Raw genomic sequence first — 70,862 nt, 5'->3', positions numbered from 1 at the left:
GAGGCACTGAGGATGGAGCCCAGGGGCATTCTACCTCCAAGCTACACCCCCAGTCCTATTATTTGTTCTTTATTTTGAAACAGGGTCTCACTGAGTTGCAAAGGGCCTCGCTAAGTAGCTGAGGCTGGCCTTGAACCCAGATCCTCCCGTCTCAGCCTCTCAAATGCTGGGATTATAAGTGTGGGTTACCATGCCCGGCTGACTGAATAGTTCTTATGTCCAGGAGTCCCTCTGGAAGTCCATCCTACATCTCTATTGCTGCCATGTAAGTTTTCATTTGTTCTGGTTCCAGAAGAAAGAGGTTATTTATTCCTAGTCGACATCATCATCAATCATGATGTACTAGGGATTTAACCCACGGGTATTCCACCCATAGCCGTGTGTGTGTGTGTGTGTGTGTGTGTGTGTGTGTGTGTGGTGTCTGGGGATGGAATCCAGGGGCATTCTACCTCTGAACTACACCCCCAGTCCTCTTTTATACTCTTTATTTTGAAACAGGGTCTCACTAAGTTGTGGAGGGCCTCACTAGTTAGCTGGGGCTGGCCATAAACCTGCGATCTTCTCATCTCAGCCTCCCAAGTGCTGGGATTACAAGCCTGCACCACCATGCCCGGCTTTTTTTTTTTTTTTTTTTTAATTTAGATACAGGATCTTGCTAAGTTGTTGAGAACCTGGCTAAATTGCTGAGTCTGGCTTCAAACCTGCCATCTTCCTGTCTCAGCCTTCCAAGTACTGAGATTACAGGTGTGGACCACCATGTTCAGTCTAAATTTTATACTTTTTTTATGGTTTGGGGGTTTAACCTAGGGGTATTCTTCCCTTGAGCCAAACTCTGACCCCTATTTTATTTATTTATTTATCTATTTATTTATGTGTGTGTGTGTGTGTGTGTGTGTGTGTGTGTGTGTGTATCACTGGGGAATGAACCCACAGGTATTCTACAAGCAACAACCCGAGGCCTATTATATTTATTTTTTTATTTGGAAACGGTGTCACTAGGTTGATGAGAGCCTCACTACCTGCGATCCTCCTGTCTCAGCCTCCCAAGTACTGGGATTTCAAGTGTGTACCACCATGCCCAGCTTATTTATAATTTTGAAACAGGATCTTACTAAGTTGTTGGAGACCTTACTAAATTGCAGAAACTGTCCTCAAACTTGAAATCCTCCTGTCTCAGACTCCCCAGTACTGAAATTACATGCATGTGCTCTAAGTTTTTACTTATTTTTGTTGTGATGCTGGGGATGGAACCCTGGGGGCATTCTACCTCTGAGATATTTTTTTCTTTTATTTTGAAACAGGGTGTCACTGCACTGCAGAGGGCCACTCTAAATTGCCAAGGCTGGCCACAAACCTGGGATTCTCCTGTCTCAGTCTCCCAAGTATTGGGATTACAAACATGTACCACCATGTCCAGTTTATATTTATAATTTGTGTGTATGTGTGGGGGGGCTATTGGGGACTGAACCACGGATATTCTCTCTCTGAGCTACACCCCTAGCTCTTTTTATTTATTTTGAAACACAATTTTACTAAATTGCAGAGGGCCTCATGAGGTTGCTGGGGCTATACTCCCAGACTTACTTTATACTTTATTGGAAACAGGGTCTCATTAAATTGCTGAGAGCCTCACTAAGTAGCTGAGGCTGGCTTGGAACCTGTGCAATCCTCCTGTCTCAGCCTCCCAAGCGCTGGGATTACAAGCCTGTGGACCACCACGCCCTGCCTTGTGGGAATCCTTTTATCTCAGCCTCCCAAAGACTGGGATTACAAACATGCACCACCAGACCCAGGTAAATTTTTAAATTTTGGAGCAGGGGGCCTCGCTAAGTTGCTAAGGCTGTCCTTGAGCCTCCAATCCCCCTGTTCTAGCCTCTGAAGTGCCGGGGTTATAGATGTGCACAGCTACACTGTGTTTATTCACCATTTATTGAGTTCCTACTGTGGGCAAACTGCTGTGATTTGTGTCCACCTCTTTATAATTTAAGTCTCTGCTCTGAGTTCAACCCACAGCTTCAGAGGGAAACAATTTCGATGCCTCTCAAGGCTTCTTGTCCCCTCCTCGCCCTACAAGTCTGCCTTCAGGTGAACTTCAATAGTCTGCTCTAAAAGGTACCAAGATTCCAAAGATATCACGAATGAGAGTTTTTGCTTGTTTCAATTAGGACTCTGATGTCCATTCTTTCTTTCTTTTTTCTTCCTTCCTTCCTTTCTTTTGATTGAACCCAGAGGCATTCTACCTCTGAGCTACACCCCCAGCCCTATTTTTTTACTCTTTATTTCTGAAACGGTCTCACTAAGTTGTCTGGGGGTGGTCTCACTAAGTAGCCCGACTGGCAACCTGTGATCCTCTTAGCCTCTCAAGTACAAGGATTACAAGCGTGTGCTACCATGCCAGGCTGTCCATTCTATTATTCTCCTCCTCCTCCTCCTCCTCCTCCTCCTCCTCCTCCTCCTCCTCCTCCTCCTCCTCCTCCTCCTCCTCCTTTTTCTGTTTAAGAGAAGTGCAAACCTTTCCATTTCTCTGCCCCCCATCTCTGTGTGTTTCTGCTCTGTGTAGCCCTCATCCCTCTGGGTCCCCTTCCCGTGTCTTCTAGACAGAGGCGTCTCTGTCTTTGGGAGGCCCTCTGTTCCCTTCCCCGGGGTGTGGGAGTGTGGGGTGTGTCTCAGGCGCAATCTCTGTCTCTCCCTCCCTCTCCTTCCTTTCCTTTCCAGCAAATAGGTAAACAGGTGGTTGAGAAAACAGGAAAAGGGGGAGAAAAAAGACGACGGAGCGGGGTGTTTTCTCCCAGGTGTCAGGGTCGCAGGTAGCTCGAGCCCTGACTGGGGGTGAGCCCGGACAGGTGCAGCCGCTGTCCCGGGAGTGCGCGACGCGAGGCACGTGCCCGGAGCCGGCTCTCCATCCCGGCCTGGGCTGGAGGACCGAGGAGGGGGGCGTATTTCCACTAGAAATACCTTTTCGGGTTTCTCTCCACGACAGAGCGGGCTCGCGGGAGGGCTCTGCCGGGAAAGGGCCGCCGGGGCCGGGGAGGGAGTTGCCCGGCCGGGCCGCGGGGGAGCTGCGGGCCGGGCGGGTGAGTAAGGCCCCGCGGACGCAGGAGGCTCAGTGGCGGCGGCGGCGATGGGGAGGAGGGTAATTACGCAGGGAGGCTCTCGCCGCAGCACGTCCCCACAAATGAGAGGCCCCGGGCCCCAGACACCACACAACAAAGCAGGAGGCAATTATTTGGCTCCAGTGGGAGGGGACAGCCCTTCGCCGGCCCACTGCCGCCGAGCACCCCGGCCCCGCCGAGGGCGCGGCGGGTGGGGTGCAGGGACCCCCGCACCAGCCCCGGGGCCCCCCAGGACCCCCGCTGGGCTAGCCTTAAGAGGGGCTGGGGACCGTAGGAGGCCCCCGCGCGATTAGACTCAGCCCGGGTGGACTCAGCCTCCTCCCGCTGCCGGGCCTGGGACCCCGGCCGCCGAGCGCGCACCGCGCTTCGAGGGTTGGGGAGGCCAGCGGGCAACTTCGGAACCCCCCACCTTCTCCAGCTGTGGCCACACAACTGGCAACGGAGAGGCTTTCGGGCAGGTGGGGAAACCACAGAGGTGGGAGCCCGAGCCAGGGAGATTCCAGAGCACGTGGCCAGGGCCTGGAATTCACACAGTTGATATGCAAATCGCATTCAAATGTATCCCCCCCCCCTTCAAAGTCCTCCGATCAAGTCCATTTGAAAGAAGTTAGGGCTGTAGGGCTGATCACCTGGGACGCGGGGACGGTGGTACAGCCGATTGTCCATCTACCCAACCCTGCTGGAAATCTGAGCAGTCCTGCCGACCCCTGGGTTCACTAGGGACCTTCCTGAAAAGGACTTTCCCCTCTTTAGATGAAAGAGCCCAAAGTACAGATGGGGAAACAGAGGCCTTAAGAGATGAAGGTACTTTCCCCTGCTCTAACAGCCCACCTGGACGATGACAGGCTGCAGGAACCTGACAACAGCCCAAGGTTATCAAAGCTTGCCAGCCCTGGGAGGGGAGAGCGCGCACAACTAGAGTTTCAGTCCGGTTTCAGCTCGGTCTTTAACCTGCTAGGTAATCTTGAGCAAGTCACTTTCTTTCCCCTTCAGTTTCTCTGAATGGCAAGTGATAGTTTTTGGAAAAGGCTCTTCCAGACATGGAGTCCCGTCCTTGTATCAGCCCTGCTCTTCACCATCAGCGCTCTCAGTCCCCCTCCCCGCTCCAGGCAGCAGAGATGAACCCCAAACCCCCATGGTCGTCTTCGAAACCTCTCCCCACATCCACTCCAGGAAGCTTCCCTAGACCAACTCTGCCTGCTCCATTCTGCCGGGTCCCCTCCATTTCCGGAAGGCTGGCTGATCCTCTCCGCTCACCTTGGGAACAGGCTGCTGGAAGCACTCCCAGGTAATTTTTGAGAATGTGTGGCACATCCCATTAGGCCCCTGCGCCCCAGGCTGGAGGCAGGAGCGGCACTCGCCATTAGACTGGGGGCCTCCCAACGACTTGGGCTGCCTTTTCCAACCTATTGGGGCTTTTTGAGGGCAGAGACTGTCTCCACCATCAGATTAGGACTTTTCCTTAGGGCTGAAAACATTGTCTTCCTCACCGGCCCCAAGCCTGGGTTCTGCAGAGGCCCAGGGGAGAGGGACACGCTGACAGCCTGCTGCTCCTAGGTCTCCACCGACCCCCTCCTCAGCTTTCTCCGCAACCCCCTTTCCTGGGCCTCTGCCACCACCGAGGGCAGAGGGTGCTTTTGCAGGCTCCCTCTCCTGCCCAGGCGTGATTCTGCCTCTGCTCCTCTTCCTCTCCCAGCCTCTTACCTCCCTCGTCTCTCTCCAGGGCCTCGGGGCAAGTATTTGCTATATGCCATGTCAGTACATTCCTGGGGTTGGCTTCCCAGGCTCCCTGCTGCCCCGTGGGGCCTGAGAACCCTGTTCATCCGCCTACACCACCGGCGAATGCCTGGATCCTCTGCTCCCAGGTCTCCTCCCCAGGCCTGGGGCCTGTGAAGCCTGGGCTACTAAAATCCTTCTTCACTCTTGAGCAGAAGGCCCACTCCAGCCTCGGGCATCTGTGCTTCCTCCTCCACATCCCGGTCTTTGCCTCGGGGAGACTCCCTACTGGAGCGTCGCTGTGTTATATTCATTTGCATACTACATTTGTTGGACCAGCCCTAGCAAATTGATGCAGGTACAATGCAAACAAATGCAAAGAGAAGGCACCACCAGCGGCCGGGACGTGGGCCCTGACTGGAGAAGAGAACTGAGAAAGCATCCCCCCCAATTCATCCTTCCTTCCTTCCTTTTCTCTTTCTTTTCTTTTCTCTCTTTCTTTCCTTTCTTTCTTTCTTTCTTTCTTTCTTTCTTTCTTTCTTTCTTTCTTTCTTCTTTCTTTCTGTGGTACTGGGGACAGAACCCAGGGGCATTCTATCTCCCTATACCCCAGGTCTATTTTTTTGTGTGTGAGTAGGTCTGGGGATGGAGCCCAGAGGCATTTGACCTCCGAGCTACACCCCCTGCCCTACTTTTTTATTCTTTATTTTTTGAAACAGGGTCTCACTGAGTTGCAGAGGGCCTCACTAAGTAGCTGAGGCTGTCCGCGAACCGCGATCCTCCCGAATGCTGGGATTACAAGCGTGCGCCATCACGCCTGGCACCCCCGGTCTATTTTTTACTCTTTATTTTGTTTTTTTTGTTGTTGTTGTTTTTTTTTTTTTTGGTGGTACTGGGGTTCCTGGAAGCCCTTCTACCTCCGGGCTACACTCCCAGACCTATTTTTTACATTTTCATTTTGGAAACAGGGTCTCCTAAACCAGCGCGCGCGGCTGGCTTCGAACCTTCGTGATCCTCCTGTTTCTGCCTCCCAAGCGCGGGGATTACAAGCGTGCGCCACCACGCCCGGCTTACTCTTTATTTTGAAACAGTATTTTGCCGGGCTTGGTGGCGCACACTTGTAATCCCAGCATTCGGGAGACTGAGACTGGAAGATCGCAGTTCGTGCAAAAAGCCTCAGCTACTTAGTGAGGCTCTCTGCAACATAGTGAGACCCTGTTTCAAAACAAAGAATAAAAAATAGGGCAGGGGGTGTAGTTCAGAGGTCAAATGCCCCTGGGTTCCATCCCCAGACCTCCAAAAAAAAAAAAAAAAAGAAAGAAACAGGATCTCACTGAGTTGCAAAGGACCTCGCTAAGTAGCTGAGGCTGTCCGCAAACCGCGATTCTCCTGTCTCAGTCTCCCGAATGCTGGGATTACAAGTGTGTGCCACCACGTCCTGCTGCCCCGCCCCAATTTCTATCTGACATTCAAGGAAACTGAGGCTTTAAGAGGAAAGTGTCCAGCTTCTGTATTCCTGGCCGGGATGTCTTCGGAAAATTTCAGGGGCAATGGACTAGCATTGTACAACTTCTGCCTTCTCTTCCGGTCCTGTGACCTTCTCCAACTATGGCTCTTCTTTTACATGGTTGCAATATTTTTTTCTTAATGATTTTCCCCTTCCTGGCTTCTGCCAACCCTTGCCCTCAGCACAGGAGCCCTGTACCCACATCATCCATCCCTGAGGATGGGCGCAGGAGGTGGTCTCTTGCAGAATCTGAGAACAGAGGAGCCTCACCTCCCATGAAGAGATCCCCACTGATCTGTCCTGGTACCTAAACTCCTTATTAGAATGTGTCTGAGTGTCACCTGTTTAAAGACATGTGACACTGGGGGTCTGGCTGACATATTCAGGCATTACCACTCCAGCAGAAAGCAAGAATTTGGGATTCCCTGGTAAATTTGGGGTTGTTCGGGCCCAGAGGAAGACCTAGGGCAAAAGGAAGAATAGTCACTGTCTAAACCGGGCGTGGTGGCGAACGCTTGTAATCCCAGCGTTTGGGAGGCTGAGACAGGAGGATCACGGTTTGGGGGTGGCCTCAGCTACTCAGTGAGGCGCCTGGCAACTCAGTGAGACTCTGTTTCAAAATAAACAATAAAAAATAAGGCTGGTGGTGTAGCTCAGAGGTAGAAACCTGGGTTCCATCCCCATAGTGCAAAACAAACAAACAAACAAATAAATAAATAAATAAATAAAAAGTAAAGCCGGGAGTGGTGGCACATGCTTGTAATCCCAGTACTTGAGAAGCTGAGACAGGAGGCGTGTGCAGATTCGAAGCCAGCCTCAGCAGCTTAGTGAGGCTCTCAGCAATTTAGTAGTGAGATCCTGTTTCCAAATAAATTTAAAATAGGTCTGGGAGTGTAGCTTGGAGGTAGAAGGCCCTTGGGTTTCATCCCTAGAATCATAAAAATAAATAAATTTAAATAAATAAATAAATAAATAAATTTAGCTAAGGCTGTCCACGAACCGCGATCCTCCTGTCTCAGCCTTCCGAATGCTGGGATTACAAAAGTGTGCCATCACGTTCAGCTACACACATACTATTAATGGAAGTTTACTAAAACTTAGCATTCCCCAGGCACAGGACTGGGTTCTAGGGACTTGGTGAGAACCAGCACGGAAAGACAACTAGCCTTTCTCAAGCATGACTGACACCGGTATCTAGAGCTGGGTGTGATGGCCCATTCTTGGAATCCCAGTACTTGGGAGGCTGAGACAGGAGAATCCAAAATTCACAGCCAGCCTCAGCTACTTAGTGAGGTGCTCTGCAACTCAGTTGTTGGAGCCAGCCAGCAAAAGAGAGGAATGAGGATGAAAGAATTCAATTCTAAGAATTTAATTCAAAGAATTTTAATTCAAGCATGGAACGATCGCCAGTCCACTCCCGGGTTGATATCTCTACTGGCCAATCCCGGGTTTATTTCTCTTGTGGTATTTATACAGGTTCAGGTCAATCGATACCCTCGTGCCATCACCACCTGATCTTCTCTCAGACCTTGATTACTTTGAACTTTCCATGACCCCAAACCTTGTTGACTCTGGGCAAAGGACAGTCAGCTGAGCGAAGGATAGTCAGAAGTATTCTTTTAGTAAAGATAAGGGGAAAATCTTAATGGCTCCCCACACTCAGTAAGACCCTGTTTCAAAATAAAGAATAAAAAATAGAGCTGGGAGTATAGCTCGGAGATAGAATGCCCCTGGGTCCAATCCCTAGAACCACAAACAAACAATCAGCATCTATCTGGGTGCTCATTAAAAGCCAAATTCACAAGCTCCTCTGGAGCCAAAGAATCTGCATTTGAACAAGCATTGTCCTTCCCCTTCCCAGTGACATAGATGTGAGTGGTTAATGACCACACCTTCACAAGTTCCCAGTGGCATGTGCTGGGGTCTACGGGATCTAAGAACAGTGCAGTTTCAGGGACCCAGGGAGGAGGGGGCGCAGGTGCTGGGAAGGAGAGTCGCTAGGGGAGGAAGGGGCAGGCAGGGTTCCTCCCCAGGCTAGAGCTGCCTGGCTCCCTCTCCCGGGGTCACTCCACGCAGTGGAGGGTCTTGTACTGGGGCCTCCCAGCATCCTGTTGATTCCTACCCTTCCTCTCTCTTGGGGCCCCAGGGCATCTTCTGAGTCCAAAAAGACTGAACATCAGTGGGAGGAGATGGTTGAGACCCCCAGACCACACCCGCCACCTCTGCCTCCCTGCCACCGGGGCTCAGAGGCCTCCAGGAACCAGAGATTAGGCTAAAGAGAAGGGACTGAGGGGAGGGCTTTGAGGAAGCCGAAATGGAGGTGGTGGTGCTCCCCTGTAATGCCAATACTCTGGAGACTGAGCTGAGACAGGAGGATCGCAGGTTCGTGGCCAGCCTCAGCAACTTAGGCCCTTAGCAACTTGGTGAGACCCTGTTTCAAAATAAAAAATGAAATAGGGCTTGGGGGTGTAGCTCAGAGGTAGAATGCCCCTGGTTTCATCCCCATTACCACAAAAACAAAACAACAAAAAAGAGGTGGGGACAGGCTGCGAGGGGAGGGAGGCTGCCCACCCCCACCTGCCTCAGGTCTGCGTCAGATGCTGGGGCTGCTGAAACATCTCCTCTCCCGGAAATTCAAGGCCAGACAGATAAACACAGATGGTGGCTGCTTTATTTATGGGCCGAGTGACAGGCCCTCTCCTGTCTCAGAGTCACTAATCTACCAGGCGGAAGAGACCTCCCACCCCCTTGCCACCCTGAGCCTGGGTCTCAGCCAGGCTCCGGGCCTCCTGCAGCAGTCAGGCGCAGGCCTGTGCAGCCGGCTTCCGTGGGCTGGAGGACAGTGTCCAGCGGCTCATGAGACACCTCTCTTCTCTTCCCCCCAACAGTGGAAGGAACCACAGCTTTGGCTCTGTCCAGGAGACGTGCTCCTGGGAACAGTTTCAGTGATACCTTTGGGATCCTTGTTCAAAGGACTTACTTGGGAAGCCCCTGAGGAGATCCTCTGGGCTGGCCAGGCTGGGTCTACCCAGAGCAGGGCTATGTGCCTGTGGGGTTGGACCCAGAGCTTCTGGCCCCAGGGCTCCATGCTCCCTAATTTACACTCTCTCCTTAGCAGGCAGTGAATCTCTGGGGACCCATGTTAAGCCTTCTCTTTCTCTCTCTTGCTCTCTTTTTGTGTATATGTGTGATACTGGGGATGGAACCAGGGTAATTCTACCTCCCAGCTACACCCCAGATCTACTTTATTCTTCTCTTTTGAAACAGGATCTTACTAAGTTGCAGAGGGCCTCACTAACTTGCTGAGGCTGGCCGTGAACCTGTGATCCTCCTGTCTCAGCCTCCCAAGTGCCAGGATTATTGGTGTGTGTCACCACACCTGGCTAATCCTCTTCTTGTTCTTCTTTTGCGGTACTGGAGATGGACCCAGGGACATTCTACCCCTGAGTTACACCCCAGACCTATTTCTTTTATTTTATTCTTTGTTTTTGTTTTGGTGGTACTGGGGGTGGAACCCTTCTACCTCCGGGCTACAGTCCCAGACCTATTTTATATTTTATTTGGAAACAGGGTCTCTTAAGCTAGAGAGGCTGGCTTCGAACCTGTGCAATCCTCCTATCTTAGTCTCCCAACTCCCAAGCGCGGGGGTTACAATTGCCTGCCTGGCAATTCTTTGTTTTGAAACAGGGTCTCACTGAGTTCCAAAGCGCCTCACTAAGTAGCTGAGGCTGTCTGCAAACCATGATCTTCCTGTCTCAGCCTCCAAATGCTGGGGTTATGAGTGTGCGCCACCATGCCCAGCTGTGTGTGTGTGTGTGTGTGTGTGTGTGTGTGTGTGTGTGTGTGTGTGTGTTTACAGGGTATGGAACCCAGAAGAATTCTACCTCCAAGCTAGAGCCCCAGTCTGATTTTTCTTATTTGAAAACAAGGTCTCACTAGTTTGCTGAGAGGCTTGCTAAATTGCTCAGGTCGGCTGTGAACCTGTAATCTCAGCCTCCCAAGTCCTGGGATTACTAGCGTGCACCACCATCTTTGTCTACACCAAATCCCTGGGATGGGGGAGAGACATAACTCAGCCTTACAGAGAGTTGGGTTCCTGGGCCCCAGGGGCTGGAGGTCAGAGAGAGCTGAAAGGGCAGGAAGAGGAGGTCAGGAAAGGGGCAGATCTGAACCTGTCGGTGGCTTTGAGGCTGGACACTTGGAGCCTTAAAGAGATTCCCCAGAGATTGGGGGATTTGGCTCCTGGGATCAGACGGGCCGGCTCCCTGACTCACCGCGGCCAGACCCAGACTGGGACCTGCTCAACTCGCCTCTCTCTCCTTTCCATTTAAGTGACTTTGGGTCATCCATGGGCCAGGGAGGAACGTCACCAACAGGACAAGCTTCCCCTCCCTGCCCTTTCGTCCTCCCCCCGCCTGCCCTAACGTGGGCTCCTTATCCTAGCGCACTCAGCCCCGCTGGCTGGGCAAAGAGGGTGATTTGAATCCTGGCTCAGAAACGCCAGGCAGTTTCTTCTTCGGGTAATAAATAGGCTCGGTTTCGGGCTAAATGGCATTCCCGAGACTCTTGCCTCTAAATCGATTTCACATTCCTAGGAAGCCCTTTCCCAGCAGCTCACCAGACCTCCTGCGGGTGGGTCGCCATTCTCCCAGCACCACCTTAGAGTTCCATTTATCTGTCCGCCCCTGTTTCTGGGCTCTGCTTATGAGTCAGGAGTGCACCCGCCTGCCCCTCAGACTGGGGAATCTCTGTGGTCAAGAACCACACCTCTCCCACCCGGCCAGCGCTCTTGCAAGGGTCTCCTCCCGACCCCTCCCAGCTCCCAGCTCTGAGCTGCAAGGCCAGATGTTTACAGCAAATCTGTCACTCCAAAGGTAAGCGGGTGAGCCTAGGGAGGGTTTCCAGGTGAAGGTGACTTTTTTTCCCCTTCCTTCCTTCTCATTCATTCACTCATTCATTCATTCCATATGTACTGGGAATTGAACCCAGAGGCATTCTACCTCTGAGGTACACCCCCAGCTCTTTTTTTTTTTTTAAACAGGGTGTCTCTGAAACTGACTCTTCTGTCTCAGCTCCCCAAATACTGAGATTATAAGCATGTGCCACTATGCCCAGCTTGAAGTGACTTTTTTTTTGGTGGTACTGGGACGGATGTTCTATCTCTGGGCTACACCTCCAGTCTATTTCATTGTTTATTTAGAAACATAAATCACTAAGTTGCAGAGGGCCTCATGTTACTGAGGCTGGCTTTTTAAAAGTTATTTTTGGAGCTGGGCATGGTGGCACAAACTTATAATCTCAGTACTTGAGAGGCTGAGACAGGAGGATTGGAGGTTTGTGGCCAGCGCCAGCTATTTAGTGAGGCCCTCTGCAACTTAGTGAGACCCTGTTTCAAAATAAAGAATAAAAAAATAAAAAATAGGTCTGAAGGTGTCAATAATAGGTCTGCAGAGGTAGAATGCTCCTGGGTTCAATTCCCAGTACTGCAAAAAGAAAAACAAAATGTTATTTTTGAGTCAGGTGTAGTGGCACATGCCTGTAATCTCAATACTTGGGAGGATGAGCAAGGAAGATTGCAAGTTCAAGGCCAGCCTCTGCACTTTAGCGTCTTAGAGACACTGTTTCAAAAAACAAAAACAACCAGGCCTGGTGGCAGCACACTTGTAATCCCAGTACTTGGGAGGCTGAGATAGGACTATGGTGCAAGTTCAAAGCCAGCCTCAGCTACTTAGTGAGGCTCTCAGCAACTTAGGGAGACCCTGTTTCTGAATAAAAGTCTGGGAGTGTGGCCTGGAGGTAGAAGGCCCCTGTGTTTCATCCCCAGTACCACAAAAACAAACAAAAACGTACTAGGGGTGTAGCTGGGAGGTAGAGCTCCCCTGGATTCAATCTCCAGTACCCAAAATAAAAGTTATTTATGATACTTAATTGACATATTATAGTTTTATGTACATGGTGGTGGAGATGACTTCTAAGTTGAAGCTGAAAAGAAAATTTTCCTGAGAGCTTCAGGGATCCCACCATCTCTCTTCATCAGAGGCCCAAGATGGGGGGTATGTGTGTGTGTGGGGGGTCTATCTCATTTTTTTAAAAGTTGGTGGCGCTCCTCCTCCTCTTACCTGCCTGGCCAGCCTGCCTGGGGTTCACGCCAAATGTCAACCTGTTCAGCCCCACCCAGGGTCCTTACTCAGGGCAGAACCGGCCGGGGAGGTACAGCTCTCTGTTCCCAAAGCAGCCGCCGCCGGCCTCTCCCCTCTCCCCCAGGACAGGCAGCATCAATCCTGAGGCAGCCTGTGGACCGCTCTGCATGGGGGGCGTGCCTCTGCCTGTGATAGGGAAGGTGTGCTCAGCCTGCGTGTTTTTGCTTCCCAAGGTCCCCTCTCCTCCTTCAGGTGATTTTGAAATCCAGGGCCTGGGAGAAGTTAGGCATCCATCTGCCTTGCCTGCCCCGCTCCAACCCCCCAACGAGCTGGATGACCATCTCTGTCAGATTGGAGGCCACCACATGGAAAAGGAGAACCGGACCCATCCCTGGTCTGAAGCGGTGACCGTCACTACCTGACCCCTTGATCTGGAGTATTGTTGTTGTTGTTTTGTTTTTGTTTTGTGGTATTAGAGATAGAACCCAGGGCCATTCTACCTCTGAGCTACACCACCAACCTTATTTTATTTTCATTCGTTTATTTATTTAGGTGTGTGTGTGTGTGTGTGTGTGTGTGTGTGTGTGTGTGTGTGTCTCACAGGGATTGAACCCAGGGGAATTCTACCTCCGAGCTACACCCCCAGTCCTATTTTTTTATTCTTTATTTTTAAACAGGGTCTCATTAAGTTGCAGAGGGCCTAAGTAGCTGAGGCTGGCCATGAACCTGTGATCCTCCTGTCTCAGCCTCCCAAGTACTGGGATTACAATCATGTGCCACCATGCCTAGATTTTATTTTTATTTTGAAACAAGGTCTTGCTAGGCTTATGAGAGTCTCACTACTTGCCGAGTCTGTCCTCGGACCTGCAATCTTCCTGTCTCACCCTCCCAAGTACTGGAACTATAGGTGTGTACTGATAAGTTGGGTCCCTCCCCCACGTGATCTCGCAACGGAACCCCGAAGTCATAAGCGGAGATATGGCGAGACTCCAGGTGCCTTGAGACTCCAAACATCGCAATGCTACAGATGTCGCGAGAGAATCGGTGTGCCTATAGAACAGTGGTGCCTCTGATCCCCCATGTGACTCAGCCCCCCCCATCGTGACTATGCGCAACTCTCCAGACTCACGATGCGTGGCCCGTTGGTCCCTTCCCCCACAACCGGCTGACTCTCCGGAGGGTACTGGGGTTGGGGCCTAATAAAACAGCGGTTTCTGATAATCCGGTTGGTGTTTTTACCTCCTTCCTTTTTATTTATTTATTTATTTATTTATATATATATATATATTTTTTTTTGTGGTACTGGGGTTCCTGGAAGCCCTTCTACCTTTGGGCTACACTCCCAGACCTCTTTTATATTCTTTTTATTTGGAAACAGGATCTCTTAAACCAGCGTGGCTGGCTTTGAACCTCCTGTCTCTGCCTCCCAAGCGCGGGGATTACAAGCATGTGCCACCACGCCCGGCCCTTTACCTCCTTCCTAAACCCCCTAACTCTATTTTCAACTATTCACGTACCACCATGCCTGTTTTTATTATTTATTTATTTATTTATTTATTTATTTATTTATTTATTTATTGGTACTGGGGATTGAAACCAGGGGTGGTCTACCTCAGCAACACTCCCAGCTCCATTTTTTTTATTTTTTATTTATTTTATTTATTTATTTATTTATTTATTTATTTATTTTTGTGGTATTGAAGATGGAACCCAGGGGCATTTTACCTCCAAGCTACACCCTCAGCCCTATTTTTTAGTCTTTTATTTTTTGCAACAGGGTCTCACTGAGTTGCGAAGGGCCTTGCTAAGTAGCTGAGGTTGTCCACGAACCATGATCTTTTGGCCTCAGCCTCCCAAATGCTGAGATTACAAGGGTGTACTACCACGCCTAGCTCCTTTTTTATTAATTTATTTATTTTGTGTTAGAAATTGAAGCCAGGGGCATTCTACCTCTGAGCTACATCCCAAGCTTCTTTTTTATTTTTTATTTTATTTTTAAATTTTATTTATTTATTTTTTTTCCAGGTCTGGGGATGGAACACAGAGGCATTCTACCTCTGAGCTACATCCCAAGCTTCTTTTTTATTTTTTATTTTATTTTTAAATTTTATTTATTTATTTTTTTTCCAGGTCTGGGGATGGAACACAGAGGCATTTGACCTCCGAGCTACACCCCCTGCCCAATTTTTTATTCTTTGTTTTGAAACCGGGTCTCACTGAGTTGCAGAGGGCCTCACTAAGTAGCTGAGGTTGTCTGTGAACTGCGATCCTCAGGTCTCAGCCTCCCAAATGCTGGGATTACAAGCGTGCGCCACCACGCCCGGCTTTATTTTTTATTTTGAAACAGGTTCTCATTAAATTGCAGGTGCCTGAGTAGCTGAGACTCGCCATAAACCTGTGATCCTCCTGTTTTAGCCTCCCAGGTTCTGGGATTACAAGCCTATGTCACCACACCCAGCTTTATGTTTTATTATTGAAACAGGGTCTTGCTAGTTGCTGAGGCTGACCTCAAACCTGTAATCCTCTTGCCGCAGCCTTCCAAATTCTGGGATTATAGGAGTGTGCTACCACGCCTGGCTCCGCTACCCAGTCTCTTCTCTGCCTCTGCAGTTAAGTCTGACCTTTGGGGTTTTTTTTGTTGTTTGTTTGTTTGTTTTATTTTGTTTTGCATGTCTGGGGGTGGAACCCAGGGGCATTCTACCTCTGAGCTACACCCCCAGCCCTATATTTTTTTTTATTATTCTTTATTTTGAAACAGGGTTTCACTAAGTTGCAGAGGGCCTCACTAAGTAGCTGAGGCTGTCCTTGAACCGGCATCCTCCGGTCTCAGCCTCAGAATGCTGGGATTACAAGCCTGCACCACCACGCCAGGCTGAGTCTGAACTTTGACTCCACTTTCCCCGCAGATCTCTGCAGTGGCTCGGGCGGATCTCAGCTCTTCTTGCTGCCTCCTGGGGATAATGGATTTGACCTGTCTATAGGAGTCTCAGGAAAAGGCTGCACAGGGCAGCCAGGCTGGCGGGCTCCCGCCCCTCCCGCTTTGAAGCCCACCCCTCTAAGCTGGGGCTGTGGAGTTCCCCACCTGGCCTCCGAGAAGGCTGCTGTGCAGAGGGCTCTCCTTCCTGCTGCCAGCCACCCCAAAAGCTAGGCAGACTCTCACTGCTGAGCCCTTCCTATATTTTAGCCTCAGCCTTCACCATAAACCCTGAGGTGGTCATCATTGCTGCATTTTACGGAGGAGGGATGGAAGCTCTGCCCGGTGAGGGTGGCACTTCCCAAGCAGAATGTAGTCCTCTGGGGCCAGAGTCACAGCCACAGGCTGTGACTTGTGTGGCCCATACCTGTAATCCCATTACCTGGGAGCCTGAGACAGGAGGATTGCAGGTTTGAGGCCAGCCTCAGTGACTTGGCAAGGCACTCTGCAACTTGGTGAGACTGTTTCAGAATAAAATTCAATAGGGCTGGCAGTGTAGCTCAGAGGTAGATACACACATCCCTAGATACACACATACACACCAGCAATTCCACAGGCAGAAATGGTCCTTCCTGAATTGCTGGAGCAAATGACAAGAGCCCTGTGAAGCTGAAGGCCCACAGAAGCAAAGGCCTGCTGACTTCAGGGCAGGGCTCCCCTGGAGGGATGGGATCTCTGCTGTCCTGCCCGGAAGCGGGGAAGTGGCTGGGACAAACTCCAAAGGCATCTGGGAATCCCATCCTATCCCATTTCCTCTTCGTCCCAGCCAAGCTCTGAGGATTATGACAGCGTGGGCAATAAAAAGTGCCTAATTGGTTGTTGTCCAGCCGAGGCTGCGCCCCGTTTCCCTGGGCGGGGGCGGGAAACCGGCTGAGTCAGTTTCACTTTTGTTATCACCCAGTTTCCCGTGGTGCTGGGTGCTGGGCGCTAGCGGAAGCACAGCTGCCCAGCCAGGCTTCCAGGACGCCGGGCCCCTGCCCCTTCCCCCCCCAACAGGATGAGGACAACCGGCAGGCTTCTCCAAAAGGCCCGGGACCACTGCCTTGGCCTCTCAGGAGGTTGGAGGAAGTGCGGAGGACCCTCCTTTCCCCAGCCTCCTGCTGGAACCTCTTCTTCTGCAGTAGAGAGCACAAGTAACAAACACAGGCTCGGGAGCTGAGATTGCCTGCTGGGAATCCTAACCCCTGTGGTCCTGGGCCAATTGAGCTCGCCAAGCCTGTCTCTTCTATAAACTGAGGCAGACTATAGGACCCACCTCAGAGTGTGTGTGTGTGTGTGTGTGTGTGTGTGTGTGTGTGTTACTGAGGATGGAACCCAGAGAAATCCTACCTCTGGGCTACATCCCAGCCCTGTTTTATGTTTTTGTTTGGAAACAGGGTCTCACTAAGTTGATGAGAGTCTCACTACTTGCTGAGGCTGTCCTTGAACCTGAGATCCTCCTGTCTCAGTCTCCCAGGTACCAGGATTACATGTGTGTGCCACTGTACCCAGCTCAGGATCCTCTCTTCTGGCAGCAAGATCCCTATGAGCCCTTGGCCTGGGAGACTGTCTGCTCCTGAGGCTGCCCCCAATTCCAGGCCCCCGCCATCCCCTCGTTCTCTCCCAGCCTCCAGTGTGAAGGCTGCCTCTGCTTTCCCATCCCTGGCCTCCTAAAGGGCAGAGCCAGGCATAGGTGCCTCATGCTGGGGCAACTTCTCTGCCTCCCCTGCCAGGCTGCATCTAATTCCTGGGAGTCTTTGAACAAGCTGTTCCGTTCCCTCCACTGGAGCCGCCCTCACTCTCACAGCTTCCTCCTCCCCAGCAGGATGTCCTTAGGACAATCCCATCTCTCCTTGCCTGCCCCAGCCCTGAGACCCAGGTTCCTGCCACCTAATCCCTCCTCCCCTTTTTTGGCATTTACTGGGGACGGAATCCAGAAACATTCTACCTCCAAGCTACACCCCACCTTTTTTTTTTTGGTGGTCCTAGGTGGAACCCAGAGGCTTTCTACCTCCGGGCTATACTCCCAGACCTATTTTATACTTTATTTGGAAACAAAGTCTCACTGAGTTGCTGAGAGCCTCACTAAGTTGTTGAGGCTTGCTTTGAACCTGTGCACTGGAACCTAAGCACTGGAATTACAAGCGTGCACCATCACGACCGGCTCAGCCCTTTTTGTTTGTTTGTTTTTCAGTACTGAGGATGGAACCCAGGGGCATTCTACCTTCGAACTACACCCCCCAGCCCTATTTTTTATTCTTTATTTTGAAACAGGGTCTCACTGAGTTACAAAGGCCCTCACTAAATAGCTGAGGCTGTCCGCGAACCTCGATCCTCCTATCTTCGCATCCCAAATGCTGGCATTCCAAGCGTGCGCCACCACACTCGGCTAGCCATTTTTATTTTGAAACAGGGTCTCGCTAAATTGCTGAGGCTGTCCTCCAATCTGCAATCCTCCTGCCTTCCAAGTACTGGGATTACAAGCATGCACCACCACGTCAGTTTCTACCTGGCTCTTTCTTGATGCCCACGGCCTGGGCGAGTGTCCCATCTGGTACAGCAGACTGGGAAGTTAAGAACCGCTTCCTCTCTGAATTCACAGGGCCATGGGAGCCACGGCGACCCTCCAGGGTTCAGCCGAGGTTACCCATTGCTCTGTTCTCTGGGTCCTCCATCTGGATCCATAAAGCAGCACAGTCTTTGGGCTGCCTGCCACCTCTGACTGCACCTGGGGGCTTGGCACACAGACAGCCACCTGTCTCAGGAGGCTCAGGTGGATGCTGGCAAGTAGTGGACGCCAAGGGCCTCCCCACTAGGGACTTGCAGAAGTCCCTCTGGCGCTGGCCCCTTTTTGTTACACTCTCCAAACCCAGGGCTGCCTTGGCTGAAGCCAGAGAAACAGGCAGAGGAGGCCCAGGAAGCCCCTGACCCACCTGCCACCCTTCTCAGAAGGCCTGTGGTCTCTCTCCCGTCTCTGCTCTGGGAGAGGAGGCTGCAAGTGCGGGGGGGGGGGGGACTCTGCTTGGCCCCTAGGGGGGGGCAGCGCAGATTTATGGGGCTGGCTTTTTACAGGCTGGGGAGAGGCCCCAGGCAGGAGCCGTGGAGCCTGACAGAGGAGAAAAGGCATAAAACCTCCCGACATGAAAGTGGCAGCAACAGCCCCCCCCGCAGCCTGTGGGTGGTGAGAGATTTACCGCTCTTGCACAAGGCCGAGGGGCCGGGAGCTGCGAGGCCACTTCAGAGCCAGAGCGGCTCCCACCAAGGCCTTCACCTTTCTCCTCTAGGAAAAAAAATTACTCACCAATAGAACAGGTTGGAGCTGCCAGAAGGATGGTTATCGCAGCAGGGACCCCGCCCCACCTGGAGCCTGGGTGGCTCCGGGCTTCCTCCTCTCCCTAAACTCTCCTCTCTGCCCCCAAGTCAGCAGAGAGGCACCAGAGGGCAGCAGAGGGGCACCCACTTTCCCAGGCGAGCCTTGGGGCCACAAGGACAGCCGGGTGGGTCGGGGCCCATCCTGCAGGGGCCCGGTGTTTAGGGACCACTTTCAGAGTGTGTATGTGTGGTAGGCATCTTATCTGACCAAAGAAAGAGGTGGTGAAATAGGGACATGGGAACTCGGGTCTCTGTGCTTGGTGGTCCTCTCCCATTTCAGCCGATGTGCAGGGAGGCTGAGTAGGGATGCTCACAGGTGGAAGGTGCCCTGCCCCAGCCCAGCCTCTGACCTTCAGTTTTCCCCCAAAGCTGCTAGTCTTTTTTCTCTTTTTTTTAAATTTTTTAATTGGTGCATTATATTCATATGCTAGTCTTTTTTCTATTGCTAGTATTTTTTTTAAGTGGTACTGGGGATTGAGCCCATGGGCATTCTACCTCCAAGCTACATTCCTAGCTCTACTTTATTTTCATTTTGAAACAAATTCTCACTAGATTGATGAGTGTCACTACTTGCTGAGGCTGTCCTCGAACCTGTGATCCTTCTGTCTCAGCCTCCCAAGTACTAGGATTATAGGCGTACACCACCTTGCCTGAAAGTTGCCTGTCTTCTCGTGGGTGCCTTACCCATTTAGGGAGATTGTCTAGTGGTCTGTAGCACTCGTGTCTACTGGGTGTAGCAAGGCTGCTTGAAGAGTGTGTGTATGTTTTTACAGCCTCCCAGACTTGACTCCATACTCCATCCCAATTCCTCATCTGCATGAAGCCCTGGACCTCCGCTAGGTGGGGATGGGCTGCACTGCTAACCATGTAAAGAGAGCCAGGTAAGCAGCCCAAGAACAGGTGAGAGCCAGGTGTGATGGTGCACACCTGTAATCCCAGTACTTGGGAGGCTGAGACAAGAAGATTGCAGGTTCAAGGCCAGACTCAGCAATTTAGTGAGATCTTGTTTCAAAATAAAAAGGGCTGCCGGGCGTGGTGGCACACGCTTGTAATCCCCGCGCTTGGGAGGCGGAGACAGGAGGATCGCGCTGGTTCGGAGCCAGCCGTGCTGGCTTAAGAGACCCTGTTTCCAAATAAAAAATATAAAATAGGTCTGGGAGTGTAGCCTGTGGGAGTGTATCCCGGAGGTAGAAGGGCTTCCAGGAACCCCAGTACCACCAAAAAAAAAAAATAATAATAAAAAATAAAAAAAATAAGTAAAAAATAAAAAGGGCTGAGGAAGCCAGGTGCCGTGACGCACTTTTGTAATCCCGCATTTGGGAGGATCACGATTTGCGGACAGCCTCAGCTACTTAGAGAGGCCCTTTGCAACTCAGTGAGACCCTGTTTCAAAATAAAGAATAAAAAATAGGGCTGGAGGTGTCGATTGGAGGTAGAATGCCCCTGGGCTCTTTCCCCAGCACTGCAAAAAAAAAAAAAAAAAAAAAAAGGGCTAAGGGTATAGCTTGGAGGTAGAATGTTTCTAAATTCAATCTCTAGTATTCCCTCCCCCCAAACAAACAAACAGGTGAGGACCCAAGGACCATAGCCTTTGAATGGGAGGGAGTGAGGCTGCCCGCAACATGGACATCCTGGTCAGGGTTCACAGCATCCCATGGGGAGGGAGGGGGACAGCATAAAGGCTGACCCTCGCCGGGCTTGGTGGTGCACGCTTGTAATCCCCGTGCTTGGGAGGCTGAGACAGGAGGATCACACAGGTTCGAAGCCAGCCTCAGCTACTGAGTGAGGCTCTCAAGCAACTTAGTGAGACCCTGTTTCTAAATAAAATATAAAATAGGTCTGGGAGTATAGCCCGGAGGTAGAAAGCCTCTGGGTTCCACCCCCAGTACCACCAAAAAGAAAAAAAAAAAAAAAGGCTGACCCTTCCTCTCTCCAGCCGCCTTCCTGGCCCACCCCTTAGTCCAGCCTCCCAAGAGAGCCCAGCTGGCATGGAGACAGCCAACTGAGTGATGTCTCCGGTGGTGCCCAGCCAGGTGGACACAGGCTTGCCTCCCCCAGGCCCCACCCTGAGCGGCCAGTGGCCACTCCCCAAGGACAGGCCAGGGGGACGGGAGAGAGAAGACTGAGGAACCAGGGGCCCGGCTATAATCCGGCCTAACACAGCAGAGGCTGCGCTTGGGAGAAGGTGCCTCTCTCCTGGCTCCTGCTGATGAGCAGCAGGCAAGAAGGGAAGGCCATCTGAGGAGGCCGGTGCCCTGGGGGAGGGGGCAGTCTAGAGGGCTTTGCTCCCCTGGCCCCGCCCCCTGCCACCGGCTTCTGATGGCAGGCTCAGTGGGCCGGGCTGGTCGGGACCTGCCTCCAGCCTGCCTCCCTCCCCAGTAGGTCGGGGAAATTACTCTCAAGCTACTGCTTTTTATTTTTTGAAGCCAGATCAAAGGTGGGACCCAGCTGGGAGCCCTAGTAAATTCTTAGCAATGTGGAGCCTTGGAGTTGCAGAGGTGAAACCTGGAGCTGGGGAGGGCCCGTCATGCCCAGCTGCAGGGGTCAGAGCCCAGCGTGGGGTGGTGGGCAGCGGCCTGGACACTCCAGGCCAGTCTGTGGGTGGCTTGGTCAGTGCTGCTGCTCCCTCAGCACAGGGACCCTCTTGTGACGATCCCCCCCATGCCTGGCGTCCAAGCCCACTGGAAACCTCTGTCTGGCCAGTGTTACCGGCTGAATGTCTTCCCCTCTTACCTCAGTCCCCTTTGGTCACCTGCTCCAGTTCTTAGATTAGGTAACCCCCTCCCCCCCCAAAAAAAAAACACCCAACTGCACATTTTTGCTCCCCAGGCCTGAATTCAGACTATTAAAAGGGACCCCCTCCCTCTCTCCATTTGTTTCTGTTTGATGATACTGGGGATTGAACCCCGGGGCTCTACCTCTGAGCCACACCCCCAGCCCTGTTTATTATTTTCAAACAGGATCTTGCTAAGTTACCATGCATTGTCCTCGAACTTGTGATCCTTCTGGGATTACAGGTGTGTCCACTACCCCAGCTCTTCCTTCCTTTCTTTCTCAGTACTAGGGACCAAACCCAGAGGTGCTCTACCACTGAGCTACATCCTAGCCCTTTTTCTTCTTCCTCCTCCTCCTCTTTTGCAGTACTGGGGATTGAACCCAGAGACATTCTACCTCCAAGCTAACACCCCTTGCCCTATTTTTTATAATTTACTTGGAAACAGGGTAGAGCCTCACTAATTAGCTGAGGCTGGCTGTGAACCTGCAATACTCCAGTCTCAGCCTCCCAAATGCTGGAATTACAAGCATGTGCTGCCACACGTGGCTTTTTTTTTTTCCCCACAACTGGGGATTGAACCCCAGAGGCATTCTACCTCTGACCTACACCTCCAGCCCTATTTTATTTATTTTGAAACAAGGTCTAAGTAGTTGTGGAGAATCTCACTAAGTGGACAAGGCTGGCTACAAACCTGCCATCCTCCTGTCTCAGCCTCCCAAGTACTAGAATTACAAGCTTGCCCACCATGCCTGGCTCTGGCCTATTTCTTTTCCACTTCCCCATGAAGACTTAAAGTTGAAAACTCAGCCTTTGCTACAGCTCTGTTCCCTCCCGCTCCAGGTGGCTCTGCATCCTTTCTGTGTCTCACTTGACTGCGGCTCTGGCCTCAGGGCCCTCCCCTTCCTCTCTAGGGGTCTACATCACCTCACTTGCTAGGGGTTGTCCTGCCATCTCCAGGACTGTGTAACATGGAAGAGGGGCTGTCTGTAAGGGTGCATCTTTGTGCCAAGATAGAAGTGCACTGTGTGCAACTCCCCGCCCAGACCCCACCTTTCTTCCCCCAGGAGTCCTGAAGTCTGGAGAGGCGATGTCCTGACTGGGACCCTGCCAGACACGAACCCCCGTCCCTGGGAACTGAGCAAGTCCCCCAAGCTCTGGTTGCCTCCAGCTAAGACCCTGAGGAGCTCTTCTAATGATAGCTGGGAACATCCTCACTGCTACAGATGACTGCCCTTTGCCCCAGTTTAAGGTCCCCGACGACGCTGACATCCTGTCAAACCACTGGGGTGGACAGCGGGCGCGAGCGTGTGTGTGTGTGTGTGTGTGTGTGTGTGTGTGTGTGTGTGTGTGCGCGCGTGTATCTGTGCACGCGTGTGTATGGGCACACATGCCCAAGTGCGTCTGGATATAGAGGGTGGGCGGGAGAGTGCTGCCAATTCTGTTGCCACTGATGCTCTATGTGACCCCAGCCAACTCCATCACCTTCTCAGAGCCTTGGTTTCCCCCGGCCATAAAATATGGGGTTAATTGTCCCTCCTAGAGAAGCTGGGAGGGGTAATTGGGCAATGGCTCTGAAGAGAAGGAGATCTATAAATACAAGGGATCATTAGAGGGTATTTCACAGCCGTTTTGTGGGCCCCAGTGTTGTTATTAATATGATTATTGTTATTGTTATCGCTACCGTCACCCACTTCCCGAGTCTCTGCCAGCTGGGCCCTGCTTCCAGGTGAGGAGTGGTGCTCCTGAGCTGGGGTCCCAGGCGCCGGCCTCCATGCACCCACGCCCTCCACACTCAGGGTCTCGGAGACCCTTGGGAGGGCAGTGATGGGACTGAGGTGTGGGTTTTTGTTTTGTGGTGCCAGGGATGGAACCCAGGGGCATTCTACCTCTGAACTACACCCCCAGCCTGATTTTTTATTTTTTATTTTTAAACAGGTCTCACTGAGTTGCAAAGGGCCTAAGTAGCTGAGGCTGGCTTCAAACCTGTGTGATCCTCCTGTCTCAGCCTCCCAAATGCTGGGATTACAAGTGTGTGCCACCATGCCCGACCTCCAGCCCTTTTTTTTTTGTTTGTTTGTTTTTGAAACAGGGTCTCACTTGGTTGCTGACGGTGTTAAGTTGTTGAGGCTGATCTCCCACCTGTCATCCTCCTGTTTCAGCCTCTCAAGTACTAGAATTATAGGCATGTGCTGGAGGGGTGTGTGTGTGTGTGTGTGTGTGTGTGTGTGTGTGGTACTGGAGATGGAACTCAGAGGCTTTCTACCTCCGGGCTACACTCCCAGACCTATTTTCTTTTTTTTTTTTTTCTTTTTGGTGGTACTGGGGATGGAACCCAGGGGCCTTCTACCTCTGGGTTACACTCCCAGACCTATTTTATATTTTATTTGGAAACAGGGTCTCTTAAGCCAGTTGAGGCTGGCTTCAAACCTGTGCGATCCTCCTGTCTCAGCCTCCCAAGCGCAGGGATTACAAGCGTGCGCCACCACACCGGGCTGACCTATTTTCTATTTTACTTGGAAACAGGGTCTCACTAAGTTGCTGAGAGCCTCACTAAGTAGCTGAGGCTGGCTTCGAACCTGTGCGATCCTCCTGTCTCAGCCTCCCAAGCGCTGGAATTATAAGCCTATGCCACCACACCTGGCTATGGAGGTGTTTGTTTGTTTGTTTTGTGGCACTGGGGGTGGAACCCAGGGGCTTTTCTACCTCCATGCTACACTCCCAGACCTACTTTTAATATTTTATTTAGAACAGGGTCTCACTAAATTGCTGAGGCTGGTTTCCAACCTGTGCTCCAGTCTCAGCCTTCCAAACTCTGGGATTACAAGCATGTGATACCGCGCCTGGCAGGAGGTGTGGTTTTGACAGGGGGACCAGTGTGAGGGGAGAGGGAGAAGGGGGCAGTGCCTGTCTGGGGAACTCCGCAGCGTTTGTTGCTGGGGACAGTCCAGGCTGCTGTGAGAAGCCAGGTCTCAGGAAAGCAGCCTGGGCAGTCGCAGAGCTGCGGTTTGGGTCAGGAGGGGCTTGAGGGGCCAAGGTGGACAGAGGATACAGAGGGGAGCCAAGAGGGGCCAGCTGGAGGGAAGACTCTTCTCAAGACAGGCAAATGGCTCTTCTTACTGTCTCTGTAAGAGACTACAACATATCCAAGTGTCCAGACAGAGCACCGGCCCAGGCCTGGCCAAGAGCAGAGCCCTAATACTTGCGAGTTAAACTGAATTTCCAGCCGGGCGTGGTGGTGCACTCTTGTAATCCCAGCATTTGGGAGGCTGAGACCAGAGGATCATGGTTCGCAGACAGCCTCAGCTACTTAGTGAGGCCCTTGGCAACTCAGTGAGACCCTGTTTCAAAATAAAGAATAAAAAGGAGGGCGTGGTGGCGCACACTTGTAACCCCCACGCTTGGGAGGCTGAGACAGGAGGATCGCACAGGTTCGAAGACAGCCTCAGCTACTTAGTGAGGATCTCAGCAACTTAGTGACACCCTGTTTTCAAATAAAATATAAAATGGGTCTGGGAGTGTAGCCCGGAGGTAGAAAGCCTCTGGGTTCCACCTCCAGTACCATCAAAAAAAAAAAAAAAAAGAATAAAAAATAGGGCAGGGGGTGTAGCTCGGAGGTCAAATGCCTCTGGGTTCCATCCCCAAACCCACAAAAAATAAAAAAATAAAAACTGAATTTCCCTGAGCTCCCCCTTCCTGCAGGGTTAAACGCTGTGAAGGAATGGCTGCGAATGCCGTGGGTGCCCCCTGGTGGGGACAGGCAAAGGCTAGGCGGACAACAGCCTTCTACCCTGTGGGGCTCCCCAGGAAGGGACCCCAATTGCAGGGAGGAAGGACCCGGGAAGAAGGAAGAGCCCTGTGGGAGGGATGGGCGGAATGTCCTTGCTGGAAGATTCTGTGGCAGTTGGTGGCCACCATCGGTCTGGGCGGGAAAGCCAGGGACAGAGGGAGCTGAACAGCAGGTCGTGCAGGGCAGGCAGAGGAGCCTCTTGGTGCGTGCCCTGGGTGCAGGGTCGGGAGAAGAACCACAGCTCACTCCGCCCGACGGGCTGTCCCGTCAGATGGTTCTGAGCCTGCCTCTGAGCGCACCAGGGATGTCTCGGAAAGCCTTCTCCAACGGTGCAGAGGGAAGAGACAGGGAACAGAAGACCGGTGGAGGAAGATGGGGGGAAGGCAGCAGTCACAGGGAAACCCTTAGGGCAGATCAGCAAATTTCAGAAGGCTGCAACGCTCAAAGACAGACAGCAACACTAGAGCCCAGGCGTTCCCTGTGAGTGCGGCTCGGCAGGTAGTCAAGGGCTGGCCTGATGCGTTTCTACTTTCTGGACTAAAAGCACCCATGTCCCACGCGGCTCCTTTTCCAGAAGGCTTCAGAAGGAATCTGCAGCACTTTTGGGGGGGAGGTGTGGGGCGCTGGGAATTGAACTTAGGGGTATTCTATCTTTGAGCTATAGCCCAGCCCAGTTTTATTTCTTATTTGGAAACAGAGTCTCATTAGGTTGATGAGTCTCACTACTTACTGAGGCTGTCCTCCAACCTCTGACCCTCCTGTATCCCAAGTACTGTGATTACAGGTGTGTGCCACCATGCCCGGCTGGTCCGCAGCTTGAGTGCAGAGGCTGTGGCTCCATGCCCCTCCTCCCGCACCCTCAGCACTCACTGTCTGAAGCTCTGGGGCAGAGGCCTGTCAGGAGTGTGAAGAACAAGGGGCTTAAGAGGTCGGCAGGGAAGGAGAAGTGAGGCGGAGGTGGAAGAAACTGGGCCTGAGAAAGAAGGGAGTAAGGCTGTGAGAAGTGTCAAAAGATACAGTCATTCAGTCAACATTCACTATGCGCCCAATTTACCAAACATTAGAAATGGGGGCGGGGTTGACGACTTGGAAGAGGCTGAAAGCAGCTGGAGAAAAGGAGGGAAACAGTCCTGACGGCCAGCCTGCCTCACCGCCTTTGACCCCCGGGAAGGGATGGTGCCCCTTAACAATGGAAGACGCAGCGGGAACCACAGACACCCAGACACCGCGGCAGGTAGGGTGCCCGGGAGCAGGTTGGCGGAGGGTCGGCTTTGCCTGGGCTTCACTCGGGCGCCCCCAGGTGGAGGAGAGGTATGCTGGCGGTGCCCGCACCTGGCCCTGCACTGGGACCACCCAGGGATCTTTTTTTTTTTTTTTTTTTTGTGGGTCTTGGGATGGAACCAAGGGGTATTCGACTTCGGAGCTACACCCCCTGCCTTTTTTTTTTTTAACTTTTTTTTTTTGGTGGTACTGGGGGTGGAACCCAGGGGCTTTTCTAACTCCAGGCTATAATCCCAGACCTATTTTATACTATATTTGGAAACAGGGTCTAAATTGCTGAGAGCCTAAGTAGCCAAGGCTGGCTTCGAACCTGTGCGATCCTCCTGTCTCAGCCTCCCAAGCACTGAGATTACAAGCATGCTCCACCACGCCCATCTTATTTTTTTTAAACTCTTTATTTTGAAACAGGGTCTCACTAAGTTGCAGAGGGCCTAAGTAGCTGAGGCTATCCGTGAACTAATGATGGGATTACAAGCGTGCGCGGCCACGGCCAGGCTGTACCCAGGGATTTCCTCACTTCCGATGCTGGCTCTGACCCCAGGGGCTGTCTTCCTGGCATCAGACCCCAACTGAGTGAGACCCTGTTTACAGAATAAAGAATAAAAAAATAGGGCTGGGAGTGTAGCTTGGAGGTAGAATGCCCCTGGCTTAAATCCCCAGTACCCGTGAGACATGGCCAGTGCTGGGGCCTCCTAACCCGGGAACAGAACCTGCCGAGGGGTTAGGCCGGTTCTGGGGCCAACGAGGCCGGCATTGGAGCCTGCCGTGAGGCTAGACCGGTGCTGGGGCCTCCGAGGCCGGGATTGGAATCCTGCCAAGGGGTTAGACTGGTGCAGGGGCCAATGGCCAGCATCGGAGCCTGGCGTGAGGCAAGTTCACTCCTGCGGCCTCCAAGGCCGGGACCAAAGCCAGCTTAGGGGTTAGACCGGTGCAGGGGCCAGCGAGACCAGAACTGGGGCCTCCCATGAGGCAAGGCCGCTGCTTGAGCCAGCGAGGTCTGGATCAGTCCACTGAGTAGCCAGGCCACTACTGGGACCATCAAGATTGGGATCGATGCCGGGCGTGGTGGCGCACGCTTGTAATCCCCGCGCTTGGGAGGCAGAGACAGGAGGATCGCGCAGGTTCGAAGCTAGCCGCGCACGCTGGCTTAGGAGACCCTGTTTCCAATTTTAAAAAAATGTAAAAATAGGTCTGGGAGTGTAGCCCGGAGGTAGAAGGGCTTCCAGGAACCCCAGTACCACCAAAAAAAAAAAAAAAAAAGAGTGGGATCGGTACTTGCAACGCAGCATGCACAGAGAAATATCGCAGAAAATATAAATCAGACTCTTCTCTTAATCAGCAATAACTAGGAGGAAAGGGGCAACAGGAAAAGGTTGAGCTATAGAAAGGGCCCTATAGTGAAGCAATCAGAGGGTATGTAATGCTGGAGGACGGAGCCTCTTTAAAAGGTACATAAACAAATGTATCAAAGTAAATCACCAAAGAAGCCAGCGATGGAGGGAGGGGGAGGGAATGGGATGGGGGCTGGAGGAGGGCTAATTGGATGATGTGTGCTTGTATATCCTCTCAAGTCTTGTACTCCAATGTGATTGATATATGACTACAATGCACCAATTAAAAAATAAATTAATAAAAAAAAGATTAAGGGACAAAATCTAAGGAGGGAACTGAGGTAGGATAGGAAGAATAAAATGTTATGTAGAAAGGAGACAAACTGGAAAGGAAAGGGAAAATACAGTTTTAAAATCTAGAAACTTTATCCTTAACCTCACATTACAGGATCTGCTCTTTCCTGGCCAAAGCCTTTGAGAGACCCATACTTTTAATCATAGTGGCCTAGCTGGCCTATCCTTTTTCTTAAGCAAAGGTCCTCAGTATTCCTACACGTTTTGTCGTAATGGTCTGTCTTCACACATGCACTTCCTGGGAGGCTTGGTCAATAAAAAATTTTCCAAAGGAAGTCTCATTGTTTGTTGAGCCCAGGTATTACCCAATACCCACCAGTGAGATGGCAAGACCCTGAGGATTCAAAGAAAGGAGAACAGTCACCCCATGTCATTTCTGTCCTGCCATGTGTCCCTAGCCATCCCCTCTAGGAGTCCCCCATAAAAGGATTGTAAAGACCCCAAGAGCCTCTCACACTCTCGAGGTAGCCTATGTTCTCCCTTTAATAAATAAAACTTTTTTTCATAAATAAAAAAAAATAAAAATAAATCCCCAGTACCGCAATAAATAAATATAAAAAAATAGAGTAAAATATAGGGCTGGGGGTGTAGCTTGGAGGTAGAATGCCCTTGAGTTCAATCCTTACACCACACACAGACACACACACACACACACGGCCCCTTCCTTAGCTGTGTTCTAGTAAGAGTCAGCCCAAAAATAAGCTTTTTTTTTTTTTTTTTTTTGGTGGTACTGGGGTTCCTGAAAACCCTTCTACCTCTGGGCTACACTCCCAGACCTATTTTATATTTTTATTTGGAAACAGGGTCTCTTAAACCAGCGGCCCCTTCCTTAGCTGTGTTCTAGTAAGAGTCAGCCCAAAAATAAGCTTTTTTTTTTTTTTGGTGGTACTGGGGTTCCTGAAAACCCTTCTACCTCTGGGCTACACTCCCAGACCTATTTTATATTTTTATTTGGAAACAGGGTCTCTTAAACCAGCGCGGCTGGCTTCGAACCAGTGCGATCCACCTGTCTCTGCCTCCCAAGCGTGGGGATTACAAGCCTGCGCCACCACGCCCGGCTAAAAATAAGCTTTTAAAAGGGCAAAATAAAGCTGGATGTGGAGGTGCACACCTATATAATTCCAGTACTTGGGAGGCTGAGGCAGGAGGATCACAGGTTTGAGGACAGCCTCAGCAAACGGTGAGGCTCTCATCAACCTAGCAAGACCCTCTTTCTAAATAAGAAATAAAACAGGAGCCAGGAGTGGTGGCGCACGCTTGTAATCCCAGCATTTGTGAGCCTGAGACTGGAGGGTCATGGTTCACTGACAGCCTCAGCTACTTAGTGAGGCCCTCTGCAACTCAGTGAGACCCGGTTTCTAAATAAAGAATAAAAAATAGGGAAGGGGTTGTAGCTCGGAAGTCTGAATGCCCCTGGGTTCCATCCCCAGACCCACAAAAGTAATAAATAAATAAATAAATAAATAAATAAATAAATAAATAAATAGGGCTGGGGGTATGGTTCAAAGGTAGAATGCCCTTGGGTTCAATCCCCAGTACTGCCATAAATAAATAAATAAATAAATAAATAAATAAATACATAAATTCAAAACTACTGGTGAATTCTTCTAAGTTCTCGCACCCTGTCCCTGTCCCCTAACCACATGCCTGCTTTTTTTTTTTCTTTTTCTGCTTCTCCTGTCTTCTTGATCGGGCCTCCAGGGTAGAAGCAGAGCTACCTCCAGCTTTTGTCCCAGATAAGGCTCGGCAGTGGCTCAGCAGGATATTCAACCCCACCTCCCCACCAAAGCCCCTGCACCCTTCCGTAGTTGAGTCATTGAACCCGGGCGGAGCATTTGCTTCCCAGTGAAGCAATCAACTTGAAACCTGCCCCGGGAACAGGATGTATGGTATATATAAACAGGCCCGAAGTCAGTGTCATCTATGCAAATGTTCATTCTTTCACTCGGCATACATTTTCTGACCATCCTGTGAACTGGCCTCAGTCCTACTGCAGCTTGGTCTCTCAGGGGAGTCAGAATAGGGGGGAAAAAAAGAGTGCGAGCCAGGCATGGTGGTCCGCGCTTGTAATCTCAGTACTTGGGAGGCTGAGACAGGAGGATCGCAGGTTCAAAGCCAGCCTTGGCAACTAAGTGAGGCCCTCAGCAACCTAGTGAGACCCTGTTTCCAAGTAAGAAATAAAACTGGGCTGGGGGTGTCGCTTGGAGGTAGAATGCCCCTGGGTTCCCCTGGATTCCAGGTAGAATCCCCAGGACCACTCACAAGAAAATAAAAAAAGCGTGAGAAGGACGTCCTTCTATGTGCCAAGACTAGTCCAAGGAGGTTCTGAGGAGGATACAGCTTTGCTGGCCAGGGCTGGACCGGGATGTGTGGACTCTGAGCAGGGTTTTTAACCTAGAGAAGTCTACCAGAAGGAAGGAAGGAAAGGTAATGCAGGAAGGGGATTAGAAAAAAGATATATAAGTCTTTAGGGACCATGGACTCATTCCTTGGGGGAAAAGGCCAGGATTATAGAGGAGTGGGGTAGAGACAAGTAGGTGTGGAGGATCAGCAGGCACAGTGGCACAGGCCTGCAATTCCAGTACTTGGGAGGCTGAGACAGGAGGTCGCAAGTTGTTTTTTTTTTGGTGGTACTGGGGGTGGAACCCAGAGGCTTTCTACCTCCAGGCTATACTCCCAGACCTATTTTATATTTTTTATTTGGAAACAGGGTCTCACTAAGTTTCTGAGAGCCTCACTAGTAGCTGAGGCTGGCTTTGAATTTGTGCAATCCTCCTGTCTCAACCTCCCAAGTGCAGGGATTACAAGTGTGCGCCACCACGCCCAGCAGGAGGTCATAAGTTTGAGGCCAGCCTCAGCAATTTAGTGAGACACTCAGCAATTTAGCAAAACCCTGTTTCAAAGTAAAAAAAGTCCTGGCTGGGCGTGGTGGCGCACGCCTGTAATCCCCCCACACTTGGGAGGCGGAGACAGGAGGATGGTACAAGTTCGAAGCCAGCCTCAGCTACTTTGTGAGGTTCTCAGCAACTTAGTGAGACCCTGTTTCCAAATAAAATATAAAATAGGTCTGGGAGTATAGCCTGGAGGTAGAAAGCCTCTGGGTTCCACCCCCAGTACCACCAAAAAAAAAAAAAAAAAAAAAAAAAAAACCCAAAAAACAAAACAAAAAAAAAACCAAAGTAAAAAAAGTCAGGTGTGGCAGTACATGCTTGTAATCCCAGTACTTGAAAAGCTGAGACTGGAGGATCTCAGGTTTGAAGCCAGCTTCAAAGACTGTCAGCCACTTAGTGAGACCCTGTTTCCAAATAATTAAATAAAAAGGGCTGAGTATGTAGCTCAGAGGTAGAATGCCCCCGATTCAATCTCTAGTACCACAAAATAAATTTCATTGATAAATAAAATAAAATAGGGCTGGGGGGGGGTCTAGGTCAGAGGTAGAACGCCCCCTCTCTTCTCGAATTCAAACCCCAGAACAACACCACCAAAAAAAGTGGAGGACCTTGTTTACCTAGAAAGGAGTTTGGGCTCTATCCAGAAGGCCACAGGGTGCCATGAAGGATCTTAACTACAGGAGGGCTCTCATCTAATTTCTTTTTCTTCTTCTTCTTTTTTTCTTTTCTTTTTTTTTTTTTTGCAGCTTTGGGGATGGGACCCAGGGGTATTTGACTTCCGAGCTACACTCCCTGCCCTATTTTTTATTCTTTATTTTGAAACCGGGTCTCACTGAGTTGCAGAGGGCCTCACTAAGTAGCTGAGACTGTCCGTAAACCGCGATCCTCTGGTCTCAGCCTCCTGAATGCTGGGATTACAAGTGTGCACCACCACGCCCGGCTTAATGTCTTCTTGTTCAAAGGCTAACACTGAGAGAGTGGATTGGTAATTTGGGATTACTGTGTACTAAGCATTCTGTTCTGTATTTTTTTTTTTTTTTTTTTTACTTTTTTGTGTAGTACTGGGGATGGAACTCAGAAGCATTCAATCTCCGAGCTACACCCCCAGCCCTATTATTTATTTAATTTATTTTTTTCAGTACTGGATGGAACCCAGGGACATTCTACCTCCAAGCTATACCTCCAGCCCTATTTTTTATTCTTTATTTTGAAACCGGGTCTCAGAGTTGCAAAGGGCCTGCCTCACTGAGGCTGTCCTTGAACCTTGATCCTCTGGTCTCTGCCTAATGCTGGGATTACAAGTATGTGCCACCAGGCCTGGCTATTTTTTATTTGAAACAGGGTTTCACTGAATTACAAAGGGCCTAAGGAGCTAAGGCTGTCCGTAAACTGGTAAAACTGCAACCCTCCTGTCTCAGCCTCCCAAATGCTGGGATTACAAATATGTGCCACCGCACTGGGCTTTGTATTTTATTTTTAATCAAATACAGCAACCTTTTCAGTGGTTTTTTTTTGTTGTTGTTGTTTGTACTGAGGAAGGAACCCAGGGGCATTCTACTTCCGAGGTACATCCCCAGCCCTCTTTTTTATTCTTTATTTTGAAACAGGGTCTCACTAAGTTATGGAGGATCTCACTTAAGTAGCTGAGGCTGGTGTCAAACCTGTAATCCTCCCTGTCTCAGCCTCCCAAGTACTGGGAATACAAGTCTGTGCCACCAAGCCCAGCTCCCTTTCGGTGTTTTTTTTGTTTTTTTTGTGTGTGTGGTACTGGAGATGGAACCTAGGGGCTTTTTACCTCCGAGCTACACCCCCTGCCCTATATTCTATTTATTTATTTATTTATTTATTTATTTATTTATTTATTTATTTTGGTAGTACTGGGGGTGGAACCCAGGGGCTTTCTACCTCCGGGCTATACTCCCAGACCTATTTTTGTTAATATTTTATTTGGAAACAGGGTCTAAGTTGCTGAGAGCCTCACTAAGTGGAGAGGCTGGCTTTGAATCTGTGCGATCCTCCTGTCTCAGCCTCTCAAGCGCGGGGATTACAAGTGTGCGCCACCATGCCCGGCTTCTATCCTTTATTTTGAAATAATGGTCTCACTGTGTTGCAAAGGGCCTCACTAAGTAGCTGAGGCTGTCCATGAACCATGGTCCTCTGGTCTCAGCTTCCTGAATGCTGGGATTACAAGCATGCACCACCACTCTGTTTCAGTGTTGTTGTTTTTTTGTTTTGTTTTGTTTTTGTTTTGTTTTTGGTGGTACTGGGGTTCCTGGAAACCCTTCTACCTCCGGGCTACACTCTCAGACCTATTTTTATACTTTTTTTAAAATTTGGAAACAGGGTCTCTTAAGTCAGCGAGGCTGGCTTCGAACTTGCGTGATCCTCCTGTCTTGGTCTCACAAGCGTGGGGATTACAAGCGTGCACCACCACGCCCGGCTTAGTTCAGGGCCGGGGTGTAGTTCAGTGTTAGAGCTCCATGATGAGCAAGCAGGAAGCCAGGGTTCAATCCTCAGCACTAGGAGAAAAATAAAGGTTTCTGGGGGTTCGACCTGCTTGTTTGTGGTGTGTGTGTGTGTGGTCAGTGCATCACTAATAAGGAGGGTAAGTATTGTTTTTGAAAACTTTGTTATACATTATCATACCACTTTAAGTGTACTAGGTCAAGATGCAAAACATGTATCTCATTGTGGTTTATGATTAAAAAAAAAAAAGCCACTACTCTGAGATGTGGGTGTGATCAGCCTGGCTTTATAGATGAGGACACAAGGCTCTGGAGTTTCGGTGCCCTGCCTAAGGTCTCACCGTAAGCGCCACGTGTAGCTTTCGAACCTGGGCTGGTCTGGTGCCCGAGTGGACTCCCTCTCACTAGTGTCTGGCAGATTTCCCAAATGAGTGCACAGAAGCTCGGAAGAGAATCCCACCTGGGTGATGCTTGCCAAGTCCTTCACTTCGTTCAAGAAGAAATGGGGCAGAAACCAACCAAGGGTTCTCGAACTCCAGAGTGCAGTTCTGCCCACTCGAGGTGCTTGTTCAAAGGCAGATTTGCGAGCCAGGCACCATGGCACACACCTGTAATCCCAGCACATGGGAGGCTGAGACAGGACGATTGCAGGTTCTAGGACAGCCTCAGCAAGTAGTGAGACTCTCATCAACTTAGCAAGACTCTTTCAAAATAAAAATAAAAAAAGAGTTCAGGGGTGTAGCTTCCGGGTAGCATGCTCCTGGGTTCAATCCCCCAGTAGCGCGCACACACACACACACACACCCAAGATTTTAGGCATGCTCCCAAAGTACTAAATCTGATTAGGGGAAACTGGCTTAGAAAATCTCCTTTTAGAAAGAGCTCAAATGACGCCTGTAATCCCAATACATGGGAAGCTGAGATAGAAAGATCGTAGGTTCGAGGCCAGCCTCAGAAACTCAGTGAGGGTCTCGGAAAGTTAGATCCTGTCCCCCCCCAAAAAAAAAAAATGGGGTGGGGGATCTGGGATGTAACTCAGAGGTAGAATGATCCTGGGTTCAATCCTCAGCACCATTAAAAAAAAAAAGTTCAGATGATTCCAATGCACTCCTCTGGAGCCCTGAACTAGGGAAAATTAGGAGGGGCTTGAACTGATAAAATGAAAATCCCATCTTAGAAGTGTCTCGTTACCTTAATTCCCATTACGGTGTCAGAAAACTAAATACAAGGATGGTGGCTTTCCACTCACCAGACAAGGGGGTGAGTGGTAACCAACTGCTGCTGAAGAGCAGGAGGATGCTTCTTAACTCACCTGGGCGAGTCTACACGTAAGGCCCAAAGTATACGCTTTTTATAGGGCATTTCTCCGCCTCACCCTAAGGACTTCTGATTGGCTTTAGGGCAGATCTATCACTCATCTCCTGGGTTAGAGGTGGGTGGAAGGTCAACCTCCACCAATACAAAATAACCCTCAGCTAAGGCCCTCCCAATCCAGCTTCCTGTTGCTGTCCATCAACCACTTGGTGGGCGGGACTTTGCCTTTAGCCGATTGGTTGATGAACATGTCGCTCATTACTCTGTAGGTTTCCGGTTGGTATCTGCTACCGTCCATCAGTGACATTTTATAGCTCTATTGGCCAGACCAACGTCGCTCTAGATGCCGCTCTCTGGTTAGTTAATAGTGCTGTCGGTCCCCAATGTGCCAGGCGCTTATTGGTCGAGGCTGCCGTCGCTCGGGCGGTGGCGGGCTCCGGGATTGGCGGGTGCTAGGCGGGCGGTGTCAGGCTCTCGGTGGCGGCGGAGGCGGCGGAGGCCAGGGAGGAAGATGTCGTAATGAGCGGTGGGTCTTGGCCTCTGCCGGCGGGGTCTTCCTGGCCCTCAAGGGTCGGGAAGACGGGCAGAGGCCGCGGGGAGGGGAAGCCGGGGCCGGCGGTTCCCCCCTGGGGCTGGGCCTGGCGCCGGGGCCCGGCTCCGGGAGGGGCGGGGGAGGGAGGATTCCCGCCCGGAGGAGGAGCGCGGCTGGCCAGCCGGGCGGAGGCACCCGGAAGGGGGCGTTCGACTCCCCGCCCCCTCGCAGCCCGCTGGGCGGAGGGCGGCGCTTCCGGGGGCTGGCGTGAGGAGCGGGCACCTGGGCGAGCCCGGCGCCCCCTCAGCCGGGGCTTGGGTCGGCCTGGGCGCTGCCCGCCCCGTGGACAGCGCCTGGGTCGGCTCCGAGGAGGCCGCAGCACCCCTGGGGGCTCGCCCTGTGTCTGGAGGTCCCTCCGTACTGTGCGTCTAGGTTCCCCCCGCGAGAGGACCCTCGGGAGAGCAGAGAGGGGCGAGGGAGTGCTTGGTGCCCAGGCCGTGCTAACGACTTGGGCACTCCGGGGCAAAAGCTCCCGTCTGCTGGCCAGTCGGGAGGTGGTGTCGGGACACGAGGGCAATCCTGGGGAGACAAGTTTTCCCTTGAGTCCTGGAGCCTCCAGCTAAATCTCTGCAAGCTCTTAGAATTCTGAGAAGTTTGAGAACTTGTTGATAGAGCTCCCAACAGTTACTTGACATCTCATGGGGGAGACCACGGGAAACCCAAACCCCGGTGCAAACAATCTCGAGGGATGATTTAAGAGAAAAAAACAAAAAACAAAAAAACAGATGCCCTCTCCCATCACTCCACATCCATCCCCATTGCTGACTTAATGACTCTTAGTTTCCTGCCCTTCTTGGCTTATGTATCCTTCCTAGTGGCTTTCTAATTTTAGTTCAAAAGAAAGTGTGTCTTCTTCTCTGGGCAGTTGAGGAACCTGTGCTCACTGCCTTCCTTGGTTTTGCTTCCAACATGTTTAATTGTTTATTCATTTGACCCAAAGGAACTTAGTCTGGCTTTTCTCCTGAAGTTTTTTCTCCTGAGGTTTCTTGCTCACTTGTTGCTCCCTGGAGAAAGGAACGGAAGAGTAGCGTACTCTGAAAAATGAATGGGCCCTTGGGTCCATCTTATACAAATTTCATTGCAGATAGAATGCCAGTGACAGGCATGCACTGTCTAAAACTTTTTTATGCTTTGCCCTAGAAGGCAGTTAGTGTCACAGAGGTGGACTTAATGTTGAGTTGGTATTTTGGATAAGATTTTCAGGGCTAGGAAGTATAGTGTTGGCCAACTCCCAAAGAGGCCATAAAGGGAGGCATGGAACCCAGAACACAGTGGTAATTTCAATTACTAACAAAGAAATCCATTGTCTGCCATAATGAATATAACCAAAGTATCTTGCTTTGTTTTAAATTCTTGTTAATGATGAAGGGGACAAAAGCTGTTAATTGGACTAGTGATATGTATTCCAGTGGTTTCTAACAGGTGTTAATACCTGTTGAAAATGGACTCTCCTTGACTAGGGCCATTGGTACGTTTTCTAATTCTAATTCTTCCACTTGGTTGCACAGAGGCTTAGCCTCTAGTTAGATGCATCCATAGCAAAGAAGAGAAAGCTGGTCTAGCATAATTATGAGCCTCCTGATCTAGGCTGCTAAAGACACAGGCTCTGGTAGGGAAAGTCATGTACAGTTTGTTAATAATTGGATACTCCCCTTACTGCTCAGCAGGGAGAACTGGCTTCAGGAGGAAGATCTTGGTGTTTCTGCAGACAACACGTAGATTGGCCAGTTTTTCTCTTAGATTCTATTAAAGTTTGTGCCTCTGAAGGCCTCTCTAAAAGGAGAGAGCTATGAGAAGATTTTGGCAAATGTCTGGGTAAAGGAACCTCATGGTATTCCAGCAGGTAGGGTACTTTATTCAGTATCATGACCATCTTGGCCTTTGATCTTCTCTTTTTTTTTTTTTTTTTTTGGTGGAACCCAGAGGCTTTCTATCTCCAGGCTATACTCCCAGACCTATTTTATACTTTACTTGGAAACAGGGTCTCACTAAGTTGCTGAGAGCCTCACTAAGTAGCTGAGGCTGGCTTCGAACCTATGTGATCCTCCTGTCTCAGCCTCCCAAGCACAGGGATTACAAGTGTACGCCACCACCCCGGCTTGATCTTCTAGTTTTTTTTGTGTGTGTCTGTGTGTGGTGTTGGGGATTGAACCCAGGGACATTCTACCTCTGAGCTACACCCCAGCCTGATTTATTATTCTTTTATTCTTTATTTTGAAACAGTCTCACTAAAGTGCAGATGGCCTCACAGGATATCTGAGGCTAGCCATAAAACCCAGATCCTCCTGTCTCAGCCTCCCAAGTACTGGGATTACAAGTGTGCATCACCACACCCAGCTTCCTAGTTCTTATGGTAGTCAGTAGCAGCTTTTTGCAGAAGTTACAGGGTCCCTGCTGGGTGTAGTGGCACAAGCTTGTAATCCCTGCACTTGGGAGGCTGAGACAGGAGGATCGCACAGGTTTGAAGCCAGCCTCAGCTACTTAGTGAGGCTCTCAGCAACTTAGTGAGACCCTGTTTCTAAATAAAATATGAAATAGATCTGGGAGTGTGGCCCGGAGGTAGAAAGTCCCTGAGTTCCATCTCCAGTACCACACACAAAAAACAAATAAAGTATAAAATAAGTCTGGGAGTATAGCCCGGAGATAGAAAAACCCCTGGGTTCTACCCCCAGTACCACCAAAAAAAAAAAAAAAAAAGTTACAGGGTCCCTTAACCAAGCAATGAACCGTCCTTTGTTATAGGTATGTGGCAATTCCCAAGCTTACTTTAGGCAAGTATTGCCCAACCAGAGCCCTTATGATGACATTTTAAGCTTATCAGCCACAGTACCCTCATTTTGGCTTAGGTTCAGCAATCTTCTAGACCTTGCCCACTCCCATTTCAATGTTAAAAATGTGAAATGTTCTTTTTTTTTTTTTTTTTTGCAATACTGGGGATGGAACCCAGGGGCATTTTACCTCTGAGCTACACCCCCAGCCCGATGTTTTATTCTTTATTTTGAAACAGGGTCTCACTAAGTTGCAGAGGGCCTCACTAAGTAGCTGAGGCTGGCCACGAACCTGCAATCCTCCTGTCTCAGCCTCCCAAGTACTGGGATTACACTACTACACCTGATTTAGAAATGTGACTTTTTTTTTTTTTCTAGTTATCTTTACCCTCTCTGTTCTCTATATACAGAAAAACTAGAAGCCCTGTTTCCAACACTGAAAACTTGAGGAATCATTTGGGATCAAGTGGATAGTGGCCACACAATGAAAGAGACAGAGAAACCTTGCTGTAGCCGGGCATGGGGGGCGCATTTGTAATCTCAGCACTTGGGAGGCTGAGACAAGAGGACCCAGGTTTGCGGCCAGCCTCAGCTACTTAGTGATGTCCTCTGCAATTTACTGAGACCCTGTTTTAAAAATAAAGAATTAAGCCGGGCGTGGTGGCACACGCTTGTAATCCCCACACTTGGGAGGCCGAGAGATAGGAGGATCGCACAGGTTCGAAGCTAGCCTCAGCTACTTAGTGAGGTTCTCAGCAACTCAGTGAGACCCTGTTTCCAAATAAAATATAAACAGGTCTGGGAGTAGAGCCCGGAGGTAGAAAGCCCCTGGGTTCCATCCCTAGTACCACAAAAAAAAAAAAATAAATAAATAAAAAAGTAAAGTAAAAAAAAAAAAAGAATTAAAAAAAAAAAGGCTGGGGCTGAAGCTCAGAGGTAGAATGCCCTTGGGTTCAATCCCCAGTTCTGCCCCCCAAAAAACAACAACAAAAAGCTTGCTGTCGAGGTTGCCTGGAACACTAGAAGATTTAGGGATTGACTGGGCGTGGTGGCGCAGGTTTGTAATCCCAGCATTCCGGAGGCTGAAATTGGGGGAATCACAGTGGACAACCTCAGCTACTCAGGCCCTTTGCAACTCGGACTCCGTTTCAAATTAAAGAATAAAAAAAATTGGGCTGGGGGTGTAGTTTGGAGATAGAGGGCCCCTGGTTCCATCCCCAGTACTGCAAAAAACAAACAAAAATTAGGGATGTGGTGGTAGAAATGTATTTGAGTTTATTGGGTTCCAAACTTGGAGTCAAATCTACTTTACACTTTCTTAGGAGTTTATGGGATGGGATGTCTGGAGTGTCCTTTTGTCAGTTTAACAGATCTGTGAACTTCTTAACATGTTTTAAACCAGAAATACTTTGTGTATCGTTTAGGCCAAACTAGTAACTTTGGAGTTGAGAAGTGAACATTATTAAGGAATGCATTCCGTGTTTTTGCTTTGCTTTTTGTTTTGGTGCTAGGGGTTGATCCCGGGGCATTCTACCTCTGAGCGAGATCCCCATTTTGAAACAGGGTCTCAGTTGCCGAGGGCCTCACTAAGTTGCTGAGGCTGGCCTCCATCCTACACTCTTCCTGTCTCAGTCTCCCCTGTATTGGGGTCACAAGCATGCCTGCCACGCCCAGCTGCTTTTGTTTTGAATACTCATGCAGTTCCTTGTGTGTCTTCAGACCAGTATGGGAGAGGAGGAAAAAAGCGCTTTCTCTTTATTTCTTCCTTCAAAGAACCAGCACTTAGAACTTAAGGTTTCTGAAATGTAGTTGAAAGTCTCTCTTTCAAGACACTCTTTCTCTCGTTACCAGCAGATCTTTTGGACTGGATGGAAGCTTTCTCTTAAGACCTCAGGGCAGAGGCTGTCTTCTATCAGTAATCTGTTGGAGCAGGGTGGAGAGATAAGCGAATTCACTCCAGGGCACCGTCAGCTAAATAGGGAAGAAATGGGTCTTGTTCTTGAGATGCTCCTAGGGGGCAAGGGTGGATTTATTCCAGTTCACAGATTCTGAAATGAAAAACTGATTTTTCCACTACTTTATGGGACATTTAAAAAAAGAGCCTGGAGCCGGGTGTGGTGGCGCAAGTTTGTAATCCCAGCATTTGGGAGGCAGAGACTGGAGGATTGCGCAGGTTCGAAGCAAGCCGCGCCAGCTTAAGAGATCCTGTTTTCAAATAAAAAATATAAAATAGGTCTGGGAGTGTAGCCCGGAGCTAGAAGGGCTTCCAGGAACCCCAGTACCAGCAAAAAAAAAAAAAAAAAAAAAAAAAAAAAAAGCCCAGAGTCGGGCGTGGTGCCGTAAATTTGTAATCCCAGCATTTGGGAGGCTGAGACAGGAGAATCTTGGGAGGCTGAGACAGGAGAATCGTGGTTCAAGGACAGCCTCAGCTACTTAGTGAGACCCTTTGGAACTCAGTGAGACCCTGTTTCAAAATAAAGAATAAAAATTAGGGCTGGGGGGTGTAGCTTGGAGATAGAATGCCCCTGGATTTCAGTCCCTAGTACCGTTGGAGGGGGGGGGGCGGATAAAAGGAGTCCCAGAGTAGGCTCAAAGTCAGCATTAGCAGCTGGCTTTGGGGAAGCCAGGCCTTTACTCTACAAAGCGCTCTCTTTGGGTGCATGAGGTTGTCACTGGCGCGGGGCCACACTGCTTCTCATTGGAATGGGCCCCAGGCTGGCATGCTCCTGGGAGGTGAGCCGTGCTGGGGAGCCAGGGGATGTGAGTGGGTGGAGTGCTGTGTTTCACTGCTTCTCAGTCTGCCCAGCGAGATCTCTGAGCAAGGTTAGATGTCAGGGAGGCACCCAGGACAAGCATGTGTGCAGGTTCAGCCATTGGAGTCCTGCCTTGGGGATCTCCTTCCCTTAGCGGCACTTGTTTTCAACATCAGAATCACCGCTGTACCTAGCCAGAAGCTCCCGTATCGCTATGCAGAGGTTTAGCACAGGCGATTGTTGTTGATGCCAGCGTGTGCTGTGTGGCGATTTAGGCTATTGGGTGGCTTTCCATGCCAGCCATGGTGAACCCGGAGGTTGCAGGCCTGCACCCTTCCACGTGTTGTTGTCTTTCTGGAGCCGTTTCTCTGGAGTCGTCCCTCTCCTGTGGGGCTTGGTGGAGTCACAGAATGGCCTCCAACAGCATGTGAATAAGGAAAAAGAGACAGCAAGCAGGGCCATGTGATGGGAAGTGAAAGATTTCTGCCCCCAAACAATGTCTAATTAGAGATCTCAGATCAGACAAGACATTTCCCCTACTAAAAAGTAGACGACAAGCCAGCCTTCTCTTCTCAGGGAAAATGAAGTCACTACTCATTCCAGAAGCCGAGCCTAGCCGGAGGTGAAGTGAGCACAGGGGTGACTCACAAAAACGCCTGCCAAAGCGGAGGAAGCGTGTTTGTGCATAATGAGATTCTGTAGGGAGAGAAGTGTGTCTTGCTCTCTTTTTTTTCTCCAGTTTTTTAATATGGACTGCTGAGGCCCAGTACTCTGGCCAAAAAAACTTTGTACTGTTTTTTCTGGGACTGCTTCAGTCAGGGTGAAGAGTTGACCATGCCTTACTGCCTCGCGTCCCCCATTTCTCCAGAGTCCTTTCGAGTAGGATGGGGCGTGACCCAGACAGGATGCACACTAGCAAGTGAGACAGCCTCCTTTTCAGGGGAGAGGAGTTCAGGGTGGAAATAAAAAGGGTATGCATATTACTGAGGTACTCTCTGCCTTAACTGACTTTCCCCCCATACCTGTTAGTTGAAAGCAGTGTTGAAATGTAGTGCTGGCTGCGCAGTGGCGGGGTGTGAGTATTGGAGCGTTTGTCTAGGAGCAGCACTGGCTTGGCCTGGCCCTGGTGAGGAGACTGCAGGCCTGAGTGTTCTCATGAGCAGATCCCCACCTAGTACCAGGATATGCAAATCTTTATTTGTTTTTTTTTTTTTTTTTTTTTGAGGAGGGGCATTGGGATCAAACCCAGGGATATTCTACCGCCAAGCTACACCCCCAGCTTCATGTATTTATTTATTTATTTACTTATTTGCATTATTGGGAATTGGGCCTAGGGGCATTCTACCATTGAGTTATATCCCTAGTCCTGTTTTATTTTTTATTTTGAAACAGGGTCTCACTAGTTTCTGAGGACCCTGCTGAATTGTGGAGGCTGTCCTTAAACCTGAGATCCTCAGCCTCCTCTATACTGGAATTATAGATGTGTGCCACCATAACTGGCTCCCCTTTCATTTTTTATTTTGAAACAGGGTCTTGCTAAGTTGCCAAGGTTGGCTTTGAACCTCACATCCTCCTGTCTCAGCCTCCCAAGTACTGGGATTGCAGGTGTTCCGCCGCCATGCCTGGCTTCTTGGTTCTTAACCTCCATTTAGGCTCTCCCCCTCTGTATTCCTCCAGGATTTGTACATTAATTCATTCAACAGATGTTTAGTAAGCACCTACTGGGGGTACTAGTGATTAAGAGCTGTTGGGAAGCTTCTGTCCCTAGTGGGAGACAGTAGCTGAGAGATATTTGTTAGAAAGGGAGAAGTGCAGCTGGGCGTGGTGGCGCACGCTTGTAATCCCAGCATTTGGGAGGCTGAGACCAGAGGATCGCGGTTTGCGGACAGCCTCAGCTACTTAGTGAGGCCCTCTGCAACTCAGTGAGACCCGGTTTCAAAATAAAGAATAAAAAATAGGGCAGGGGCTGTAGCTCAGAGGTCGAATGCCCCTGCCACACCCGAAAAAAAAAAAAAGGGAGAAGTGCTAAAGATAAAAAAAGAGAACAGGCCATTCGGAGGCTAAGACAGGAGGATTGCACAAGTTCGAAGCCAGCCTCAGCTGCTTTAGTGAGGCTCTTGGCAAATTAGTGAGACCGTGTTTCCAAATAAAATATAAAATAGATCTGGGAATGTAACCTGGAGGTTCCATCTCCATTACCCCCCCTCCCCCCCCCACATACAAAGAGGATCGAAAAAAATGTGTGTGGGAGGGGGCAGTTTACATAATGAGTAGGGAAGGTCTCAGAGCAGGGGACATCTGAGTGAAACCCTGCAAGGAGAGGAGACTGAACCAGGCCAGGTTGTCAGTGAGGGAGCAAGGTGTGGACTCAGCAGACATAAGCGCAAGTAAAAGGCCCTGCAGGGACCACACCAGGTGTGTCCTGGGGCAGAGGGCAGCATGGCCCACACAGTGCAGGGGTAAGTCGGAGGTGTTGGGAGCCAGGCCACACAGGGGCGTGTGTGTCATGCTGGGGACTTTGGCTCCTGGACTGGGAGAGGGGAAGCTATTTGGGGGCCTTTGAGCGGAAAAGGAGCCTGATGTTTAAGATGAGTGTGTTGATGGCAGGGTCAGGGTTAGCAGCCCAGCTAGGGCCTTCTCAGTTATGTGCACCTGGGTGATGACAGAGGAAGTGGTAAAAGCAGCCATGTTTGGAATATACTTTGAAGATGGAGCTGAAAGCCTTTGCTGTCAGATGTGGGGTGTGGGAAAAGCACAAGTCAAAGATAACGCCCAAGGTTTCAGGTTTGAGCACTGGAAGGATGAAGTTAGAATTCACTGCAGTGGGGAACTTTTTTTTTTAAACACAAGGGCATTCTACCTCTAAGCTACACCCCCAGCCCTTTTTTAAAATTTTGAAACAGGATCTAAGTTGTTGCTGGCTGCAAACCAGGGATTCTCCTGTCTCAGCCTCCCAAATCCTGGGATTATATGCGCTTGCCACAACTCCAGGCTGTGCTGGGGAATTTTGAAGGGGGCTAGTGAGATTTGTTTGTTTTTTGGTAGTACTGGGGATTAAACTGAGGGGCATTCTACCCCAGAGTTATACCCCTAGTCTTTTTTTTTTTTTTTTTCCCAGTACTGGGGTTGGAACCAGGGGCATTCTACTTCGGAGCTATACCCTCAGCCCTATTTTTTATTCTTTGAGACAGAATCTCACTGAATTGCAAAGGGCCTAACTAAGTAGCTGAGGCTAGCCACAAACCCATTCCTCCAGTCTCAGCCTCCCAAATGCTGGAATTACAAGTATGCGTCACCACGCCCGGCTATCCTTAGCCCTTTTTATTGTTCTGTATTGAAATAGGGTCTTGCTAGTTTTCTGAGTGTCCCTAAATTGCTGAGACTGTCCTTGAACCTAATCTTCCTATTTAAGCCTCCCAATACTGGAATTATAGGCCTGTACCACCAGTCAGCAGGCTAGTTAGATTTGAGATGCTTATTAATACATCCAAGTGATTATGTATGTTTTTATTTACATTAATTAATTAATTTATTTATTTAGTGGTACTAGGGGTAGAACCCAGGGGCTTTTCTACCTCTGAGCTATACTCCCAGACCTATTTTATACTTTATTTGGAAATAGGGTCTCATTAAATTGCTGAGAGCCTCACTAAGTAGATGAGGCTGGCTTCCAACCTGTGCAATCCTCTTGTCTCAGCCTCCCAAGTGCTGGGATTACAAGTGTGCGCCACCACGCCCGGCTGTCAGTATGCTTTTAGATATACAAGTCTGGAGGTAGAAATTTGGGAGTCATCATTATATAATATCTATATATTATTGGTTTTTAAAGCCACAGATGAGAATGAAGTACTCAGGAAATAGGTATAGACAGAAGAAAGACAGGTTTTGGGACTGAGCCCAAGTATAAGAGAAGAAAGCCAGGCATGGTGGCACAGGCCTGTAATTCTCAGTACTTGGGAGGCTGAGATAGGAAGATTGAAGATTCAAGGACAGCCTCAGCAAGTGGTGAGACTCTGTTCCAAAATAAAAATAAAATGAGGCTGTGTAGTTCGGAGGTAAAACACCCTGGGGTTTAATTCCCAGGACCATTAAAAAATAAAAGTTAAAAGAGGAGATGAACCAGCAAAGATTTAGAAGTAGCCCAAGAGGTAAGAGGTCAACTGGGCAAGTATGTCTGGAAGGCAAGGGAAGGTGTTTCAAGGGGAAAAGCAACCACTTGTCAGAGCAACAGAACAGTGAGGGCTAATTACTGAGCGAGCGTGGTGGCGCACGCTTGTAATCCCCGCGCTTGGGAGGCTGAGACAGGAGGATCGCTCAGGTTCGAAGCCAGCCTCGGCTACTTAGTGAGGCTCTCAGCAATTTAGTGAGACCCTGTTTCCAAATAAAATATAAAATAGGTCTGGGAGTATAACCCGGAGGTAGAAAGCCTCTGGGTTCCACCCCCAGTACCACCAAACAAAACAAAACAACAAAAAATAGGGCTGGGGTGTAGCTTGGAGGTAGAATGCTCCTGGCTTCTATCCCCAGTACCCCCCCCCACCCCCAAAAAGTAAAGAATTGTCTGTGGCAGGGTGTGGGCGTAGTGGCATATGCTTGTAATCCCGGTACTTGGGAAGCTGAGACAGGAGGATCCCAGGTTTAAAGACAGCCCCGAGAACTTAGTGAGGCCTCCGCAATTTAGTGAGACCCTTTTTCCAAATAAATTTGGCCTGGGGCGTAGATCAGAGGTAGAATGCCCCTGGTTCAATCCCCAGTCCTACATGCACAAAGAACTGTCTGTGTAGGTAATTTGCAGGAGTATTATTTGAAGAGAAGGAGGGAAAGAATAGATATTAGCTGATGAAGGAAATTTTAACATCTTGCCAAAATTGTGGATGCCCAATAAGGGTCATGGGCTGGGTCGTGGGGCCAGAGCTCAGGCCAGGAAGACTGGAGGCTCAGTAAAGTGAGACAGCTCTGTTCCCTACTCACTCATCCTCATCTTTTGGCCAGTGACACTAGCAGGACACCGTGCAGAGTTATTTTTATTCAGTGAAAGTCAGTGAAATTCATCCACCTGTTACTGGGCTTTTTATGATCACTATTGTAATTGCTTGAGATTTGCTTCTCACAAAATGTTCATCCGTTCAGCGCAGTGTGGAGTCTTTCACAACCAGGGAGCTGCTCCCTCCGTCCAGGCGGATTCTCTTAGCCCATTTGTTAGCTTCCCTTGAGCCCCAGCTCTGTTCTCTAAACCCAGCCACGGCTGCCTTTCTGCCACCAGCCCTGAATTCTTCCAGGCTAGGCAGTGGGGAAAGCATGGGCTTAGAAACTGCTTAGTTGGCTTCTGGCCCAGGCAAGCTGACCAAAATAGCCAACGGGAGAACTGTTTGCGCAAGTGAAATTCCTCCTGGGGAAATATCATAGCAAAGGGCCAAGGAAGCCCAGGAGCCAAAGAATGCTGAATACCCCCAAGGTCTGGGTGTGGAGTTTGAGCCAAGTTCTTTTCCAGAGTAAAGAAAAGCTTCCTGAGGCCTACTGTGGTCGTATTTCTGTGGGGCTCTGTTCTCATTCCCTGTGCCTCCAAGAGTCGTTAGCATTCGAGGCTGGAGTGGATGGAGCAAGGCCCCGGGTTGGATCCCCAGCACTGAGGAACAAAACACGGTGGGGTTTTTTTGTTTTGTTTTATTTTGATGGTACTGGGGATGGAACCCAGGGGCATTCTACATCTGAGCTATGCCCACCCCTCCAGTGTTGCGGTTGAAATGTGTTTCGTGTGTGAGGGGAGAAGTAATTCCCCCACCACAACCACACAAACAGGAAAAACAGAAAAACCGCGGATTTTTGTTCTGAGCTAAGTATAAATACACATTAGCCCGAACTCTTGCTGAAGACTTAAAGAAGTTTATAAAAAGATGGAAATACAGAAAATAGAAATACAGCCCCATGCCAAGATGGCATGAGGGGATGACTCAAATGAGTACACCAAAGGGCTTACACGTGGACCGGACTTTTTATACCCATGACCTCCATCTTGTTTACATAATTCTGACGTAGTGAATGTCCCTGTAAGGTACCTCCCCTTAACCCTGTAAGGTACCTCCCCCAACCAAGTGTGGTGAGGTGGCTCCTTTCCTGAAGGGCCAGGTCAAACCCTGCTTTATCCTCTCTAGATCATCTGTAGATCTCTTCAGAAAGCAGAAGTCCTAGCTCTCCTCTATTGACTTGGTAATTATTTTGAGCTAGGTTAATTTACACTGAAATAACTGCCTGTTTTAGACAGAGATCAAGTCCTTGCACAGACCTGCCCCTCACCCATGTCTGCCGCCATTTTGATACTATTTTTGAAATATCAATCATCTTCTTTTGAAATATAATAATCAGAGCTTTCCCAAATCTTCCTAGGCTGTTCCCAATACTGGTACACCCAGCCCTATTGTTTATTCTTTATTTGGAAACGGTCTCAGTTGCAAAGAGCCTCACTAAATAGTAGCTGAGGCTGTCCACAAACCAAACACGTGTATTTTTTTTTGTTTTAGTTTTTTTTTTTTGCGGATCTGGGGATGAAACCCAGGGGTATTTTACCTCCGAGCTATACCCCCTGCCCTATTTTTTATTCTTTATTTTGAAACAGGGTCTCACTGAGTTGCAGAGGGCCTCACTAAGTAGCTGAGGTGTCCGTGAATGGCGATCCTCAGGTCTCAGCCTCCCAAATGCTGGGATTACAAGCGTGCGCCACCACGCCCAGCCAAAACTACCGGCTCTTAGTGAAGAGATCAGCCTAATGGTCAGGGCTCTGCCTCTAGTCAGCCACAGAAAGACCCTTAGGTCAGAGTTGCACTCCCTGCCCCTTTGTGGTCAGTGCTCTGAAGAGTGCTGGGGGCACACCCTGACAGCAAGGTCACCTGCCTCAGGTAGGGTAGGGAGGTCAGAAAGGCTTTCCTTGACTTATATAAGAGATCTAAATTGCCGGGCGTGGTGGGGCGCACTTATAATCCCAGTACTGGGAGGCTGAGACTGAAAGACCACAGGTTTGTACCTCAACAACTTAGGCCCTCTGCAACTTAGTGAGACCCTGTTTCAAAATAAAAGAATTAAACTGGGCATGGTGGTGCACGCTTGTAATCCCCCTGCTTGGGAGGCGGAGACAGGAGGATCGCGCTGGTTCGAAGCTAAACTCGCTGGCTTAAGAGACCCTGTTTCAAAAAAAAAAATAGATCTGGGAGTGTAACCCAGAGGTAGAAGGGTTTCCAGGAACCCCAGTGCCACCAAAAAAAAATAAATAAATAAAAATAAAAGAATTAAATAGGGCTGGGGATATAGCTTGGAGGTGGAATGTCCCTGTCCTCAATCCCCAGTAACACACAAACACACACACACACACACACACACACACACATATACACACACGCGCGCACAAGATCATAAGAAAAAAAATTTTTGCGGATCTGGGGGTGGAACCCAGGGGTATTCTACCTCTGAGCTACACCCTCTGCCCTATTTTTTATTCTTTATTTTGAAACTGGGTCTGACTAAGTTCCAGAGGGCCTCACTAAGTAGCTGAGGCTGTCTGCAAACTGTGATCCTCTGGTCTCAGCCTCCCAAATGCTGGGATTACAAGTGTGTGCCACCACGCCCGGCTCTGAGATCTTAAGACATTTTAATGGCCAGACAAATGGAGGAGAGCATGCTTCAGGCACCAAGTGAGAGAGCACTGGGTGTTTTAATTCCAGGTGTACACAGGGAGAGTTGGAAGGGCCAGAGATAAAATGGTAGAGGGAGTAGGGTGTGGGGAAGAGGCTTTGTCTGGCCTCTAAGCTTTATCGTGCCGAGGTGTGGAAACTATTGAGGAGCTTAATCAAGGGAGTGGCCCTTCACGAGATTCTCTGGGCCAGATAGTGGAGGCTGAAGCCAGGAGCTCCGGCCTAGAGGCTCTAGAGGCTCTGGTGGTGCCTCAGCTTAGCTGAGGGAGGTTAATGCTGAGATAATGGGCACAGGGACTGGGAGCGGTGAGTAGACTGGAGAGAAATCTCTAACTGAGGTAGAGCCATCAGTCAGCATTTGAGCTACCATGCAAGGACGTTCTAGTTTCACTGTGATGAGAAGTACCAGAAGAGAGGTTGGTTTAACCAAAGACACTCATCCCCCAGCCCCGCAGGGCACCTTCCTCTCCCTGTGCTGGGTGCTGGGCCTGGTGAAGACACATGGCCGCCCCAGGGAGCGCATCATACTTCCTTACATCACGCCATGGTTGTTTATTTGGTGGGAGGCTAGTGTTACTAAAGGATTTAACCTTAACTCAGGGGGTCCAGAAGGCCTTTGAGGATATGATAAGCCTGTTACATAAGGGCTCTGAGTAAATTTTGCCTGGGGAAAAGGTAAGGGCAGGAGGATTGCCTGTTCACAGCCAGCCTCAGCTACTTAGTGAGGCCCTTTACAACTCAGTGAGACCCTGTTTCAAATTTTCAAAATAAAAAAAAAATAGGGCTGAGGATGTATCTCGGAAGTAGAATGCCCCTGGGTTCCATCCCCAGCACCACACACACACACACACACACACAAATAAGAAGGCAGCCAGGGCTCTGGAGACCTGAAAAGTGAAGGCCTGAGCTTGTCAAAACACGCAGCCCTGAGGGAGGTTGGCCAGGCCAGGCCCCTCAGGGTGTGGAGGAGCCACAGGCCGAGGGTGGGAAGCTAGCAGGACGCTCAGCGTCTGGCCAGCATGAGTGGACGCCCTCAGGAGAGGCCTGGGTTGGACAGCCTGAGCAGCGGCAGGCTGTGGAAGATCTTGAAGCCACACCAGCGGGCACAGTCACTCAGGGAAAGGACATGGCTGAGGAGGAGGCTGGCACACGGGGCATGGTGGCACACCCTGGGAGACTGAAACCTGAAGATTGAAGATTTGAGGACAGCCTCAGCAACTTAGCCCCTGTTTTAAAATCAAAAAAGAAAAAGGAGGCCAGATGTGGTGGCACGTGCTTATAAGGCCAGTACTTGGAAGCCTGAGACAGGAGGATCAGAGGTTCGAGGACAAGCCTCAATAGTTAGTGAGATTCTCAGCAACCTATCAAGACCCTGTTTCAAAACAAAAGAAAGGTGGGGGGGGCTGGGGATATAGAGGTAGAATGCCCCTAGGTTCACTCCCAGTACAAATAAATAATTAAAAGGGCTGAAGGTGTAACCTAGAGGTAGAATGCCCCTGGGTTCGACCCCCAGTACAAAAAAAAGCAAGTAGTACTAGCCAGGTTTGGTGGTGCACCCCTGTAGTTCCAGATACTCAGGAGGCTGAGGAAGGAGGATCACAAGTTTGAGGCCAGCCTGGACAACTTAACAAGACCCTGTTTTTATTATTATTATTATTATTATTATTATTAGTAGTAGTAGTAGTAGTAGTAGTAGTAGTAGTAGTGTAGTAGTACTGGGGGTGGAATCCAGGGGCTTTCTACCTCTGGGCTATACTTCCAGACCCATTTTATATTTTATTTGGAAACAGGGTCTCACTAAGTTGCTGAGAGCCTCATTAAGTAGCTGAGGCTGGTTTCTAACCTGTGTGATCCCTCTGTCTCAACCTCCCAAGCGTGGGGATTACAAATATGTGCCACCATGCCCAGCTCAAGACCCTGTCTTAAAAATAAAAAAGGCTAGCGTTTTTTTTAAGATAGGAGGATCACACAGGTTCGAAGCCAGCCGTGCTGGCTTAAGAGACCCACTGACTGAAGAGACCTGTTTCAAAAAAAAAACTCTAAAATAGATCTGGGAGTGTAGCCCAGAGGTAGAAGGGCTTCCAGGAACCCCGGTACCACAAAAAACAAAACGAAAAAAAAAACCCAATAAGATAAAAGGGCTGAGGATGTAACAGTGGTAGAGTACTAAGAGTCCCTTTGTAGTCTTTATATAGCACTTATCCATGCTTTGAATACAGGAATGGGAAGCTAGGCAGTTTATGTCCAGAGCATGCATTTTAAGTGTAAAGTTCCCAATGAGTGAGGTTTCAGGGTGCCTTCGGTAACAGCACTGTAGTTATGTGTTCGTGCAGTCTCTTCTTCACCACTTTTCCTTTTTTCATTTCTCAACACCCACTGGAAAAGCTTCTCTTTCCTGGTGAATCCCAGGACATAATTCTGCGGTGGCAGGGAGACTTTTCTGGTGGCCAGGTCTAGAAGATGAAACTCAGCTGAACTGTTGCCCCGTGGAGTCCAGCATCTGCAGCTGGCTTCAGTGCGTTCTACCCTAACCTCTTTTCTTTTTCTTTTTACTTTTTTTGTGTGTGTGGTACTGGGGACTGAACCTAAGGACAATCTACCTCCAAGCTATATCCCCAACCCTATTTTTTATTCTTTATTTGGAAACAGGATCTTACTAAGTTGTGGAGGATCTCAATAAATAGCTGAGGCTGGCCATGAACCTGCGATGCTCCTGTCTCAGCCTCCCAAGTACTGGGATTACAAGTGTGTGCCCCCATGCCTGTATGCCCTAACCTTTTTTTTTTTTTTTTTTTTTTTTGTGGTACTGGGGGTGGAAAAGCCCAGGGGCTTTTCTACCTCCAGGCTATACTCCCAGACCTATTTATATTTTATTTGGAAACAGGGTCTCACTAAGTTGCTGAGAGCCTCACTAAGTAGCAGAGGCTGGCTTCAAACCTGTGCGATCCTCCTGTCTCAGTCTTCCAGGCGCTGGGATTACAGGCATGTGCCACCATGCCCGGCTTGCCCTAACTGTGTGTGTGTGTGTGTGTGTGTGTGCCCGTGCATGCGCACGCGTGCTGCTTGGGATTGAACCCAGGGGTGTTCTACCTCTGACCTACACACCCAGCCCTATTTTATTTTTATTTGAAACAGGGTCTCAAGTTGTGGAGAGCCTCACTAAGTTGCTGTGGCTGGTCTCAAACCTACAGTCCTCCAATCCTCCTGTTTCAGCCTCCCAAGTACTGAGATATAGGTGTGCACCAGCTACACCCAGCTTAGCTTTGTGCTCTTAAGCATTGCATCTACCAGTGTTTTGTTTTAAGAGGAAGGAAGATTTATTTGCTCACAGTTCAGAGATTTCAGAGGTTCAGTCCAAGTCAGGCCTGGTTACGTCAGTGGAGCTCAGTCCATGGCATTGGGAGGTTGGGAAAAAGAGTAGGAGAGAAGAGCTCTGCTCTCACATCATAGAGCAGATAGCAAGAGTTCTGCTGGCCGGGCGTGGTGGCGCACGCTTGTCATCCCCGCGCTTGGGAGGCAGAGACAGGAGGATCGCGCAGGTTCGAAGCCAGCCGCGCGCGCTGGCTTAGGAGACCCTGTTTCCAAAATGAAAATGTAAAAATAGGTCTGGGAGTGTAGCCCAGAGGTAGAAGGGCTTCCAGGAACCCCAGTACCACAAAAAAAAAAAAAAAAAAAGAGTTCTGCCAGTGTTTTAAGATCTCTTTGAACCCTAATACCAATACCCATTGTGCTTACAGCTCTTTTCAGTTTTATGGCATCTGTAAATCTAACTTGCCTTCTAGATATTTGCACTGGTTCTCAACTTGGGTGGTAGAAAAACTACAGACATGTTTTTCAGACAGTAGGGTACAAAACCAACTTAATGGGTCAAAGTCAGCTTATAAAAAAGTGAAATATATAGCCAGGCGTGATGGCGCATGCATGTAATCCCAGCATTTGGGAGGCTGAGACTGGAAGATTGTGGTTCGCAGACGGCCTCAGCTACTTAGTGAGGCCCTTTGCAACTCAGTCAGACCCTGTTTCAAAATAAAGAATAAAAAATAGGGCAGGGGGTGCAGCTCGGAGGTCAAATGCCTCTGGGTTCCATCCCCAGACCCGAGGGGGGGAAAAAAAAAGAAATATAGTAGAAAAATATGGAAGTCTTTCACATGTAATAAAGACAAATTACTGCATGAGCACAGGACAGGGATGTGTCATATGTGCATGAGTGTGTTTGTGCTGGGTCTTTTTTTGTTTGTTTATTTTTGTGGTTCTGGGGATTCAATCCCGGGGCATTCTACCTCCAAGCTACACCTCCAGCCATCTTTTTTTTTTTGTGGGGGGGTGGTACTAGGGGTGGAACCCAGGGACTTTCTACCTCCAGGCTATACTCCTAGACCTATTTTTTTTTTTTTATTTTATGTGGAAACAGGGTCTCACTAAGTTGCTGAGAGCCTCACTAAGTAGCTGAGGCTGGCTTCGAACCTGAGTGATCCTCCTGTCTCAGCCTCCCAAGCTCTGGGATTACAAGCGTGCACCACCATGCCCGGCGATTATTTTCATTCTAACATTACAACTTAATTTTGTATGAACATAAATCTGTGTCTCAACTTGTTGATTTAGTTTGTATAAAGTTAGTAACTACAAAAAAGCCAGTAAGACTCAAATCAGCGACATCATTCCAGGAGGATGATGCTTGAGGGAGCCCTAATCACTACTTTTAGCAGAGACAGGATCCTCTGTGTTCCTTGAGCTCTTCAACTACCCTGCAGGGGACCAGTGCCAAGTGACACAGTCCTTCCGCTGCCTCTGAAGATGCACGTGAGGAAGTGTGCAGGGAGGAGCTGTCATGACTAGCCCGCACAGTTACAGTGGTGGCTCGTGGACACACAGCCTCTGAAATATGTAGGAAGTGCTTGAGCATCAGTCCTCCCATGATCAGCACTTGAGACTCATTTTTTAAAAAGACAGTCAGCACAGTGAAGACATGAAACTGAAGAAGCCTCTGAGGAGGTGCCAATGGGCCCTAGCCCTGGAACCGAGTTTTAGACATTTGTCCACCTTGATGGAGCCAACCCTCAGCATTAGGATTCAGCTTAGCCCCAAAGTAGGTCAATTAATTAATTAATTAATTTATTAATTTATTTATTTTCAGTACTGGGGATGGAACCCAGGGGGTTTCTACTTCAGAGCAACACCCCCAGCCCTATTTTTTATTCTTTATTTTGAAACAGTTTCACTGAGTTGCAGAGGGCCTGGCTAAGTAGCTGAGGCCGCCTCCTGTGTTTCCTTTAAGAAACAGCATGGCTTGTTTTTGCAGCCCCATGCCTCTTCCTTAGGGTCCTTCTTGTTCCCTCAAGAACTGCTGCGCCAGTCAGCCATTTGTTGTAGGATTTGCCAAGGATCGCTGTCTGGAACATTTCCGGATCTGTCTGTGTTCTCTGTTCCCTCCCACGGTTTGTAGGGCCCGCGAGCTGCCCTACCCTGCAGTAGATCTGTGGACTTGAGGCCTGACCACTGACGGACTGGCTTGGCCTTCAGTTACCCTTCCTTCCCTTTCCTTTCCTTTTCCTATATAAGAATTATTTTTCTAGAGATAGAAGTCAAAGGCCCACCAAAATGTGAAGGGCTCTTTTCTGCCCTTTATCCTGTTATTGCCAAATTTATAAGGCTCAATCCCTGAGTGTTTTTTTTTATTTGTTTGTTTTGGGGGCTTTGGGTACTGGTAATTGAACCCAGGGGCACTCTATCATTGAGCTCTATCCCCAGTCCTTTTCTTTTTAATTTTGAGACAGTCTTGCTAAGTTGCAGAGCTGGCCTCATACCTGTGATCCTCCTGTCTCAGCCTCCCAAGTACTGAGGCTCCCTGGTGAATATTCCTCGTCTCTATCCTTCTTAGCCTCTACTTTTCAAAGGTCTAGGATACAAGTCTGACTCTGCCCACTCTTCTTTTTTTTTTTTTTTTTTTTTTTGGCGGGTCTGGGGATGGAACCCAGGGGCATTTGACCTCCAAGCTACACCCCCTACCCTAGTTTTTTATTCTTTATTTTGAAACTGGGTCTCACTGAGTTGCAGAGGGCCTCACTGAGTAGCTGAGGCTGTCCGCGAACTGCGATCCTCCAGGTCTCAGCCTCCCGAATGCTGGGATTACAAGCGTGCGCCACCACGCCCGGCCCCACTCTTCTTTTCTTTAGTGATTATGAACTCCAAGATGGCCTAACACCCAAACTTCTCATGACTTCCATTTTCTTTGTTTTTCTATTCTTTTTTAATGGTACTGGGGATGGAACCCAGGGGCATTCTACTGGAAGCTACACTTCTAGCCTTAGTTTTTATTCTTTATTTTGAAACAGGGTCTCACTGAGTTTCAAAGCACCTCACTAAGTAGCTGAGGCTGTCCTCGAACCACGATCCTCCTGTCTCAGCCTCCTGAATGCTGGGATTATAAGTGTGCATCACCACACCCGCCTTTTGTTTTCCTTTTTTGTGTGTGTGGGTTTGGGGATGGAACCCAGGGGCATTCAACCTCTGAGCTACACCCCCTTCCCTATTTTTTATTCTTCTTCTTCTTATTTTTTTTGGTGGCACAGGGGATTGAACCCAGTAGCCTTCTACCTCTAGACTACACTCCCAGACCTATTTTCTATTTTTTATTTGGAAACAGGGTCTCTTAAGCCAGTGGAGGCTGGCTTCGAATCTGCGCGATCCTCCTGTCTCAACCTCCCAAGCGTGGGGGATTACAAGCTTGCACCACCACGCCCAGCTTTTTTATTCTTTTTAATTTGAAACAGGGTCTCACTAAGTTGCCGAGGGCCTCACTAAATAGCTGAGGCTGTTTGCGAACCGCAATCCCCAGGTTTCAGCCTCCCAAATGCTGGGATTACAAGCGTGCGCCACCACGCCCGGCTTTGTTTTCCTTTTGAATCAGACTTAAGTGCAGAGTAGAAACTCCCTTTATTATTTCCCCAACTTCATTTTCCTTTATTAGTAGGAAAATAAGTAGGCTGGGTATAGTAGTGCGTGGTGGCACACATGCCTGTTAATCCCGGTGACTTGAGACTGAGGCAGGAAGATCACAAATTTAAGGCCAACATGAGCCTTAATTCAGTGAGACCCTGTCTCAAAGTACAATTTAAAAAGGGATTGGGCATGGTGGCACGTGCCTGTGTTTCTAGTACTTGGGAGGGCAAGTCAGGAGGATCGCAGAGTTGAGGCCAGCATCTGTAACTTAGCAAGACCCTCAGAAACCTAGCAAACTCTGTTTCAAAATAAAAAAAGGGCTGGGGGAATAGTTTGGAGATAGAACACTCATGGTTCTGTCCCCAGTATTGAAAAAAAAATAAAAAGGGCTTGAGTTATAACTCAGAGGTAGAATGCTTCTGGGCTCAGTCTCCAATACCTAAGCAAACAAATAAATAATACAATTAAAAAGTCCAATAGAGTACAGCTGTCACTCAGTGTCCACATGGGATTGTTCCCAGGATGCCCTGCAGATAACCAGAATCCATAGATACCCAGGTCCCATACATAAAATGGCATAGTGTTTACAAATAACATATACACATCCTCCTATGTACTTCAGATCATCTCTAGATTACTTGTAATTTTTAAAATAACATAAATGCATTGCAAATAGTGTTACACTGTATTTAGGGAATAAAAACACTAAAAATGTCTGAACATATGGATAGAATTTTTCTCCCCAAATATTTTTGATCTGTGGGTGGTTGAATTTGTGGATGTGGAAACCATGGGTATGGAAGGCCATCTGTCTAACCATTGTGAGAAGATGAGAAAATACAGAAAAATTCTTCTGTCTAGCAAAATTCTACCACCAAGAAATACTGGCTTTTAACATTTTGGCTCTTTTTAGACTTTCCTATTTGGCTGCGTCCATATATAGAAATATACATACATTTAGCTGAGCATGATGGTGCTAATACTTGGGAGGCTGAGACAGGAGGACTGTAGATTTGAGGCCAGCCTCAGCAATAGCAAGACTCTCAGCAACCTAGCAAGACACTGTTTCAAAACAAAAAAATAGCCGGGCGCGGTGGTGCATACTTGTAATCCCCGCGCTTGGGAGGCTGAGACAGGAGGATCGCACAGGTTCAAAGCCAGCCTCAGCTACTGAGTGAGGCTCTCAGCGACTTAGTGAGACCCTGTTTCCAAATAAAGTATAAAATAGGACTGGGAGTAAAGCCCAGAGGTAGAAAAGCCCCTGGGTTCCACCCCTAGTAACACACACACAAATAAAAAAAAAATTAAAAAGGGCTAGGGGTGTAGCTTGGAGGTAGAATGCCCCTGGCCTCAATCCCCAGTAAAACACACACACACACACACACACACACACACACACACACACACACACACGAAAATAAATACATACACATTTAGACAAAAATAGAATTTACTCCATTTTTATTCTTCCCTTTACATTCAGTCATTAGTTCTACCTAGTTTTGGTAGTGCCTGTGGGCCAGTACCTACTGTCCTGTGTGAAAGTATAAATTCACTTAAGGAAATTAATGATGTATGATATGCCTGGGGCCCTTGTGTGTTTCTGGTGAAGGCTGAGCATGGGATATGGGATGGAACAGGCGTGTTCTTTTCAGGAGCCTGGCCTCTGTCCTGGTGGCTGATTTGACATCTACTTAGAGCAGGAGTGGGCGGGAAGCTGGAGTTAGAGCAAGGAGATTGCTTGGCTGGGAGTCCACTAGAGTGTCAGTCTAGCTCAGGAGAGCCAGCAGTGGCCAGCAGAGGGGGCTCTAAAAGGAGGCACAGTCTTGTCTTGGTAGTCTTCAGGAACTCCAGACATAATGTGGGTAGGGGACAGTGCATGGAGGTGGTCCAGCTGTCCTCATGGGCTCAGATAGCAGAGACTGAGCTGAGATCATTTGTTGATAGGTGTGAGGCTGTCACATTAGAGCACAGGCTTTAGGAGAAGGCTATTTCTTTTGGAGAAAAAGCAATTAATAGGGGCAAAAAGAAAATCTGAGGCAGGCAGGCATGGTGGCACATGCTTGTAATCCCAGTACTTGGGATGCTGAGGCAGGAGGATTGTAAATTGAAGGCAAGCCTCAGCAGCTTGGCTAGACCTTCCACAACTTAGTGAGACCTCATTGTTTCAAAATAAAAAATTAGGCTGGGGGAGCTGGGTGTGGTGGCACACACTTGTAATCTCAGTACTTGGGAGGCTGAGACAGGAGGATCACAGGTTCAAAGCCAGACTCAGCAACCTACTGAGACCCTGTTTCAAACTAAAAATATGGCTGGGGATATGGTTCAGAGGCAGAACACCCTTGGTTTGATTTCCAGTACCACCAAAAAAAAAAAAAAAAAAAAAAAGGCTGGGGGTGTAGCTCAAAAGTAGAAGCCCTTGGGTTCAGTCCCTAGAAATAAATAAATAATAGAGCTGGGAGTATAGCTCAGAGGTAGGTCAATCCCCATTATCAAGAAAAAAAACAGCCTGAGGCAAGGGAGCTTGGGTTCCTTTTGGGCATCCTGTGCATCACTCTCTTTTCTTCCAGCAGATCCACAGACGAGCATGGCTGCCACTGCCGCCGTCAGCCCCAGTGACTACCTACAGCCTGCTGCCGCTACTACCCAGGCAAGTGGACAGTGGGCTCTGAGGGCAGGCTTTCCACTGCACCCAAAACACTTACCACGCTCTAACTGTGAACACCTAGGACACGAGATCTATTATCTCTGCTTTATGACCTAAGAAGTCATGCTTCATCACGTTTCATGCCACAGCTGCATCAGAGGGAAAGAAAATATTTAAACTCGTTCCTTCCATGGACCCCACTGTCCATAAGAAGGAAATGGAGGCCCTTTTATTGCAGCCTCTGGAGAGTAGCCCTCCCCAGTCCATGAAGACACACATAGGAAGCACTAGTAAGCACCCCGTGTTCGCCTCTCCCCTCCCCTCCCTTCCCTCCTCAGTAGAGCAGTCGGGGTCCCTCATTCCCTGTGGTAGACTCACAGGGCCCCATCTGAGACCCAAGGATGCATTGCTGTCCCTGGTAACCCAAGGTCAGTGGGAAGAGGTCAGCTCACACTGTTAGTTCACCATGTCCAGCCTGCTTCTGGGAAGTTCTTGAGAAAGATGTTTCCTGCTTTCCCTCTCTTACATAGGGGAGAATCCAGCAGGAGCCACTGCAGAGGGAGGATACTGGTGACCCACCTGCCATAGAGGTGGGAAGGGCGGCCAGGAGGAGAGAGGCTCACGACGGGCAGAGGGGTGGCTGCCTATAGGCCTTCCTGCCTCACTCCTTTCCTCCACTGTTTTCTGCAGGACTCTCAGCCATCCCCCTTGGCCCTGCTTGCTGCGACATGTAGCAAAATTGGCCCTCCAGCTGTTGAAGCCGCAGTGACGCCTCCTGCTCCCCCTCAGCCCACGCCACGGAAACTGGTCCCTATCAAACCTGCCCCCCTCCCTCTCAGTCCTGGCAAGAACAGTTTTGGAATCTTGTCCTCCAAAGGAAATATACTTCAGATTCAGGGGTCACAACTGAGCACCTCCTATCCTGGAGGGCAGCTGGTGTTTGCTATCCAGAACCCCACCATGATCAACAAAGGGACCCGGTCAAATGCTAATATCCAGTACCAGGCGGTCCCTCAGATTCAGGCGGGCAGTACCCAGACCATCCAGGTTCAGCCCAATCTTGCCAACCAGATCCAGATCATCCCTGGCACCAACCAAACCATCATCACCCCCTCGCCGTCCAGTCACAAGCCCGTCCCCATCAAGCCAGCCCCCGTCCAGAAGTCAAGCACCACCACCACCCCCGTGCATAGCAGTGCCAATGTGGTGAAGCTGACAGGTGGGGGCGGCAATGTGACGCTCACCCTGCCTGTCAACAACCTCGTGAACACCGGCGACACTGGGGCCCCCACTCAGCTCCTCACCGAAAGCCCCCCAACCCCGCTGTCTAAGACTAACAAGAAAGCCAGGAGGAAGAGCCTTCCTGCCTCCCAGCCGCCTGTGGCTGTGGCTGAGCAGGTGGAAACGGTGCTGATCGAGACCACAGCAGACAACATCATCCAGGCAGGAAACAATCTGCTGATTGTGCAGAGCCCTGGGGGGGGGCAGCCGGCTGTGGTCCAGCAGGTCCAGGTGGTGCCCCCCAAGGCCGAGCAGCAGCAGGTGGTGCAGATCCCTCAGCAGGCTCTGCGGGTAGTGCAGGCCGCATCTGCCACCCTCCCCACCGTCCCCCAGAAGCCCTCCCAGAACTTCCAGATCCAGACGGCTGAGACAACGCCTACTCAGGTACGAGGCCCCTCTGCTCTGCCTCCCTCTCTGGTTACCCCTCGCGTGCTTTGGAAGATGAGGTGCATTGTCTCCTCTTTGATCTGGGTGCTGCCTCAGTGTGGTTTGGGGTGGGCAGGAAGTGACAAATGGTCCTCCTCAGTGCTTGAGCCGAGGACTGCTCATTAGTAGAAATCAGATGAAACGCTGGTATATTTTGGTCCTTTTTCTTTATGGGGTATCTTGAGAGATGGGTAGGGGGAAGATACATACAGTTTAATAAAAGAACTTATTTTTTATTATAGAATTACATAGAACAATAGCAAGGATGAAAAACTCTAGGGGGAACCATAGTATTTGATATAAAGTATAAAAACTAAGGAGAAAGGTGGAGATCTTTGTTAATGACAAAAAAAAAAAAAAAAAAAGGAGCAGCCTAGCTTTATAGTGGGAATATTAGGCTGACTTCATCTGGGATGTTGAACTCAACAAGAATTTTTTTAGTTTTGTGGTACTAGGGATTAAGCTCCTGGGCTTAATCCCTAGTTTTGAGCTATTCACCTAGCCCTTTTTATTGTTTTGGTATCAGAGTTGAACCAAGAAGGATTCTACTTTTGAGCTACACTCCCAGCCCCATTTTGTTTTTTTGTTTTGAAACAGGGTCTCACTAAGTTTCTGAGGCTGGCCTTGAACCTGTGATCCTACTGTCTCAGATTCCCAAATACTGGGATTACAGTTATGCTTCACCATGCCTGGCCTTCTTATTTTTTATTTAAAAAATGGCTTTCAGCCAGGCGTGGTAGCACATGCTTGTAATCCCAGCATTTGTGAGGCTGAGACAGGAGGATCAAGTTCGAAGACAGCCTCAGCTACTTAGTGAGGCCCTTTGCAACTCAGTGACACCCTGTTTCAAAAATAAAGAATAAAGCTGGACATGGTGGCACTTGTAATCTCTGTGCTTTGGAGCCTGAGACAGGAGGATTGCACAGGTTCAAAGCCAGCATCAGCTACTTAGTGATCTCTCAGCAACTTAGTGAGACTCTGTTTCCAAATAAAATATAAAAGGGGCCGGGATGTAGCTCAGTGGCAAAGCGCCTGCTTTGCAGGTGTGGTGCTCTGGGTTCGATCCCCGGTTCCAAAAAAGACAAAAAAAAAAAAAAAAAAAGAACCCTTAAAAAAAAAAATAAGCTAAGAACAAACAAAATATAAAAAAATAGGTCTGGAAGTATAGCCTGGAGGCAGAAAGTCTCTGGGTTCCACCCCCCAGTACCACCTAAATAAATAAATAAAAATAATAAAAAATAGGGCTGGGGATGTAGCTCAAAGGTAGAATGCCCCTGGGTTCCATCCCTAGTACTGAAAAAATAATAATAATAATAAATAAAGCCAGGCGTGGTGGTGCACACTTGTAATCCCCGCTCCTGGGAGTGGAGACAGGAGGATCGCGCTGGTTCGAAACCAGCCTAGGTGGCTTAAGATACCCTGTTTTCAAATAAAAAATATAGGTCTGGAAGTGTAGCCCAGAGATAGAAGGGTTTCCAGGAACCCCAGTACCACCAAAACCAAACAAACAAAAAAATAATAAAAAATAAATGAATAAAATTAAAAAATAAAAACTGGCTTTCAGTAAGCTGCTCAGACTAGCCTTAAACTTGCAATCCGGTCTTAGTCTCCCAAGTATTGGGAATAGGCATGTACCACTGCACCTGGCTAAATGCTCTTATTTTTTAATATTTTTTTAAGATAGTCTTGCTGGGCGTGGCGGTGCACGCTTATAATCCCAGCATTTGGGAGGCTGAGACAAGAGGATCACGGTTCATGGCCAGGCTCAGCTACTTTGTAAGGCCCTGTGCAACTCAGTGAGACCCTGTTTCAAAATAAAGAACAAAAATAGGATGCCAGGCGGGGTGGCGCACACTTGTAATCCCCGCGCTTGGGAGGGGGAGACAAGGATCGCGCAGGTTCGAAGCCAGCCGCGCTGGCGTAAGAGACCCTGTTTCAAAAATATCAAATAGGTCTGGGAGTGTAGCCCGGAGGTAGAAGGGCTTCCAGGAACCCCAGTACCACCAAAAAAAAAAAAAAAAAAAATAGGGCTGGGGTGTATAGCTAGGAGGTAGAATGCCCCTGGGTTCCATCCCCAGTACCGCAAAAAAAAAGTCAAAATTGAGCATGATGGCATGCTAGCCTGTAATCCCAGGTGCTCCATATGTAGGAGGATTGCAAGTTTGAGACCAGCCTGGATAATTTAGTGAGCCTCAGTCTCAAAAAGGGGTGGGAATGTAGCTCAGTGGTAGAGCCTTGCATAAGGCCTGGGGTTCAATCCCTAGTACTAGCTCACACACAAAGGAGCTGCTCTGCTCTTCTTTTTGACTCTCTGAGACAACTCTCATTCTTTGTGCTTGCTTCCTAAGTGCCAGAGATCATGCCTATATTGCAGATGGAGAACCCAGAGCTCAGAGAAGTTAAAAGATACCTACGATCTCCTGGGGCATGAATGACGTGTGTGTGTGTGTGTGTGTGTGTGTGTGTGTGTGTGTGTGTTACTAGGGATGGAACCCAGGGGCATTCTACCTGAAAGCTACACCCCCAGCCCTGAATGCCCCTGAGTTCCATTCCCAGTACCGTAAAAATAAGTAAATAAGTAAATAAATAAATAATAAATAAAGATGGGCATGGTGGCGTACACCTGTAATCCTCGTACTTGGGCCTGAGACAGGAGGATTGCAAGTTAAAAGGCAGGCTTAGCAACTTAGTGAGGTTCTAAGCAATTTAGCAAGATCCTGTTTCAAAAATTTAAAAAAAGGGCTAGGGGATTATCTCAACTGGGTTCCATTCCCAGTACCACAAAAAAAAAAAAAAAGAAAGAAAGCCAGCCATGTATGGTGGCTTGGTGGTACACGCATTTAATCCCACATAATTCCAGCATTTAGGAGAGTAAAACAGGAGGATCACAGGTTCAAGACCAGCCTGGACAACTTAGTGAGACCCTGAGCAACTTGGAGATCCTGTTTAAAAAATAAAAAGGGCCGGGTGTGGTGGCGCACGCTTGTAATCCCTGTGCTTGGGAGGCGGAGACAGGAGGATCGGCAGGTTCCGGAGCCAGCCGCGCTGGCTTAAGAGACCCTGCTTTTTTTTTTTTTTTTTTTTTTGGTGGTCCTGGGGATAGAACCCTTCTACCTCCGGGCTATAACTCCCAGACCTATTTTATATTTATTTGGAAACAGGGTCTCTTAAACCAGCGAGGCTGACTTCAAACCTGCGCGATCCTCCTGTCTCCACCTCCCAAGCGCTGGGATTACAAGCGTGTGCCACCATGCCCACGTCTATTTTTTATTCTTTATTTGGAAACAGGGTCTCACTGAGGTGCAAAGGGCCTCACTAAGTAGTAGCTGAGGCTGTCCTCAAACCGTGATCCTCCTGTCTCAGCCTCCCAAATGCTGGGATTACAAGCATGCGCCACCATGCCTGACTTATTCTTTATTTTGAAACAGGGTCTCACTGAGTTGGAAAGGGCATTACTAAGTAGCTGAAGCTGTTCTCAAACCGTGATCCTCCTGTCTCGGCCTCCCAAATGCTGGATTACAAGCGTGCGCCACCAAATCAAGCTTCAGTTTTTATTTTGAAACAACTGCACTAAGTTGCTGCGCTGGACCTTGAACCCACAATCCTCCTGTCTCAGCCTCCCAAGTTCTGGTATTATAGGCATGTGCCACCATGCTTGGCACCTATTTTGATAATCACTTATGGTGCAGTATCTTCTAAATCACCAACCCTGATACTTAGAACTCAGATTTAAGTAAATTAAAGATTTTGGTTTCAACCAGGCAGGGTGGCATGCACTTGTAATCCCAATACTTGGGAGGCTGAGACGGGAGAATTGCAGGTTCGTGGCCAGCCTCAGCTACTTATGAGGCCCTCCACAACTTAGTGAGACCCTGTTTCAAAATAAAAAATAAAATAGGGCTGGGGGCATAGCTTGGAGGTGGAATGCCCCTGGGTTCAATTCCCAGTACTACACACACACAAAAAAAAGATTTTGGTTTCAAACCAGTAGCCAGCCTTTGGAGGCTTAGTATAGGTATGCCATCACCCCTTTGTTGAACATACACCATGTATAAATATAAGTTTGGGCTGTCAAAGGAGACACTTGGGCTGACAGAGAGTCACCCCCAGTTCTCACTGTGCAAGGTACAGGATCCATCTCTCTGAGGAATTAACTTTGTCTCTCTGGCTCCCTTAGGTCTACATTCGCACACCTTCCGGTGAGGTACAGACAGTCCTGGTCCAGGACAGCCCCCCAGTAACAGCTGCAACCACCTCAGCCACCACCTGTAGCAGCCCTGCGCCCCGAGCTCCCCATCTGAGCGGGACCAGCAAAAAACATTCGGCTGCAATTCTCCGAAAAGAGCGACCCCTGCCAAAGATCGCGCCAGCTGGCAGCATCATCAGCCTGAACGCCGCACAGCTGGCGGCGGCTGCCCAGGCCATGCAGACCATCAACATCAACGGAGTCCAGGTCCAGGGTGTGCCTGTCACCATCACCAACACTGGCGGTGAGGGAAGGCGCTCGGCCAGGATGTTGGTAGTAGAGCCCCAGTGCCCAGGATGTGAGAACTGGGCCTGTCCTGGGATTCCTAGTTGCAGCAGTAAGGGTACTGCCCATCTCAGTCCAGTCCCCTCCTGCCCGAGAGCATGTCCACATGTGTCTACCCATTTGGTCCTTACAGTAACTCTGTGAGTAGAATAAGTCATATCCCAATATGATAGCTGCAGGCCTTGAATATGAGAAGACAGCTGTGCTCAGGAAAATTTCTAGGTAGCATACAATGTGGATTAGCTTGGTACAGACTGAAGACATGTTCAAAGGAGACTCTGGCTGTGCATGGTGGCGCACGCTTGTAATCCCAGCACTTGGGAGGCTGAGACAGGAGGATCACATAGGTTCAAAGCCAGCCTCAGCTACTTAGTGAGGCTCTCAGCAACTCTGTGAGACCCTGTTTCCAAATAAAATATAAAATAGGTCTGGGAGTATAGCCTGGAGGTAGAAGGCTGCTGAGTTCCATTCCCCATAACACACACACACACACACACACACACACACACACACACACACACACCCCAAAGAGAGCCTCGGTACAGGAAGTCAAGGAAGGCTTCTTAGAAAGGGTGGTGCCAAGGCTGAGGGGATGAAGGGACCCTTGCCAGTGGAAACAGCTTGTGCGGGGCACCTGCCCACGGTGGCATTTGTGCTGTGAAAGAACCTCTCAAAAGATCAGGGGAAGATTGGAGCTGCCTAGCAAAAGTGGGTCTTTGCATTCTGTACCTGGGTAAGGGCAAATTTGAAGGTAGTGGGCGCCTATGACTCTCCCTCTCTCTCTCCCTCTCCCTCCCTCTCTCTCATACTAGCTACTCAGGGGCATTCCACCTCTGAGATATATCCAAGCCCTGATTTTCAAATGTTAAAACAGGGAAGCTGGGTGTGGTGGCGCACACTTGTAATCCCCGAGCTTGGGAGGCGGAGACAGAAGAAGCCAGCCACGTTGGCTTAAGAGGCCCTATTTCCAAATAAAAATATAAAAAATAGGTGTCTAGGAGTGTAGCCCGGAGGTAGAATGGTTTCCAGGAACCCCAGTACCACCCAAAAAAAAAAAAAAAAAAAAAAAATTAAAACAGGGTCTTACTAAATTCCTAAGGCTGTTGTCAAACCTATAGATCCTCTAGTCTCAGCCTCCCAAGTAATAGGTATGCACCACTGTGTTTGGCTTGCCCAGCTACTTGTGTGTGTGTGTGTGTGTGTGTGTGTGTGTGTGTGTGTATGTGTGTGTGTGTGTGTGTGTGTGTGTGTGTGTGTGTGTGTTAGTGGAACCTAGGGGTGTTCTACCTCTGGACTATATCCCAGCCCCAGCCCTATTTTATTTTATTTTATTTTTATTTAAGTATGTGTGTGGGGGGGGTACTGGAGGTGGAACCCAGGGTTTTTTCTACCTCCAGGCTACACTCCCAGACCTATTTTATACTTTATTTGGAAACAGGGTCTTACTAAATTGCTGAGAGCCTCACTAAGTAGCTGAGGCTGGCTTCAAACCTGTGGGATCCTCTTGTCTCAGCCTCCCAAGTGCTGGGATTACAAGCGTGCGCCACCACGCCCAGATTTTTATTTTTTTATTTGGAGACGGAGTCTCACTAAATTGCTAAGAACCTTGCTAAATTGCTGAGGCTGGCTTTGAATCTGTGATCCTCTTGTCTCAGCCTCCCAAATACTGAGATTACATAAAGGCATGCACCGTCACACCTGGCTTTTACTATTTGTTTAAAATTTTGAGCCCAGTATGGTGGTGCATGCTTATAACTCCCAGTACTTAGGAAGCTGAGATAAGATCTAGACCATTTTCAGCAACTTAGCAAGTCCCTGTTTCAGAATAAAAAATAAAATTGAGCTGGGGGTGTAGTTCAGAGATAGAACAGCTCCGAGTTCAATCCCCAGGACCACAAAGTAAATAATAAATAATTTCTAGATAGGGTCTCACTGAGTTGCTGAGATTGGCCTCTCACATGGGATCCTCCTGCCTTAGCCTCTAGAGTAGCTGGGATCGTAGGCATCATCATGTGCGGAAGGAAGAAGGGTGGACCTGGGGTTTCTGGTCCCCTGAGCCGGGGATGCCTTTCTCTTAACCACAGGGCAGCAGCAGCTGACCGTGCAGAACGTTTCTGGAAACAACCTGACCATCAGCGGCCTCAGCCCCACCCAGATCCAGCTGCAGATGGAGCAGGCCCTGGCCGGAGAGGCCCAGCCCGGGGAGAAGCGGCGCCGCATGGCCTGCACGTGTCCCAACTGCAAGGATGGGGAGAAGAGGTAATGCAGGGCTGAGGCCGCACCAGCTGGCGTGCGCCTGGTCCACGCCCTCGCTGTTCCCCACGCGCTTCATGGCACTTGCCTTCCCCTGCTCCTGGCCACATCCTCACTCCACCCTGGCCCTGCCTCTCTTCCATGCTCCCGCCCCGTTCACCCATGTTGCAGGTCTGGAGAGCAGGGCAAGAAGAAGCATGTGTGCCACATCCCCGACTGCGGCAAGACCTTCCGGAAGACGTCCCTGCTGCGGGCCCACGTGCGCCTGCACACCGGCGAGCGGCCCTTCGTCTGCAACTGGTTCTTCTGTGGCAAAAGGTTCACACGGAGTGACGAGCTCCAGCGGCACGCGCGCACCCACACAGGTGAGCCGCCCCGTGCCCTGTGCTCCAGTGGCACCCGCCAGCGAGCCTAGCCGCCAGCCCGCCCCAGAGGTTCTCGTGCATGGGGGAGGTGCTGGGGATTGAACCTCGGAGCATGCAGGCCACAGCCCAGCCCTTTGTATTTATTTATTATTTACTTATTTTTTTATTTCTTATTGTGCGTGTATACATATGAGAGTATGAGGGGTGGAACCCAGGGGGATTCAGCCTCCGAGCTACACCCCAGCCCTATTTTTTTTTTATTCTTTATTTTGAAACAGGGTCTCACTAAGTTGCAAAGGGCATAAGTAGCTGAGGCTATTCTCGAACCTGCCAACCTCCTGTCTCAGCCTCCAAATGCTGGGATTACAAGTGTGTACCACCATGCCCCGCTTATTTTTTGTTTTGAAACAGGGCCTTGGCAGCTTGATGAAAGTCTTGCTAAATTACTGAAGCTGTCCTTCTGTCTCAGCCTCCCAAGTACTGGGATTATAGGAATACACTACAATGGCTCCGTGTGTGTGTGTGTGTGTGCATGTGTGTGTGTGTAGTACTGGGGATTGAAGCCAGGGGCATTCTATATCTGAGCTATACCTCTAGCCTCCCCCCCCCTTTTTTTTTTTGCGGGTCTGGGGATGGAACCAGGGGCATTTGACCTTCGAGCTACACCCCCTGCCCTATTTTTTTTTTTTTTTTGAAACCAGGTCTCACTGAGTTGCAGAGGGCCTCACTAAGTAGCTGAGGTTGTCCACGAACTGCAATCCTCCGGTCTCAGCCTCCCAAATGCTGGGATTATAAGCGTGTGCCACCACGCCTGGCTAGTCTTTTTATTTTTTGAAACAGGATCTCACTGAGTTGCAAAGGGCCTTGCTAAGTAGCTAAGGCTGTCTGCAAACTGCAATCCTTGCTGGGATTACAAGTGTGCACCACTATGCCCGGCGATTTTATTCTTTTTTTTTTTTTTTTTTTTTTTGTGGTAATGAGGATGGAACCCAGGAGCATTCTACCTTTGAGCTACACCTCCAGCCCTATTTTTTATTCTTTATTTTTAAACAGGGACTCACTGAGTTGCAGAGGGTCTCACTAAGTAGCTGAGGCTGGCTTTGAACCTGTGTGATCCTCCCGTCTCAGTCTCCCAAATGCTGGACTACAAGCATGCGCCACCACACCTAGCATCATCCCTATGAGCCGAAGCTGGGTGTGGTGGCGCACGCTTGTAATCCCAGCATTTGGGAGGCTGAGACGGGAGAATCGCGGTTCACGGACAGCCTCAGCTACTCAGTGAGGCCCTCTGCAACTCAGTGAGACGCAGTTTCAAAATAAAGAATAAAATATATGGCAGGGGTATAACTCAGAGGTCAAATGCCCCTGGGTTCCATCCCCAAACCCACAAAAAAAAAAAAAAAAAAAAAAAAAATGAGCCAGGCGTGGTTGTGCACGCTTGTAATCCCTGTGCTTGGGAGGTGGAGACAGGAGGATCGTGCGGGCTTAAAGCCAGCCTCGCTGGCTTAAGAGACTCTGTTTCCAAATAAAATATAAAATAGGTCTGGGAGTGTAGCCTGGAGGTAGAAGGGTTCCATCCCCAGCATCACCAAAAAAAAAAATAATAATAATAAAGAATGAAAAATAGGGCTGAGGGCATAGCTCAGAGGTAGAATGCCCTTGAGTTCAATCCCCAGTACTGCAAAAAAAAAAAAAGGAAGGAAGGAAGGAAGGGAGGAAGGAAGGAAGGAAAGAAAGGAAAAATGTTCATTTATCTACCACCTTAAGTTGTCTTGGGTATCTCCAGTGGTTCATGGCACAACTTTGGCAAACACTGCTATAGTGAATGCCCCAGTGAGTGGACCTCTGTCCTAGGGCTGAAGGTCAGAGACTTGTAGCCCAAACTCCAGCTCCTGGCCAGGGCGGTGGGGCGGCCACACGCCCTCCGAGGTGGAAGAGTAAGCAGTCACAGCGGCTGGCCTAGCCTGGGCAGTGTGGCTCAGGTCACCGAGTGAGCGCAGAGTGGAGGGGTTCCTGGGAGGGGCCGCGTGTTGATCCAGGTTTAACGTCCAAGGGTCGGATCAGAATGAAGACAGAGAGCCCTACATGGGAAGACCGGAAGGTGTAGGTGTTCAAGTCAAAGCGTCTCTGGCAGGGGACAAGGAGCTGGAACGAAGCAGACTGGAGAGGCCAGATGGGGCAGAGAAACAAGAATTGATCAGTTTAGATCAACAGATGACAGGTGGGAAGGAGCAAGCAGGAGGTAGGAAGGGCAGAGCCGAAGGCCATGCCTCTGTCAGAGGCCCCTCGGCCCCTCCTGCCTGGTGTGGCGAGTGTCTGTGCGTGGGCTCCCTGTGTGACGGGCATCTCCTCTCCCCAGGGGACAAACGCTTCGAGTGTGCCCAGTGTCAGAAGCGCTTCATGAGGAGTGACCACCTCACCAAGCATTACAAGACCCACCTGGTCACCAAGAACTTATAGGCCAGCTGAAGCAGGAAGCCCTGAAGACGTAGCCCCCGCTGTCCTGCCTGCGCCTGGCAGGCAGCGCCCTCGCCCGCGCCTGTGTCCTCACAGGAAGGGCTCTGCTCCCGCTCTCCTCCTGCTGACGCCCCTTCCCTTCTCACCACGAGCTCCCGGCCTGCCCAGACCGTGGACACTGGCCGTGCCCAATGAGACGTTCTAAACCAGGACGCGTGGGAACCCTTATTTCCAAAGGAAAAACATGCATTTCACTCCGTCGAGGAGCAAAGTGAGCCCCGAGCCCCAGCCCCACCCCAGCACTCCGGACACTGCTGGGGCCCCACCTGCCAGGTCCCCCTCCCGCGCCTCCCGCCCGCCGCAGAGGCCCCGGAGGCGCCTCCACTCACTCCACTGCCCGGCCTGCCAGGCTCCTCCAACATTCCAACTCCTGTCCACAAGCGAGGCGCCGGCGGACCCCGCCCGCCATGGAGAACGTTGCCTTATACTCACTTCAGATGAAGAACACTGTGTGCCGTGTGCTTTAAGGAAGTTTATTTAATTGCTCCCCTTTCCCTTGGTAGTCACCTCCCCCGTGCCTGCTTTCAGTGTAGGGTTTGGGGGGGCAATGATGAGCATATACAATTTTTTCTCACTCTAGCAGTTCTCTTTTCTAAGTGACACAGCATTTCAACTCAGACCTGGATTCACATAAAACACCTCCATCCTGAACCTCCTCCTCTCCCCATCTCCCCGCCCTCGCTCTACTGTGTACAGTGTATATTGTATAATAGACGATTGTGTCTACTACATGTTTTAAAGACATATTGCTTGTTATTTTTGAGGCTTTTAAATTAAAAAAATCCAACTTTATTTTTAGTTGTAACTGCTTGAGGTATGTTTTATGAATTAAGTGACAGATTTGTTATCCTTTATTAACAATGTACTTTGTTGGTCAGTGCTGGGCTGACAAAAATTTTTTCTTGCTAATAAATTTAGTTGCCTGAGGCAAAATCTGCACGTTGGCAGCTTGGCTTCCTTTGTCTTTTAGCTTAAAAGGCTCAGGGGATTCCAGAGAAGGGAGCCATAGGCTGTCAGAGTGATCCACACTGGGGCCAAGGTAGGACCCAGCCTTCCAGGCCCTCTAGACAGATCTAGGCTGCAGCCCAAAAGGGGGTGCGGCCAGGGA

General features: G+C 49.5%; 1 protein-coding gene across 1 annotated transcript; it reads left to right on the top strand.

Annotated features, from left to right (window-relative positions):
- Nucleotides 1-35,405: 35,405 nt before the first annotated feature.
- Nucleotides 35,406-69,697, top strand: SP2 (Sp2 transcription factor; the record flags this gene model as incomplete). Its single annotated transcript, XM_080713412.1, has 7 exons — nucleotides 35,406-35,526; nucleotides 58,305-58,384; nucleotides 59,072-60,046; nucleotides 64,266-64,578; nucleotides 66,704-66,878; nucleotides 67,044-67,237; nucleotides 69,597-69,697. The coding sequence occupies exons 1-7, from the start codon at nucleotides 35,520-35,522 to the stop codon at nucleotides 69,695-69,697; spliced, it is 1,845 nt and encodes a 614-aa protein (XP_080569538.1). The 5' UTR covers nucleotides 35,406-35,519.
- Between the last annotated feature and the right edge of the window lie 1,165 nt (nucleotides 69,698-70,862).

This window comes from Muscardinus avellanarius (genome assembly GCF_963383645.1).
Source record: "Muscardinus avellanarius genome assembly, chromosome: 16".
In the NCBI taxonomy this organism is placed as follows: domain Eukaryota; kingdom Metazoa; phylum Chordata; class Mammalia; order Rodentia; family Gliridae; genus Muscardinus; species Muscardinus avellanarius.
Note: the sequence above shows the minus strand (reverse complement) of the source record. Positions and strands in the feature narration are given on the sequence as shown.